Source organism: Oryza sativa, chromosome 5, assembly GCF_034140825.1.
Source record: "Oryza sativa Japonica Group chromosome 5, ASM3414082v1".
NCBI classification, from domain to species: Eukaryota; Viridiplantae; Streptophyta; class Magnoliopsida; order Poales; family Poaceae; genus Oryza; species Oryza sativa.
Window position 1 is genome coordinate 6,860,062 of NC_089039.1, and position 71,414 is coordinate 6,931,475.

A 71,414-nucleotide genomic window follows, 5' to 3' on the forward strand; every position below is an offset into this window, starting at 1 on the left:
CCTTCTCTCCCTCCCTCGCCCGTGGGCTCGGCCCACCAGCCGGCCTCCTCCTCGGCCTATCAATACAATCAAAGTCCAATTTTACTCCCTCCTCCAAGTCCAGTGACCCCAATCATGAGCTAAAGTCCATAATTGTTCCCTCCAAATTGCTCCTCCCTCACCCTTTGATTGGCCCCACATGTCAATGAGCGATAAAAGAATATTCTTTTCCATAGAATTCAATAAATCATTTCTCCTATTCCAGAAATTCCATTTAAGCTTCCAAAATTCATATCTATTGATCCGTAGCTCCGATTGACTCCGTTCCACTTCCAATAATTCCGTAAATTTGAGATCTATATAATGGCACTATTAATTAGTCTAAATAGGGTCTTTCTTTTGGTCTTGAGCAAGGCAAGTCACCCTTTGACCAATTGCTCCCTTAATTCCAAAATAATTATTATTTTGTTTGCAACCTGCATTATTAGAAATACTTAACTCGCTTGGCCTCGGTCTGCGTGCCAAACCGATGGACCTACCCAGTAGTCGCACTAATTCCTGTAGGCCGTTCTACCCTGATTCCTTGTCGCTCCACCTTTGTGGTACTTCGGTATCCGTGCTCTCTGAGCGCGTATACCAACTATTCCACATACACCGTTGTTTGTCGATAATTGAGGAAATGGGTTCGAGAAGCCTTGAAAACCCGACATGTGGTGTCAGTGTGTTTGAAAATAAAATAAATTGTGAAAACTCGCGATACAGGGGTTGTGCCTGTGTGGCGTTGTCCCGTATTTGCATATAAGGACCAATTCATGTGGGAAATTCATCCGAGCATATAACAAGTGCGACCACACGGGTAGAATGAGACGCTCTTGGTTGAGTAAATAGCAAACCAGGGAAGCCTTGATGCCAAGAGACAAGTGGATTCACCGGGGTGGTGTCGAGGAGAACCACTGGGCTTCCTGGCACGGTATGGTCTAGGACCTAACCTGTTGTTGGTTTGGGACCCCTCTCGTTGGCATATGGCGACTCTGTATCGGTTTTCGAAATGCCTTGTCATGAAAGCCTTAAGGTCTCCCGACGTGGCTGATCTCCACGGGCTGGGTGATCCGAGTTAGTAATGTTGTGTGGGTAAAGTGTACCCCATCTGCAGAGGTTAACTAACTGTTCGAGCAGCCGTGCCCACGGTCATGTGCTGATTTGAGGTGTTTCCCGTTGCGTAGTTTTGTTTGCATGTGCTTTCTGAAAAGTTGTTGTGGATGGGAATCGTTACCAGAATCAACCTATGTGGCAGATGGATGACCTGAATGGTCAGAAACGGATCTATATGATTCAGATGTCTACGGGCATTATAGACTAGGCTTCCCGAGTGGAAGCAGATTGTTGTGCTGCTGGGCAACATGACTCTGGGAGTCCGAGAAAATGAAAAGGCTCTAGGAGCCGATTAATAAGAGAAATGGCTCTGGGAGCCAAGAAGTAATGATACGACCCGGGAGGTCAGTACATTACCATTTGAGTTGTTGAAAAGCATCTCTTAAGTCGAATCGAGACGCAAGTCTCTTTTCGACCCAAACCTGAAAAGAAATAAATCACCTAATGATTTCAAATAAAAAATTTGCATAACAACCTTGCCTCTCTTCCAAGCTGAAGTTGAAGAAGAAGTAAAGTGAAGATTAGGGTTACGTCTTGGTTCCCAGCCATCGCCTGTGGTGTTGGGTGTTAGTCCATTGGTTCCACTGCTGCTACTGTTGTTGGTGTTTGCCTCGTATGTCGTCGGTTCTATTCTCGGGCTGTCCTGAGCTATAATCTAAGTTAAGGAAAATAAGTCCTCTATTTATTTTAAGAATTACAATTATTCATATTTGTCACCGTGGGTACCAGCGCTATTGTCGTGGGATTGCTATTGAGATCGCGGTTTCGTAGGAAGCGGTTCGCGCCGTTTTTCCTACGGCATGCTCCTGTTAGGTGCCGTTGTACGGCGGTGCCGGATCGGGATGTGACACTTGATTGTACCCGGACGGGGTCCATTTGGTCATCTATACCTCAATGTTCAGACCGCAAGCAAATTACCCACTCCCATTTTGCTTCAGTTACCTCATGAATCCGCTGCTGACGGCCGCCGCCGCCGTCGTCTTGTGCTTCCTCCTCCATGGCGCGGCCGCCTCCGGCGACCCGTTCCCTCCACGGTTCAACTCCATCTTCAGCTTCGGGAGCTCCTACTCCGACACCGGCAACTTCGTCCTCCAGTCCGCCGGCCTCCCGTCCATCCCCTTCAACCACTCCCCCTACGGCGACACCTTCTTCCGCCGCCCCACCGGCCGCCCCTCCGACGGCCGCCTCCCCATCGACTTCATCGGTACGTGTTCTACGCAGTTGCCGTCGCCGTCGCCGCCGTTGTTGATTAATTTCTCGTTGCTGTGTGATTGATGCTGTTTTGGCAATGGCGCGCGGCAGCGGAGGCGCTAGGGCTCCCACTCGTGCCGCCGTTCCTGGCGAAGGAGGCGAACGACTTCGGCGGCGGCGGCGGCGCCAACTTCGCCATCGTCGGCGGCACGGCGCTGGACGTCGGGTTCTTCATCCGGCGCAACAACGCGAGCGTGCCGCCGTTCCAGAGCTCCCTCCGCGTGCAGATCGGGTGGCTCCGGAGCCTCCTGAGGCGCGCCGGCAACGCCACCGCGGCGGAGCGCCTCGCGACGGCGCTGTTCGTCGTCGGCGAGTTCGGCGGCAGCGACTACAGGTACCTCCTCTCCGGCGGCAAGAGCCTCGAGCAGGCCAAGTCCTTCGTGCCGGAGGTCGTGCGAGCCATCTGCCGAGGCGTCGAGGTAACTAAAACAGTAAAAACACAAACACCATTGCCCAATGTCCATTGCATTTGCTCGCATTTGTCGCCGCCGGCGCCGACGAAGACGACGAGTGTGTCTGTGTGTGTGCAGAGGCTAGTGGAGGAAGGAGCGAGGTACGTGGTGGTGACGGGGACGCCGCCGGCGGGGTGCATGCCGATGGAGCTGACCAAGTACGCGGCAGCCAACGCGTCGTCGGCGGCGGCGGCGTATGATCGTCGGACGGGGTGCCTCCGGCGGCTCAACGGGCTGGCTCAGTACCACAACTGGCTGCTCCGGGAGGCTGTGGAGCGCATGCGCGGCAAGTATCCGACGACGAAGCTCGTCTACGCCGACTTCTACAAGCCGGTGGCGAGCCTCGTCCGGCGACCGGCAAAGTTCGGTAAGTCGCCGCGCCGAGATTTTTTTTCCTGCTTTAATTACCCAGTTTCATATTGTAAGTCGTTTGACTTTTTTTCTAGTCAAACTTCTTTAAATTTGATCAAATTTATAGAAAAATATACTAACATTTTTAATACAAAACAAACATATTATCAAAATATATTCAATATTAAATTTATTAAACCTAATTTAATGTTGTAAATATTGCTATTTTTTCTATAAACTTGGTAAAATCTAAATAATTTTCACTAAGAAAAAAGTCAAACAACTTATAGTATGAAACGGATGGAGTATTTTCTACTAGAAGGAAAAACAAAAAGGAAAATTGTAATTATTTGTTTCGAGTACAAATCGGATGCACTGACATGGTTACACCCACACACATGGACATATCCTAGCTAGCACAAATCTAAAGAGACTGAAGGCCTAACATAAAGACGCGAATATTAGAGAATGACCTTATATTAGATAATTAGAAGGGGTGAGACTTCGAATCCAGGTCGTCTAGTCTACCATCTTGTGGAAGTGGCCGAAAGACCCCTGTACGTTTCTCATTGAAGGCCTAACATCGTGTAGCGGGTACATACTTTGTCAAGCCCAAAATAATTTGAACCTTTAACAAAATTTGAACAAATTTGACCAAATCAGAAAAAAAATATATAATACTTCCCTCGAAATAATTTCAAAATTTTCGGTCAGGAATTTTAAACCATGGTCAGCCGTACCACCTGAAACTTGAATTGGGTCGTTAGATTGCACCACAGGTAATCTGATTAGCTGAGCTCGGAAAACAAATCCTAATAGGCTCAAATTTTGATGAATTGTAATTTGATTTATCTTTTATAGATCGACATCGATCAGCCATCGTCGTAGCTATAGCTCATAAATGCGAGTGTGCGACAGTAGCCATGTACACACGTAAAGAGATATAAGAGCAGGTACAATAGCAGGCTATAAACTAGCTGCAAACATATTTTAAGGAGATAAATAAGGAGAGAGAAGAGTAGCGGGCTACAAATTTATAGCCAGCTGTAGCACGGACTCCAAGACACAGTGTGTATATGACAAGTGGGACCATATATTAATGGTGTAGTATGTAACTATTGTATGAATAAGCTATTAGATTGGCTATAGATAAATTGGAGCTAGTAGTTGGCTATACTATTAAACTTGCTCTAATGCCTGATTAGTGAAGTCAAATTGGTTGATGAAACCTAAAGCGATAGAACAATTAACTGCGCTAGCTTGAGTACTTGAGCACTTCCAAGAGCTTTGCAACTTACGAAATTTTAGAATCTTTAGGTACGTTAAGCCATGAACTATGTCGGGAAGGCAAAGCCGAAGAAGTTACAAGATTATTGTGGCTTGTGGATCGAGAAACTAGCTATAAAGTCTACAATCACAGTATCTTTTTATGAAAACAATCTGGCATGCAGCTGTAATTTTGTTGGGTGTCACACAAAATAATCTACCAGCCAGCTTGGGTCAACTCTGCTAGCATATAAAATTACAAAACACTTGTAGAAACCCAATGAACCCTGTTAGGTTTGTTGACATAAGGGCTGGTTTGGTTTTAGGCCTAAATTAGACTTATCAATATTTGGCAAATTTAATAGTGTTTAGTATCTATTTGGTTTGAAGCCAAATTTTGACATGCCTAAGAAAATAGGCCATTTCAATAGTGAACTTAGGCTATTTTAGCTTCAATCCAAACACAACTTTACCTTTCCAAAATTAGTCATGCCAAAACTTACCAAAATTTGGCACTGACAAAATTTGGTAAGACCTATTTAGGCCACAAACCAAACCAACCCTAATTCTCGCTCATTTCAATCTAAACCAGGTTAGTCCTTTTGGTCATATATATTTAACGTCTAAATTAATATTTCTAGTAAATTCGTCAATCTTAAAATATTCTTGCCGTCTTTCAGAAATGCTTATAGAGATATGGTATACATATGTGCGTTCATATGGGAGAGTGCATGTGCGTTATCATCACTAACGTTTATAATGTGTTTCTTAAAAAAGATTAAAATATTATTGACCACCGATAACTTCTCAGATAGTTAGTAAAAGAAAAGAAGAAGTGATTACATAGATTTTTGTTTCTTGAAAAGCACATTCTATATACTTACTAGATTTTGAAAATCTTATAATATAAACATAAAAGTCAAAGTTTTAAAATTTTGACTGAATTTTATCTTAAACATAATCGGAGGGACTAACTTGTTTCAAACATACTTGCCAAAATTTTTTTGTCCGACGATATAAAATTTACATATCTCTCGTCCCATGTCAATACACTCCATATGTATAGCAACGTAACAATGTAATATGTCATTACACTTCATATCTAATAATACGAGTCTTAAGTGCTCTTGTATTATTTTGAAAAATCCATTATCTTAGAAAAAAGAAAAAGGTAACTTATCTGACTTGGCCTTGCAGGTTTCACGCAGCAACCACTGAAAGCTTGCTGCGGCGGGGGCGGGCCGTACAACTACAACCCTGGAGCGGCATGCGGCTCACCGGGCGCGTCAACCTGCGGCGACCCGTCGGCCTACGTCAACTGGGACGGCATCCATCTCACCGAGGCCGCATACAAGTACGTCGCCGGCGGCTGGCTCAACGGCGTCTACGCTTACCCGTCCATTCTTAGCCTCTTGGCCCAATAACCAAGGTAGCTAGTGCGGATGATTTTGTACGTCAGTAGTATGTACGTGCATTTTGTATGTCAATAGTCTGCTATTGAGCTTGACTTTGAAATGACCGGATAATTTGGACAGCGAGTATATCTAAATTCATAGTAATAAAATACATGATATATTCTTGGACGGAGCGAGTACGATGTAACAAGGTAAGAGCACTTGTTTGAACTATTTGTTAGGTCTAAATATATAATATCTTCAGTCATAAATATTAAGAAAAAATTACTAGACAAAAGTAAAAACAAAAAACTGCCTAAATATTATGCAATATGCACCATGTTAGTTAACGGAAAGCTACAAAAGCTGCCTATGTCTGATCAAAACTACATGTCTTATGAGACATTTTACCTCACAACAGCTTGGTGCTTCAATTTACTGAAACAAGACACGAAACAACAGGTTGTCTTCTTCATAATTCAAAACCCAATCAGCTATTTAAATTAAGCTAAATAAGAACCATCGGATTCTTGAATAAATACGAATGATAAATAAGAAAGTGTTTCCTTACATCCGTCAGTCCATCACACGACTATGTACATTTGCTACTATCGCAATGCTGCATGTTACTGCGATAACTGACAATACCCACGTGCTACCACCAAACCTGAAGGGGTTAGCCTGAAGCTGCATCTGATACTTCCATTTAATTGTCTCAACAAAATGGCCATGTAATGGTTGGTGAATTCTGGCAGTGGGAGGTGGATCTGGATCTCAGTCGTTTTGTTCTTTTGAACCTTGCTTGAATCTTGGGGGGGGGGGGGGGGGGGGGGGGGGGGGTACTGTAGCAGATCATCCATTTCTATCTATCCCTTTAACGACAACTACTTAAACCTCTGGGCAATTAATCATCATCATCATCAATTACCAACTTGTGTCTTCTTTTCAGACCAGGCTTTTGATCAGCAAAAGAGCTTTCCATGTCCCCAGATTCGGTGATATTTATATCATCGATTACCCTTTGCTCAGTATTTTCAACGTTATCTAGCTCAGGCTCAATGAAGTCATCCAAAAGTTCTGTTTCACCAGCACCGCCACTGTTATTAGACGAATTTAATCCATGGTGCAGATTATCCCTGAAAAGAGAAGTTATTTACAGTTGAATCAGTGTATCAAATAATAAGGTACTCTTACTGTTATTTATATTCTAGCTACTTAGTTTTCACTAGGCATAAGTGCATAATATGATATGGGTAACAATAGAGGAACAACCAAATATGCAGCACCCTTCAATATTGAACAGCTTCAGTTTCCTCAGCTTAATAGTTCTGCTTCACTTAAGTGCAAGTTTACTGGCAAACAATATTTGGGGATGCCATGTAAAAAAAAAAAAAAAAACAGTTCATGAGAAGCATAGAAACATTCAAGAATCTATCACTGGTTAGGGGAAACCATTCTTCCAACTGATGTATTTTCCAAAGCATCAGTCTACAACTTCGAGAATCCACCACTTGTGATGCATGAAAGAACTAACAAATATATTTTATGTGCAAAGACAAAAGTAGCAGGATCACCATAATTCACAGCAGTCTATTCTGGTGAATAAGTTTCACACAGCCTAGAGCCCGTAAAATAACATCTGAATCATTCCTGTTTTTTTTATGAAGCTTATGATATGACACTGATAACACTACAGAAGTAGTTCACACATTTGCTAACAAGTATGAAGAGAACAGATCAGACAGTTTGAAGAATTTTTGTGCCAAGATGAACGAACTTACTTAGAACTGATAGTTTCATCGTCTTGACCTATGTTTTTCAAAGGCTCTTCATGTTCTTGTGTATTTGCTGCAAAACCTGACTTCAATAACCTCTTCTTTTTCCCACTTCTGTTAAAAGCAGAACAAATTTACTTAGCCAAATGTGTGGGACAGAAGAAAAGCAAGAATTTATAGAATCAGTAAGGTTTAACAATTGGCATAAGAAGATTTATATGGTCATTTTATTGATGAGTGTAAAGCTGTATGAGCTCACCTATGCATAGAGTCTATGATCTCATCACCAGAATAAGTGTCTTGCAGGGCTTCTTGTTTTTGAGATATTTCCGGTGAATAATTACTGGTGTTTGTACTGTCTGGTGACTCCTGATGTTTCTCTATATTCATTGCATTGTCCGGCGTCAACAGCCTCTTCTTTTTTCCACTTCTGTTAAAGGAAGGACTTACATGATTTAGTTTAGTTAAACATATTATTATTAGGAAATAAAGATGGTAACACACAGAATTAATGAGGGATAACACTTCCTTTGTGTAAAAAGCGGAAGGAGCTCACCTGAGCATAGATCCTATGGTCTCATCATCAGAATCCGGGTCTGCCAAACCATCTTGATGCTGTGATGTACTAGGTGAGAAACCCACAAGTGGTACCTTCTTATTTTTTGTTCTGCGAGGAAAACACTCAAAATATCAACATATAAAGGATAACAAAAATTAATTTCATCTTAGTAGTCCATGACATTTTGATGCCCAGTACTTGAAGAGGGAAATGTAACCTAGATTAGTTGCATACTAAGTATTAATCATCATATTCTCTGATAACTCAAGGAGACAAACTTGGCATACAGGCTATATCCTGAATATAAAGGCTGTACAGCACATAGTTTGACTACAAAATTGATTGATCTGCAGGACCATATAAAAATTACTATTGCATCACTCTGTTTTGCAGAAACATTTGGTATTTTCAGTGCAAATTACCCAAACAGAAATAAAATATACTTCTACCTCACGATTTAAATGTAGCGGCAATATTTCAGATCACATTCATACTTTCTGAAATACAGGCTTCTTAACAGTAAAATGATTTCAGATTCATTTATCTCGTCAACAAAGTTACTTCGTTGAAAGCAACTTACAGGGTAACTCACCTGCTTTTAATTGCTTGTAATGTTTCTTCATCAGATGATTTTCCATCGGTAGTGTTGTCCTCATAGCTAGCATGCGACACATTTTGCCTTTTCCTTCTGCGCCTAAAAATGCAGGTTATGTTTAGTAACAAGTACCAATGAAGTGAAATGTGAAACCAAGAAAGCATGCATATTATGTTTGATAGAAACGCTTGTCCAGTAAAAGAATAAGGGTCAGTTGCACTTATCCATACAATTGGTAAGCACAAAATTGATTATCGAGCATTTTTTAGAAGGAACCACACATTAGGAATTAGGCTGACTTGAACTTGTATAATAATGTCAACAGAGTTCATTTGCTTGTGCATAACTGTCTACTAAACATGTCAATAGAAGTCAGATACCATTACAAAGTGAATGTCACAGCTGATCATTTATAATAGGGGCAATTGCAGATTTACCACTATTTTGAATCGTTATTGTAAAACTGCCACTAGAAAATTGAAAAAATACCACTAGAACTATCATTCGAGTGGCATCCTTACAAAATTGAAAAAAAACGATGGCAAATTTGCAAATGCCCCTTTATAATACTCACCGGGTCGTTTCTGGCTTGGGATCACAGTTGTGTTCACCTAGCATCTGGTCCGTCTGTGTAGCCAATTCTTGAGCTGAAAGAGGTGCCTCTGGAACTTTTGTCCTCCTCTTCATGGCATTCCTCAGGCCTAGCTGTGTGAGCTTTCGATAAACTTGAACAGAAGAAATCTTTCCACTGGGGTCTAAAGCTTCAGCAATGAGATGAGTGCATTTGCGGTCATCTTTGTATCTGCAATACGAAGGAAATAAACCCCACATGATCCCTACCTAAATGACTAAGCCTTACATACTAATGAATACAAAATTGTCCTTTTTGGGGAGGGGGTGTTGGTGCTTCCTCACACAGATTATGTGGCTACACTAGAGACTAAGTTTTGTTCAATTGTATGATTCTATCATTTTTTTTGCTTGATACAAATTGAATACTTACTTTTCATAAAGATCTCTCATAAGCTTCTCTTGCTCTTCACTAAAAATGGAACGACCTCGCCTTTTGGGGGCTTCAGAATTCTGAGAACCTCTTGATACAGTGTTCCTATTTTTTTCAATTTGAATTGAACTGAGGATTAAAGAAGCAATCACAAATTCAAATGTAGAACCATGTATAAAGCAAACCTATCATTATCGTCAGCTTCACTGTCTGAAAATGACAATATCCTGTTACTTTTATTTGTGGCACCCATGCTTCTCTTAGAAACATCTTCATGTTCGCCAGACGATGAATCATCATCCCTGCTTGTATGCACATAAATCATATCGTCACTCATGTGTTTCCTAGTTGCCGCTATATTAATGGACATAAACAGAACAAACTTACTTATCAGCATTATATGGTTCATGTGGTATAACCAAGTCCACTTCGTCATCACCAAGAGAATCTGCTATGTTTATTGAACCTCTCCATCCCTTACTTGAACCAATTTCGCCACCCTTGTTTGTAGCATCTTTTGTGATATCACTCAGAAGAGCATCAGCATCAATGCAATGGCACTCCTTGCGTGTTTTCCAAAAGAGTACATCAACAAATAGCAATGGTTGTTTCTTCATTACCCTCAGCATCTTTCTTACAATTTTAGAAAGAAAATTTACAATGTTCGTATACTCCTTTGAATTTGATGATTTCTCGTCAGCTAATATATCATAGAAGGTAGTTAGAAGGGACAGCTGCAAAAGACAGCACAATGTTAGATCCCAAGGAAATATAGCTCCTTACATAAATATATATCAGCGTATTTTTACCTGATAGAGCATTGGTGCCAATTCCAGGTCTTCGCAAAATCTCCGCAGCATGCATATTATGTAGTGATTTGTTCGAAAGGAGTTACTCTTGTAATGCTTCAACAACCAACATATATTTTGGACAACAGAATTGTTCGCAAGAGTAGATATTAGTCGGGATACATTGAAATCAACTTCACTAGTAGCAGGGGGTTGATCATCAAGTGAAGAGTCTGAAGTCCCATCCTCTTCATCAATTAGATTTCCTTTCAGTTCACCATTGTCTGCACGAGATGGCTCGCCTTCACAATGCGAGGTGCTATCCAGATTAACTGATGTGCCAGCAAGTTCATCTGGTGCATCCATGCCGTTGGAGACAACTTTTTCTTGCTCTGTGAGAGGAGGCTCTGCTACAGAATCCACATTTTTCAAATCTGGAAGTGATTCAAGTGCAGATTTAGTCCCATCTGTTGAATCAACATTGCTCTGTTCCATTTTCTCTGCATTGAGATTTGTGTTCTCAATTTTGTTCTTTGAAGCCTTCTTTTTTCTTCCTTTTCTTGTCCTTTTTGCAACCTATAGCGGTGATCAATAGTCAGCTCATAGAGAAAAGGGAGGGGCAAAAAATCTCAGCATAAAATTTCTCATCTTCACTTGAACAAATAAAAATTGATAGAAACCATAGTTGCTTAAAAGGAGATGCAGACAGATCATAGTGTAACTTGGTGGCCAAGAAAGCAAGGCATACCCTTAATGCACCACGTGCTTGAAGCTTCTCCATGAGCTGTAGCATGATATGGATTGTTCCTAGTAAATCTGCAAGATCACTGATAAAACAATAGATATGTTCATCAACTATTTGTAAAAATGTATTATTAGATTGCTATATAGTTGATTAAAGGAAAAAAAAAAGACTCGTATGATTGTCTAGAAACCAAGTGCAACCCAAACCATGCAATGCCCTTTCACAAGAACAAGTGTTTGCAGAATGTAGCAGCTTGCACACAGTATCCCATAGTAATTTTGGACCTTTTCCTAATATAAATATCCAAAAAGAATCACTTGTACAAACCTTTTTGGTTGCTTATGAGTATCAAATGATCTGAATAAGTTCAGCAGAAATTGAGTGAGCCCTTGTTCTGTCTGATCATAAAACAGCTTATACAGTAAAACACGAGCTGTTTGAGATTCTCTTGAATCATCAGGAAGTACTTTAAGCACCAAATATACCATGTCAATCTGCAAGGTAAGGTTCTTCAGCACGTAGATTTTGAATGTACATAAAGTCATAACTGGACAAGCCATTAAGACAGTAGAACTAACTGAACTAGGCAGGTTCAAGCCTTTCTTTCTAAAGTATATAAGATTCTCTTTTTCAAGTTAATAATAAACTCTAATTCTCAGATAACAAAGGAGTTGATGAGATTCATCAGAGTACTAGACTAGTATAAAGTTGAGCAGAGTTACTAGCCTGAAATGTTAGTATACATATTTTCTTACCATGTTCTTCATTAGAGACCCAGCTGCTGAAAGAGTCTTGTAATCATGTGTTTCCTTCAGGCTATCATAGGCCTCACGCCACCTGGAGATGACCAAGTTAAACATACCTTCATTCAATGTGGCTGCAACAGGTCCGCATATGTCACCAAGAAACGGCAGATTATCATCAAGATGATCGCTAGGAGAAGCCTCAGGCAGTTGGACCGCAGCATTAGATTTCTGACAAAAAGAGGTTAGCAATGTCATAAAACATCATGGAAAAAAAGATGATACATATCAGCACTAGTTACAAATTTTGCAAGTATAGTATTCAATGCAAACAAGGCGAGGCAATGAAGACATCACTAATCTACAACTTAGGTTGCACTAGGAAAAACGGATGGAACTCTTGACAATTTCAGATTGCTGCTCCAACAGATTATACCGGGAAAAAATTCCTTGTGTGATAGGAATATGAAACAGCTGGCCGATATAAGTAAATGCAATTACACATGGTTTTATAAAAGTAATGTGAAAACATGATTTTATACAGGTCCGAGGACCATGGGCAGATCTTGCACAGCAGGGCTCTTCTCCGGTCATGCAACAAGACTCTTTAACCAATAATATAGAGAACAGATGGGTGCAGTAGATTTAGTTTTTCTCTTTCTTTTCTTAATTGAACTGATAACAAATTTAGTAACTAGTAGGTAATTACTAAACAACAAATCCTTCTGGCAAGTCAGCTAATTATTCAGAAAAATATATAATCTTGTCAGGAAAAGTAAAGCCTTCCTCCCTCTTGCTGCTACAGCGCCACAGGTGCTGTCCATGGTCCACACCAGTCATACGTGATTGTTTTGGGCCTTTATTGCTTGCTCTAGGTAATATTCATGATTACGTGTTGTTTGAAGTTGAAAATACTATAAAATAATTAGGATAGTGTTTTACCCTTTTTTTTACGCTGAGACATGAATAAATACCAGCTCATAGAGCAAGTCATGTTATTTCCAGAACTGTTCTTTTAACACCGATAGACAATACAGTACCACAGGTCAAAACCAGTGAGTCACTGACCATAAAAATGCAGCACAAATGGCCCATGAGTTTAATTCAATACCTGAGCATTTGATGCCTTCTCGTGTTGAAAAGCTAAGACAAAGCGAGCAACTTTGAAGAATGTAGTGATGTCAGATTTCTGGATAGAATGATGCTCCTTTACGATATCATCACAGACAGACTGCATGAGGACTGGCAAGCACTGTGTTATCCCAAGCTTTACATGAAAATGGAAAATAGTAGTTCTGGTTGGCAAAAATGAAATGGCTAAGTAACTCACTCACCATTGTATCCTCCAGATAAAAATTGTTCCAGGAAATTTCTTATCATCTCCATTGTGCCCTCTCTCGGTGTGTAGAGAAGCTCATTATCCCAGGCAATCCTTTTCTGGGGCCCTCTTTGGACATTACGTATTTTCCTTAGGCTATTTGCAGATGCGGAGTTGGGGTTCCCTTTGCACAAGGATTTAGATCCGTCCTGTTAGTTCAAGTGAAACAAAGTAAACAAACAGATAATTATCTGCTTATGGTGCAGGATTCAATTTGTAGCATTTGATAACATATGGTACCACTGCCGTGCATGTAAAAATTCCACTGATTGAGTGATGCTCTGAGTTTCGTTGCCTGAACATCCTCTTTTTCCTCTCTTCCTCCTCCATCATTAATCTCAATGAATGTACTGATGTATCGATATTTCCTTCAACATGTTCCTATGGAATATGACTAGAGTAAGCATGAGTGTTTCAATTAAGAACTAAAGGAGTGTCTCAGGTGATCTACATAATTAATGAAACTTGGGGAAAGGTTCAGAGAAAATAAATACCTTTGAACCTGCAGTAGAAGCTCTAGCAATCAATTCTGGATCCCGGCCTAAGAAAAGGTAATGAAAGATTTCCAAAAGAAGAAGGTTTTCCTGCTGGAGATAACCAGATGGCTCATCCATATGTTGAGTCAGCACTAATATTAGATCCATCACATTCTCTTGAAACATGAGCTCTAAAAAGCTGTCAGCTAGACAGAGCAACTGGGTAGCTTCTCCAGATGCCTTCTGACCCAATGTGATTTCTTGAATAGCCAAGATGTTGCGGAACAAAGTAAGCACCAACTGAACTAGTTTCCAGTCATCTTCTGTGAATGAAGCTCTGGTTGCCATTGTAAAGTAAATCATAACTACTCAAGTTGCAAGAGCAGAGAAAATACAGCAAACTAAATAACTGAAGAACAGAAAGAATATATAAGAGAAATAAATAAAGCTCATTTCAAGTAGGAGAGGATAGACAGGGGTGACATGCAGTAAATTGACTAATTGTGTATCCTGGTAAGTGTGCTCCACTCTTTCAGTACCAAAGAATCATGAGTTACTTTATGGCTTTATGCTATGAAATATGTAAGTTAGAAGATTATCTCTTCTTGACAGAGTGGGTTTCCTGATAGAAAAGGAATAATACCATCTCTTGTTAATAAGAACAGTAAAATATAATTTACCTTTCCAAATGGTCCAGTGGATCTTCAAGAAGAGACACAATGACAGCCATAGCAACATTGCGCGTCAGTGCTGCCTTCAGATCCCAAAGATACTCTATCTGTTGTGCAACATTCTCTGATGACGGCTCCACAGGCATTGTAAGGAATACCAGCACTTTCACTTCAAAACAGAAGGGAGAGGGAAAACATTTAATCTCATAGTGCTGCATCGAAGTATTAATCCAAATAAAGGCATGATACTTAATTATTTGAATGAGAAAAAAGCATATAATGAGGATATAGCTGAATGCAAACTCCATGTCTGCAATTATAACTTTGAACAACAAGATAATACTAGAGTTTTCCATACACACAACCATAACATTCTCACGAGATGCAAGCAGGAAGAAAGGTGGTATGCATTCTTATGCCAATTATCAGTCTCTCTAGTTAAATCTAAAGGATAGACCTAAAGTATCATTAAAAGATTCAATTACGGAAGTTGTAACTAGCAACAATTGTGAAAAACGGATTGTCAAAGTAGGCAGGTAGGTGCTGCTGCTGCTTAGGAAAAAAATAGCATATAATCTAGCAGAACTTAGCTGTTCCTTATATGTAAGAATAGAAGCCATCAATTATGTAGGATACCTAATATTATTAGAGATGTTACAGCCATATAAAAAATGCATTGTATTCTCACTTTCTCAGCAACAGACACAAGATATATATTGAGTACAACACAAATGTAACAAAAAAAAACATGCATTAACAATTAGTACCTAGCCACGCAACTGTGCAGGGAATTTGCCTAGTTTCTGATAAATTGGTAAGCGAAGTTGAATTGGGGACAGAATCAGTATCCAAAACAGCGTGTGAGTCCTGACTCATTCATACATTTGCTTCCACACATCACATTCGTTATTTCGCAAAGTTCAAAAGTACAAATTGGTTTCATAAGGAAGAAACCTATGGACTGAAAAGAAAGACTCTGGATCATCAGACTATGATTTAACAAATGGGCACAGAATGTGAGCAATGTTTGTTTAATGATATCAATTCTAAACACTACTACACTGGCACGAAGACAACGAGGAACAATACTTTGTTTGTTGACATCATTTCGTCAAATCAAGACAAAAAAAAATAAGTGCACATATAAGCTATCCATTTTCAATCAACATATGTGACAAACTCCCCGGGAGATTGTTCGAACCAAACTCATTATGTGACCTTTCGGAAATGCTGGAAGCGAAAACGAAAAAAAAAAAAAGAAAACCAGTTTACCTGCCGTGATCACCAGGTTGCGATCAGCCTGGTAATTCTCAATGATGGGCACCAGATCTCTAGATGCGATTTTCCACTTGCAAACCTGCTTGAAAACCTCCCGCCGCTGCGGGTCATCCCGCCGCAGGAATCTCTGCAGATCCTTCAGATTATCTGAAGAAGAAGAAAAGAAAAACGCAAAAACAGATTTAGCGACCACTGCGTGGCGGAATCGAAATGGAGCCGGAACCAAAGCAGCTTGCGGGGAGAGGCGCGGAGGCGATAGATACCGAGGCAGTGCTCGCCCTTGGCGTAGCCCACGACGGCGCCGCCGTCGTCCTCCTCGGCGCCACCGAGGCCGGCGCAGGTGAGCGAGAGCGCCGCCGAGTCCATGGCGGCGCTAGGGTTTAGGCGACCGAGCGGTGGTGGGGAAATCGGATCTTGGAAGGGAGTTGGGTGCGGATTGCGGAGGAGAACCGGGGAATCGCTCGAGGGGAGGGGGAATGGATGGATCGCTCGGGGTGGGGAGAGAACGGGAAGATGAGATGGCGGCGCGGGGAAGACGAAGGGATTGGGGGATTTTTCCCGCCGATGCGCGCCATTTCGGGAGGATTTTCCCGCGCTTTTTTCCACTTTGGGCCTTTGGCCCATGGGCCGGAAACTGTGAAACATTTTGGGCTATGTCCATACTTTACATCTGAAAACCCGAGATTGATTATTTCTTCGTAATAACATACGGAGCAGTACTTAATTTTTTAAGGCAAAATTTGCTATAGGACACTTAAAAAATACGTAATTAGCTGTGGGACACCACAAAGACGTGAATTTGTCTAAGGACATTATAAAAATATAGTAATTTGCTGCAGGACACTGAACACATTAAAATATAATATCCATTCAATTGATGAGAGAGAAATCACATAAAATGACAAGTTTGCCCTTATCTTCCTTTCCCTTTCAGTTTGTTCCGAGTTTCGACGCTCACTTGTGGCAAGCTCTATTGGCTTGCCCATGGTGGACAGGCGCTCGCGCATAGTCGACGGTGTGGTCATGTGGCATGCCTCCGGTACCGGCCTTATCCCCACCCCAATCCCCCCGCTGACCGCGTGCGCGCGTCGCCGAGACGTTCCTAGGTGGCGGAGCTCCCATGGATTTCGGCGACAAAAGCCGAGCTAAAAAGTAGTCAGAGAGTAAATGATACTAATGAACAACTAGATGACCAAAGATTCAAAATTATAGTTTCAGAGAACATAAGCTAGGCTTCCATAGAACTCTTTTATATAGTACTGATCTGTGATCACTAGTCACTACACACACCAAGGGAAGGAGAGAAAAAGAAAGATTAGAAGCAGAGACATATTGCTATGTCGAAGAAGGTAAAATTAAAAGCAGCAAGAAAGCAGAGGAAGGCGGCTGGCTAAGCTTGGATCCAAAAGTTCAGAGATTTGCTGCAAGCCCGCAAGAGCAGGGGGTGTCTCCGGCCGCTAGCGGCGTTGGCCGCGAGCTTGATGGACGACGGCAGCGGGCTGCGCAGCAGCGCGCGCGGCGGTGCGGCTGCTCCAGGTGCCTCCCTGCGACGTCATAGTAGATCATGCCAGAGAAATCCAGCGACTGGCACCGCTCCTCCATCAGTATCTCCTTCCTCCACACACCGTCCTCCATGCGGAAGCTCAGCTCCGGCCTGGCCTTCCTCCTCCTCGACAACGACGAGATAGCCTTCTTGCCGTTGCCGCCTCCGCCGCCTAGGAAAGGCACGATGGCGCGCGACGAGAAGGACACCGCGATCCCCACCCGTGGCCGCAGGTGCTACCGTCGCGCCGCCCGCCCAGGAACCCGGCGGCCGCGCCCCTCCTAGCCTCCACCTGCCCTCCTGCGTGCTGCGCGTCCGCTCTAGGCTCCAAACAGTCGCCGTCTGGTAATGGGGTGATGGATTGGGGGAATCAATGGAGGATTGGGTAGAAGAAGATAATGGCAAAAATATCATTTTTTATGATTTCTCTCTCATCAGTTGGGTGGATATTATATTTTAATACGTTTAGTGTCCAGCAGCAAATTATCGGAATTTTGGAATGTTCTTGGGCAAATTCATGTCTTTATAATGTCCCATAGCTAATTACGCATTTTTTGAGTGTCATGTAGCAAATTTTGCCATTTTTTAATACACAGTTGACTTTTGATATAACATTTGACCACTCACTTATTCCCACTAAATCCTATAGCTTAACATGCAAAGATACCACATCATCATCCACTAATAATTATTACATTTAAACATCATGCAAGCATGTATATTATTTATAATTTTATAATTTATTAGATTTTATAGCTTTTTAAATGTAAGCATGTAGTATAATATTTCAATATGTCTCTTCATCTTTATTTTAAAATATCTTATATATCCATATAGTTAATCCTAACTCATAATTTAGTTAATATGCTCTATCTCTTCTCTCATTAAGTCATATCACATCATCTATGGTCTAAATTATCTCCCTCTCTTTCTTCTCTTATTAAGTCATATCATTTTAATTATTTTTAGCCCTTAGATGATTAATCTATGATTCAAACTATCTTACTCCTTTTCTTCTCTCATAAAGCCGCATCAACTTACTTTTACATTTAAATCATCATTCAATATACTATTCAAATTTAAATTATTATAAACCACATTAACTTACGTAGATTTATATTATCTAGCTATCTTACATATTACTTTTACTTAGTGCTATTATACTAAACTATCGCAGCAACGCGCGGGGTTTCACCTAGTTAATAAAGAAAATATATTACTTAAATTTTTTTAATAAGATGAATGGTGAAACATGATGTAAAAAGTTCAAAGCATCATGTATAAATGAATGGATATAGTACTAATTGGCTTGTGTTATTTTGCGATCATAGTTGGTTTCATTTTAATCTAGGAAAAAGGGTTACATTCCAAGTTGTTAAGAAAATGCTTGACATTGGAAAATTTATCCAATAAAGAGTGTCTTTTCATATTAGGGTCACCACTAGACCTCCATCCTAAAAGAATATTGTTTTGGTTATTTTGTTCAGTAAAGATTGTATTTCTGTTCATCATTTTTTTTCCTTATTTTAACCCCCGAACCAATTGTTCTCCTCCTCCTCTTTGTTTTCTTCTCTCAGATTCTCTCTCAACATTAATAAAGATACTAATCTTTTAACTCCTAAACTTTATCTTTAACTGCTCCCTCAGTTTAATATTATAGGTTGCATTGACTTTTTTTAGTCAAACTAAATTGATTAAATTTGAAAAAATAGCAACATCTAACACAACAAAATAGTTTCATTAAATATATTTTGGTGATACGTTTGTTTTGTGTTAAAAATATTATTACATTTTTCTATAAACTTCATCAAACTTGTTAAAAGATTTGAATAGTCAAAACAATGTATGACATGGAACAGAGTGAGTAGAAGATAGTTTCTTACGGATGGAGTACTTCCACCATCCCATATTGTTAGGTATTTTCCATTTGTAAGCCAAACATCTACAAATTTGACCGTGTTAATTGGATAATGTGTTAATATCTGTAACACAAAATTAGTTTTGTTAAATCCACCATCTAGTATATTTTTCTAGTATATTTATTTTCTATTGAAAATATTGTTACAATTTTCTAAGTTTGGTCAGACTTTACAAATTTTGATGTTTGATAAATCTAAGATGTAATGTAATATGGAATAAAGTAGTACTATTCTTTTTTTAATAAATGATGGTGTTGACTTTATAATAGTATTTGGTGATTCGTCTTATTAAAAATTAGTGTAAATATGCTAAAGTATAAGCCATACATAAAGTTTCTTTAATGATAAAACATATCAAAACAAAATAAATAACATTTTTATAATTTTTAAATAAAATAATTAGTGTCAAAAAGGTTAACGGTTTTATTATTTTAAAAAAACTTTTAAAATTTAAAAGTAAACACTTCCTAAACTTATGTCCAAGATACGAACCTTTTGGTCATGTCAGCTAGGCTAACATGCAAAACCATACTGCCACATCGGTCTCGCTCATGTGGCAACGTTATTTGGTCACACCGGTTTGGTTAGCGTGGCAACATTATTTGGTCACGTCATTGTTAACATCAAAATTTGTTATGTTTTTTTAGTGAATTCGGTTAAGAAAAGAAACCGATTGGATATGAAAATTTATATAGATAAGGTTGAATTTAAGTAGGAGTCCTGAAAACCACAGCAAGACAGTTTTATATTTCTTTTAGTATATCTCTTAAATAGGTAGAACTAATTATTTCCTTTTCTTGTTATGAAATCTTATCTCATGTTCAATATGGACATGTACAAACCCAAGAGTATAAATATGTACACCCATGGTCTCTGTAATCTCTCATATCAATATATAAATTTTGGCGCATCGCCTACTTTTAATTTTGGCGAGTTCTTAGTTTCAAGCGGAGCTGCATTATTTCATTCGCTGATGAGGAACTACGCTATGCCAACTTTGATTGTAACAATTTAGTTAGAACTTTCTCGATTTAGTCCAATATTCTAATTAGTTGCTACAATCGCTGCCTATCTTGATATACCGGCTTTAATTTGGCTAAGGATTCATCGGTTCGACCTCTTGGTCCAATCTGATATATCCATCGCATTTGTGTAGATCTATCGGCTAAATAGTTTTTTCTTATTATCGTCAATCTTATATGTTTCGGTTAGGTCTGATCTATTATATTATATTGCTGCTAATTAGTTTAATTCTACTAAGTCGATAGGTCTTTATGCAACATTTATCGGAGTTCGTAGTGATGAGTTATCTACAATTTCTGAGTGTTACATCGGCTCATGTTTAATTCAGTATACTCACTAGTTAGATATCTCTTTATTAACTTTAATCTTGTGCTGTCTCGGTTTGATCCGATCTATCGAGGTTGTTTTTAATAAGGAACGACTTATTAGTGATTATACATTGCTTAGTTCTTAGCCGATGGTAGCATAAGTTTTGATATTTATCTATTCAAGTTTACATCGGACCCATAGTCGTTGATCTAAACTTTGTTGGCATCGGTTGCCCTTGCTATATCACATTGAATTAACTGACGCGCCCTGAACCTCAAATTTAGAATCTGCACTGGAGTTAAACAGATATCCTAGGTCTCTGTGTGTTGGATAAATTTTGAGCCGGCAACCATCCTTGCTAGCGTGGCAGGATAAAATTATCACGCCCGTTACGGGTAGCATGTGAGTGTTTTTTTCCATACCAGATGGGTAGACAAGACAAAGGGTTCAATTTTTTTGAAAATAAGTTTTGAAATGTTATTTTTAAAATTTAAAATTAAAAGTTTAAAAAATAATAAAAAAAAAAGTTAACATCATCGTCTATCAAAAGAAGGGATGTTGCTTATGTCACTACAGCCTATCAGAAGAAAAAGAAACTCAGTTATCGTAGTAAAGTATTCCCTACATTCTAAATTGATCTACATATAGTTTTTTTAGTTTATTCCTAAACGATCTACATATTTGTGTTCATTTATTAGGTTTGTTCGTTATTTGTGCATTGAAGTAAATGGACATTGATGCATGCATCTATGCACACATGTATTTAATAACCCACATGCAATATCTTGATTTGCTATTGGTTAGGAAATAGTGGGGATGGTGCATGTATTGAGTTTGTTGCTAGAATAAATATAGTATGAGAGAGTTATTAGTTTTTCTTGGTCTTTGTGTACCTATGAAATATGTAGATCAATTTAGAATGGAGGGATTACGAAGTAGTAGGAGTGACACTCTTGTCAAAGTAAACAGTAAACAGTAAACGCCACTGGGAGTCGGTGACGCCACTCTTGTCAAAGTGCTTAACACTTTAACAGTTGGATTAGCAAAGTACAAGTAGCGCCACCGAATCTAGCATAGCAACCATCCCCCTTCCTTCCCTTCCTTGCTTCTTCCTCCTCCCCCCTCCCTCTTCATCCTCAACCACCACCACCACCCCGCGCGCGACGCCATGCTCCGCCGCTAGCCCACACCCTCCCCCCACCCAGGCGCTCGGCGAAATGTCCCACCGGGCGCCAATGCCGGGGGGCTCCTCCTCCCTCTCCGACGCCCTCGCCGCCGCCGCGCTCCGCGACAAGCCCGACTCGCTCCCGCCGGGCCGCCTCTCCCCCGTCTCCCCCCTCGTCCACTCCAGGCTCCCCACTCCCACCTCCTCCTCCGGCTCCTCCGGCTCCGCTCCGCCGAGGCCCGCGCGGCGTGGTGGTGGTGACTACCACGGCGTCGGCGAGGGGTTCGGCCCGCTCATCTACACGTCGTGCTCGTCGAGCGCGGGTGGTGGTGGCGGCGGCGTCGGCGCGAGCACGGCCACCTCGGCGCTCGCCGCCGGCGCGTTCCCCGCGGGGAACATCTGCCCCTCCGGCCGCCTCCCCACCACGCCGCCGGTTCCGCCTCCCCGTGCCGCCCGCCGCGACGTGCTTGGCTCCGGCACCGGCAACTACGGCCACGGAAGCGTCGTCCGCGCGCGATGTGCCGCTCCAGTCTCCTCCTCCGAGGACCACGCGTCGGCGGTCAGGATGTCCGCGGCGGCGAGCGCCGAGGCGGAGGAGGTTAGGCGCGCCGGGAACGAGCAGTACAAGAACGGGTGCTTCGAGGAGGCGCTGCGGCTGTACGACCGCGCGCTCGCGCTGTGCCCCGACAGCGCCGCGTGCCGTGCCAACCGCGCCGCGGCGCTCATCGGGCTCACCCGCCTCGGCGAGGCCGTCGAGGAGTGCGAGGAGGCCATCCGGCTCGATCCGTCCTACGGCCGCGCGCACCAGCGCCTCGCGTCGCTGCAAATAAGGTGATCACTGTACCGTGAAAGTTGCTTTCATGTTGCGTGCTGGCAATTCTTCGTGTTGCATTGTCGGTGGAAACAGTTTATCTCCTGTGCCAACGCATAACTGCCTAAATCGATTAGTTCTAATCGAAGTTGAATCGCTTAATATTATATTTTTATTGGGTAATCAAAGTTAACTGATCAATATGGGGAGGGAAATTGTAATCTAATCTCACATTTAGTGTGTGAGGACATTTCTTCTGAGTAATATATTTCCCCCTTCCCAAAAAAAAAAAAAAACTGATCAATATGGATATTGTGCTGCTGAAATTTGGTTGTACTTGGTGGCACGATTTCGTGGAGTGGAGATCTCTGCTTCTTATAGCTTAATTTGGAACATTTCGCATCGGAATGATTGAATGTTTCGTGGAATGTAGTTTCGGATTGCAAAGAATGAGAAGAAAGGGAAATTTACCTTTTATAGTAGTGACTATAAAAGCTAACCTGGTGACATACCCGTTGCTATTGTATTTGCTGATGCCTATCACTCCATTTTTGTTTTTCCAGTGATAGTGGGTGTTGGGGGTGGGCAGGATGTCATGGTCATTCTATTGCTTTAGTCCCTACATTTGTGATATTTGCTTCTTATCCATGTGCATTTTTGGATATTGTCTTACTAAATATTTCAGGCTTGGGCGCACTGCTGATGCTCGGAAGCAAATTGGCATGGGTGGCCTGCAGCCGGACATTGTAGAGTTGCACAAATTAGAAGCAGTGGATAAACACTTGGGGAGATTCGCTGATGCGCGCAAGATTGGCAACTGGAAAAGCGCGCTGAGGGAATGCAACGCTGCAATCGCGGCAGGAGCAGACTCTTGTGCAATGGTCAAGTATCCTCCGTTTTATTTGTTATTGCCTAGTCATGCTCTGCTTGAAGAATGTTATTTATATATTGTACCAACTGCAGCTCTTTGCTTCTAGAGCGGAAGCTCTTCTCCAGATCAATCAACTTGATGAGGCTGATTTGGCAATCTCTAGAGCATCCAAGCTTGATTGTTCATCCTCATGCTCCCAGGACATGATGTTCTGTGGATTTCAGTCCAACTCATATCTCTACTATGTACATGCCCAAGTTGACATAGCTTTTGGAAGGTAATTTGGCAAACATAGAAGTCCATATTCCTGCTTGAATATAGATTACATCTATCATATGATGTCTGGACATTACTTTTATTTTCAACTTATGGTCACCGTGGCAAATACAAATGCATAACAAACTAGATTGTAAAAATCATTAAGAGAATTTATTCTAAAAATAATTGTTCTTTGCAGGTTTGATAGTGCGATGTCATCAATGGAGAAAGCTAGGAAAATAGATTCTGGAAACGTTGAAGTGATGGCCATGCATAAGAGTGTGAGAACTGTTGCCCAAGCACGAACCTTAGGGAATGAACTTTTTCATTCTGGAAAATTTGCAGAAGCTTTCCTAGCATACGGCGAAGGGCTCAAGCATCACCCTGCAAATTCAGTCCTCTACTGCAATAGGGCTGCTTGCATGTTCAAGTTAGGGCAATGGGAGAAGTCTATTGAGGACTGCAATGAAGCCCTTAAGATTCAACCCAACTATTGGAAGGCTCTCCTAAGGCGTGCAGCTTCCTATGGCAAGGTAATACTTTGCTCAATCAAGATGCTTTTATGCACATGATGATTGATGCTGGAAGACTTATGTTGTGCACACTATTTGCTTCTTTGGTGATTAGATTGAACAATGGGCAGATTCCGTGAAAGATTATGAGGTTCTTAGGAGGGAACTTCCTGGTGACACTGAGGTAGCAGAGGGGCATTTCCATGCCCTTGTTGCTCTTAGGTCATCACGAGGTGAGGATGTATCCAATATGAAGTTTGGAGGAGAGGTTGAAGCACTTGTAGGAGCAGAACAATTCCAGATGGCTACAACCTTGCCAGGTATTTGCTCTGGTCATCATCGTATCTTTCTTCCATATCATCAGCATCGAAACTTACAATATTTAGTTGACTTAAGAAGTATTGTCCTGTAATAATATAAAGACAGGCATTCAGTTTGCAAAATTGCCGTCTCTCTTTCTCTCTCTTGTTTGGAAGCTGTGGGGGAGGCCCTACAGATATATGGTAAAAACACAGAAGCGTTATGTACAAATGGAAAAACTAAAACTTACAGCCCTTAGGGGAGTAAAGACATTTTACAGTAAGAGTGTAGCAAATAAAAAAGCTTATGCTCCTTGACTTGATGCACATTCAGAGGGGCTTTTTCTTGAGAGAATTTTCCATTTCATAATATTAGGCACAATATTATTGAAGATCTTCCCATTTCATTGTTTCCATGTGCACCATGCTGCAAAACCACAATCCAGACCATGGACCAATGAAGTCATAGGACAGCAGGTATGTTAGATTTTATAGCAAACTTTAACAATTAATAGAGTATTACATTTTTGCAGGTGTTTCTGTTGTTCATTTCATGGCACCTTTAAATCAGCAATGCTCTGATATCGCCCCATTTGTGGATGCACTGTGTACCAGATATCCATCTGTTAATTTCCTCAAGGTAACTAGCATCTTCTAATGAATTATGTGCTTCTGATTTCTTATTATGATCTCTGTCAACGTGCTTCTTTGATTTTGACATAGGTGGATATAACTGAGAACCCCACAGTGACACAATTAGAAAATGTCAAGACAGTTCCAACCTTCAAAATTTACAAGGATGGGACACGAGTGATGGAGATGATCTGCCCCAGCCATCAGCTGCTGGAGTCCTCACTGAGACAATACGAGGTCTAGACCATGACTTCAATTATTTAATATTACCTGCAAGTTCAACATCCCCAAAATTGACACATGATAGCCACAGCTAAGAAGGCAATATTTGTTTGCCCTCTGCGAAGGCGAGTGAATATAAGCGAGTGATGTGAAAATTTACCCCATTTCGGCCAACCACATTCTTCTGTGCATTTTTACCATCCCCATTGTTATTTATGTATCTTATTTATTCTTTCCATATATAATGTATATGCTTGCACTGTTCTTCTAAAACATAAACAATGTCTTACATTCTTGTATAGAATAGGTGTAAATTCTTGTTTTCATTAAACTCGTATATTTAAGTTACTCAGTTTATATTCTGTGTATCCACAAACCTTTAGCTGCGTCTGTAAGCTTTTGTTGCAGTTCTTTTATACAGATCTGTATGTAAATTATATGTAACCATATTGCCCATAACCTGATTTGCTCAATGAAAGCATACCAACTTTACGTTTAGGGTTCAACATTTTATTGTCTTGTGATTTGGCAGATCAGTTTTATCATAATAGATATAGTTTTTAGCCGATGAGTGGGTGGACTGTCAATGATGCTGACACGCCAACATCTGGCTGGCTGGTACTGTGTCATGTTAAGACCGACGATTTTGGCCCGTCCTATCGTCCAGGTCGGCGTGCATTGTTATCTTGTCACTGTCCATCCGTGGAGCTATCACTGGATAGTGGTCTGGTTTTGGATTCGAGTGCTTGTTAGCTGTTGCTTTCTTCCCCCACAGTGGGCAAATAATGTGATGTGTACATGCGTTGTTATCATGTAACTTTCCAGGACTCTCAATGGGCAGCCGACTGGGTTTTGGATTTTTCATACTATGTTTTCTTTCTTTTCAGTGCAAATAACATGAAGTTTTCATGCAAGTTTATGTGCCGTGTTGGTTTGCTTATACATTATCTTAAAAAACGTGTGGTTTGCTCACAATGTGGATGGTAAGCCTGCTTTTCTGGTGAGATTTCATGCTCCTTTGGACAGTCATTGATGTCAAGAACGGCAAGTTATATGCATTTTCAGAAGCAAGGTAGGTTGATGTCGAAGGGGCTAGCTCTAGTGAATTTCACATGGGACAGTCCAATTACCCCAAGATACAGTTTTCTGCCTGACAAGAAACAGAGGTCGAGTCCTGTAACTCTACAGGAAGATGATTTGATGACACAGTGGCTGTTCTTTCTGTTTAATGTTAACTACAGCAAAGAGTTAGTTTGCTCTGTTTTATCTTGATGCTAACTGCTAATCATGTGACCTTGCATTAAGGGCAGGTACAACCACGTTTCCTTCTTTATGCTGGAACTGCTGGTAGTGGCCCTCCTAACTGCTGAAGGTGACCAATCAACCTGAAACCTGCATGTGTATATACCTTTTCCCTTTACATTTAGAACGCAACATGACGTGGGCTCAATTGGACTTATAAACACTGGATTAAAAACAGGTTAGTGTAGGCCTTCTGTTACCCCATTTTATCAGTAATTCTTTTCTTTTTTATATTTTTAGATTAAACACCAGTTTTATTAATCTGGAATAGGATCCGACACAAGTGCCTGTTCAATGAACGAGTAAGTAGTTCTTGTTTGATGACATGGGGGCATATCCGGAGCTGCAAATTGCTGCTAATAGCAGGCTGGAGCTAACCTGTCCATGAACTCATGGTTGTCATGGGTTCAGTGCTTGAGCTACAACTACCTGAAATTACATTAACAAAAAAAAAATGTCTCGCTCTCTCTCAAAACACATTCTCAAAAGACAAATGCTTCATTGTTAGATTGGCATTCCTACATACATAACAACCCAATATATCCATCTCAGTTAGAATTCAGAGCATATATCCATCTCAATTGGAATTCAGCTCCAAACTAACCACTACTCATCGTCGTCATCTTCCTCAACGTCAATGCCAGTGAAATCTATCTTGGCCCATTGCTCATCAAACAATGCCCGGGACGCAGCTCTTTGGACGAAGAAGTCCATTCCAACCTCGTAATACCCCTTCTCCACCTCTTTGCGGACCTGTTTCTGGAACTCCTCGAACGAGTCATCCGCTTTCTTCAAGAGATTTGCCGTCTTTATCACGGACTTGCTGTTCTTCTCGACCCATTCCTCCGAGAGGCCATCCACCTTGACGGGGTTGTTGGTCCTCAGGAGAGGGTAGTCCTCGGGGCTCTCGTAGTATGCCTCCCTCTTCTGGGCGAGCACCCAGTCGACGTACTCCTGCGGCATCTGAATCATCCGTGGTGGACGCTCGCCGCCGTCGTCTCCATCTGTCGCCGCCGCAGCAGCAGCACACGCCTGCTCTGCCCCCTTGCCTGCTTCGGAGGTGGCCATCGCCAGAGAAATCGATGCTGGCCGTGTCGCTCCCCCGCAACCTAAATACACTTGTGCGAACCCTCGAAGCAGTCGGACTCGGGGTTAGAAGAGGCCTCGGACACGGTCAACCTTGTTTCATGCTGGATGGGCCTAGCCCAACCTGTGCAACAGGATTATGAGCAGTTTTTTTTTTCTTCTCTTATTAGAATGAGGAATAAGTTCTCCTGAGGTACCTCAACTTAACAACGTGATTTTTTTAAGGTCCCTTAGCCACAAAACCATAAATGTGTACTCCTAAACTCACACAAACCGTGCAATCAAGGTTCTATGACAGTATATATGGGTGGTTTCGCTAACGTGGCATCCTAGTTAGCAATCTGGGACCACATGTAAGTGGGATGAATAAAAATGTGGGTCTGTATCCTTTTTTCTTCTCTTTTCTCTTCTCTTTTCTTTCTTCTCTTTTCTTTGGCGTAGAGCGTGGTGCGGCAAGCGGCTAGAGCAGGCAGGCGGAGCAGCGGCCGCCGCTCAGAGCGAACCGGAGCGGGGACGGCGACGAGCAAGCGCCAGGAGGGCCACCGGTGGCAGAGCAAGGGCGGCGGTGGGCGAGCTCTTGCACAAGGATGCCTAGGTCGACGTCGATGTCGTCTGCCGCGGCGCTGCCTCTGCCTGCATCGGGACTGGTTGTAGGAGGTCGATGAAGATGGCCCGAGGAGGAGGGGATGCGGCAGTGATGAGGTGGTTCCGGCGGGGAGCACCAGGGCGTTGGGCGGCCGCCAACTAGTCCGGAGGTCGGCGAGGAAGGCGACGACTGGCCATGGAGGCCGTGGAGCGGGCCCGCGACGGACTGAGTGGGTGGTGGAGTTGGAGTGGACTAGGCGGTAGCTCGGCATGGTGGGGAGCTCATCTGTCAGGGGGTGGGGGGGGGGGGGGGGCGTGGGGGTGCCGATGAGGGAGCAGGAGGCGAGTAGTCAGAGCAGGCGAGTGAGCGTGCGACCGGCGGAGTGGAGCGGCAACGACTGGCGAGCGGAGTGTCAGTGGCGAGGAGCGAGCGGCCGGCGGAGCGGAGCAGCGGCGTGCAACCGGGGCAGGCCCGCGAGCACGCGGCCGACAAAGCGGAGCGGGTGACGGCGAGAAGGTTGGAAAGGAGAAGAGAAGAGAAGAGAAGAGACAAAAGAAAAGGGAAAAAAAGAGAGAAGAATAAGATATGTGGGCCACATATTTTTTTCTTCACCCTATATTTGTTTTGGTTGACTAGGATGCCACGTCAGCGAAACCACCCATATATATTGCCATAGGACCTTGATTGCACGGTTTGTGTGAGTTTAGGGGTACACATTTCTAGTTTTGTGGTTAAGGAATCTAAAAACAATCTCGCTGTTAAGTTGAGGGACCTGTGGTGAACTTATTCTTAGAATGAGTATTATTACTGGGCCGGATTATTGGACAGATATCCAGAGGCCTATCTAAATTTGCAGGGAGATGTTTTGCAATTTTCAAAGAAAAAAAAGTCCATTTTGAGTCCCTAATATATAGTACAACTGAAAGGAAACAGAACAGAGAGATCAACTACTATAGTAGAAGTGTACAACCTATAAAATGGAAGAGGCTGGATAGTTTAATGTGCACAATTTCACCTCTATCTTCCTTTTTCTTTTCAAATTTTTGCAGTGGAATTTTGTCTTGGGACAGGGGAGTAGGGTAGCAGCCCTATTTATCCCTTTTCCATCGATTTAATTCATCTCAACTACTTCATTCTTCTTTTTTCTCTTTTGAGGGAACATGCACGTTGTTATTTCCTTCGTTTTTTTGGTTCATGATACATTTGGCTCTGTTGTTCAAACTTCAAATAAGAGTCCTCACTACTTAAAAAATGATCTTTCCAGACACCCGCTTTATTTTTGCAAACGGACCTAAAGAATATCTGCATATTAAATGATTTTAGAGGTGTAATAGGGAAGATTTGTTTTGCAACAATTGCTTTTCACACGCGGACCCCTTAAGAGACTTGCATGTGAAAATAGAGTTATTTCCGTAGACGGGGCTCTTATGAGACCCGTATGTGAAAAATATAGCACCGGCCTCCCTCTTCTTTAATTTCTCTCCTACTCTTCGTGTCCTCTCTCTAAGTCCTCCCCCTTCTCTCCACTCCTCTCTGCCTTTCTCTCCATTCCTCTCCGAATGGCCATGATGAGAGGAGGAGGCAGTGGCGGTGGACTTGTGGAGGCGGTGACAGCGAGCTTCTAGCGGCGGCAACAGCAAGTGCAGAGTTGGGAGCTCACCAATGAAGAGCTTTTGGGGGATGGCGATGGCGGGTGAGGTGCTGGGAGCTCGAGAGGCAGCGAATCCAACGTTTAGGACGTCAGAGGCGGCGGATCTGGCACTCGGGACCTAGGAGGCAGCGAATTCACCGCTCGAGACCTCAACGGTGGCGGATCCGGCACTCGGAACCTCTGCGTCAGTCGATCTGGCACCACTGGCCTCGATATCTACGACGCCTCAACAACGACGACAACAACGGTAGATCTAGTGCTCGGGAGTTTGGGAGGGGTTAAGGGGTGACGAGAAAGGTATTAGAGAGATGGCCGGGGAGGTGGAACCCTAGCAATAAGGACAAAGACAGGTGGACGGTGAGCCAGTGGAGGTGAAACAAGAGCAGTTATGCAACAATGGCGGTTCTGGTGGTGCGAAACCATCGGAGGTGGCTTTATGTCGCCGGAGTTGTAGAAGAAGAACAACAAAGAGGAGAGAGAGGATGCCTATTGGACGAGGCTCACTGGCGTCATTGGCGACTTCTGGTATAGCGAAGCCACGAAGCCAGGGGCCGACGCGGATTGGGATGTAAGGAGACACATCACGAGGAGAAGGGGAATTGGTAATATAAGGTTAATTTGTTTACGGAATCTTGGTACTATATAAGCCATCGGAAAAGTGACTTAAATTTGTGAGTATTTTTAGTTGACCAAAACTTCACATCCATTTATTTATATGCTAAGCATGCATGCGCTCGAGTTCTAAATCCATTCCATTTTCTCAAATTCAATAAAGTATGAAACAACTTAGATGCATCCAAACAATGCTAGCAATGCTCTTAATGGAGGAGCAGCAACCTGAAGGGTAGAGTCACACCTATGTTTTATGGTATATTTTTTATAATGGAGATGTGTTACGTGTACCAGACCTTTAGATAATTCTGTACCATTTGCCTGCACAATGCAAATCCTGGAAATTTTGCTGTAATTTTTATCACTTGCCTTTCAAGAATTTAGGATGAGTTCAGCAAGTCATAAGATTGATCAGAATTACTACCACTTATGCCATTGGGCTTTTAGTTTATATGGAAGAGGTGTGGACTGGCAGCATGCGTTGAATAATTCCTCCTAAGGCCACAAAACAATTGGCCTTCCCAGTTTGATTGATTAGTGGCTCAAGGATGAAAGGCAATTAGAATTTTGTGTATGGAGCTTTTTCTTTGACTTTTCAGTATTTACCATTTTTGTCATTGATGAGTGAATTGAATGATAGTATCAGATATCAGTGATAGTGAGATTCAAATACCGCGCGCTAGCAATCTCAACATGTGTTCCTCGATTCGAGGAGCGACCTCGATCATTGTCTGTGTTTTCACTGTCTTATTGACCTGGCAATGGATCAACAATGTATCAAAAGTACTTTGTATGATAAATATTTTATTAATCCTTATAGGTTATGAACTACCAGAACTTACATATACCATATTCTAGACAAGGATGATATTTACACAATGCATGTAGATAAACAGATTCTGTGCTTATAATATGCTCAATTCAATTTATATTGATCACAGCATGCATTTCACGTGCACGATTACTAGTCAGATGAAACGACATAGTTATGTTCTCCGATGCAGGATGGCCTGGTTCAGTGCATGAACAGCGAGTTTTAGCTGCTGGGTACCCATATATACAATTTTCCTAGGCCATCACAGGGTTAGTAATATTTTCTAACACATCGCTTTTTGGTTATAGTATTATTGAAACTAGGAAGAAAGCCCGCGCAGATGCGTAGGTAATTTATTTATTGTTTATAAAATGTACAAAAAAGCCCTATCTCACCATATTCACTGTATGAAATAGGCCATAGATTTTTGACATACTAAATTATAATAATGTCCATCATATCCCAAAAAAAATCTTTTTGTACTCATCTATCACCACTACTTATTATCATGTCTTGAAATATGGATATATAGTTAGAATTGCATCTTTGCACAAATAAACCCAATACATAATTAATACCATAAAAAATCATCCCTACTTCATACCCAAGTACTCATGTCTCATAGGTATCCAAATCTACATGTAAATAATTAAAAATACCACTTCTACCAATTAATTAATAGAATAAGATCATTAAACTTATATATGAATGCCCCTTTAACAACCGGTGAAGCCAAATGTAGCCGCTAAGGCTTTTTTCTCCAATGCCTTGATTCATGGGTCCCGTATTGATATAGTCGTGATCCTCAAGACAAGCTCTTAGAGCACAATTTTATAAAGGATTGTATCGGTAAGTAGGCAAGTTGAGCTCTATTGTCAATGGTGACCTCTTACACGGACCACTTCAGCTCAATAATAAATACTCCTACCATAGTTATTACAATGTAGCCTATTGAGATCCATGCTTGGCACCCTTTTAGGGTATGAGTGAGAGAAAATGGAGATGATGAAAATAGTTTTTTTTAATGTCTTGAGTCGATTTATTGTATAGAGTGTACATAATTTGTTTACGGTGTTAATCGATACTACTAAATTTTAGTGGTACATATATAATTTTAAAAATTAGCAGGGTTCATCATTGGACTCTACTTCGAAAAATCTAATAGCTTTAGTGGTGAGGACCATGCAAAAAAAATATTTGTTCAAATTGTAATCCTTTGCTAACATACAAGTTAATATAGGTTTTGATCTTTTTTTCTTGTGTTATACATCTAATTCACCTATGCATGTTCGTGGGATTAATATTCGATGGAATTTTTTAAAATTATTTTTGCTAACTGTTAACACTATTTGGATTAGAACGACCTGAAAAGAGATATAATGTAGTTACATGTATGTTTTTTTTACTAGCGAATAGTACTATCTCATATGTATTTATGTTTTTTTTCTTTTTTTTCTTTCGAACGAATATTTGCCTATCATAGTAATAGGGTATATGTGTTTGTATTCATAACATGCGTCTGCACACATTTATATGAGATCTTGTGATTGCCTTTTACATTGTTAGTTAAAAAAGTATGGGTGGCTGAGGCGGCGGCATGGTGTGGCTTCTTTTACCATCCATCTCATTAAGAGTGGTCACTACGTATATGCTCAATTTAGAAAAACCTTAGAGCCTGGAAAGAAAGAGAAAACTACCATATGGGGCATACCATATACACACTCTTCTTTTTTTCTTTTTATATTTCTTGCGTATGTATGTACATAGGAGTTGTGTATGTACATAAGGAGATATTAGACGGTTTTTAGACGGAGGGATTACTGTTATAGATCTAATTTAATGGTTGAAAATAATGGATCATTGATTTTGAGTGTAAATCGATGAATAATTGTTTTTATTTTATTTTATAGTTTTTCTTAGTTTCTCTCTAATTAGAGCATCACATGACATCTAATGAGCGTTTGTAGGAGTATAGAAATGCTATTACTCATAGTCACAATCTACTTGTAGTCAACTATTGTTTGTGGTGGATTGGTTGCATCCTCTACCTATCATTTGTTGATCATTGCACACTTAGTATTTCCCTTTATTTTCGGTGCCTGATGATATATATGCTCATTAGATATCAACTAACCATTAGGTGCATTGTGCATGGATACCTCGTGAGTAATATGACTTGGCGATCAATAAATAGTGACTTGTATATAAAACCTACATATAGGGGGATCAATGAGGACATATGATTGATATTTTAGGCTAGGATTGTCCAAGTATATTGCATACTACATATTGAGTTTTTATAATGCCTAAGTAATAAATTTAAGGCAGCATTGTAAAGTTCTTATAGCATTAGCTACTCCCTATTTATAACGAGTACGTTTCTCAAACTACTATACGGTGCATTACACGGTATGTGTTCTACAAATACTTTTTATATAAAAGTTTTTAAATAAATCAAATAGATTCATTATTTTTAATATTTAATACACAGTTAATCCTATGCTAATACCTGTATCATTTTGCATGTCATGGATAAGCACACCTAATGAGCTAAATCGAACGAAGCCTAAGCAGGAGATAAAAGACATCGACACGATGTCAAAAGAATATATTTGATCCTTAACTTATAATAATATATAAATAAAGAAACATCACAATACATGAAAATACATTCATAATAAATTTAGTATTTGGATATATCAATATTTTTTGATAGTAGGGAGTGAATATTTTTTTATAGTAGGGAGTGAGTAATTTTGGGAAATTTTACTCACAACTGGAGTTATTTTATTTTTGAAAATGCAAGTCTAATCTTGCTATACAATATACATTTATACAATGCATACTATTCATTTATTTAGATCTTTTATAAGTTTCGATTACATGTATATTGTAGAGTGCAACTCGAAATAATATATATTTTTACAACTATTGGCTGAAATTATTAGTTTGATTTTTTTATCTCATGAGAGTGAAAAAGAAAAAGGAAAAAGAAAAGAAGTGAAAGGGGGCACGTACAAAGTATGTACTACCTCCGTTTTTTAATAGATGACGCCGTTGACTTTTTCTCACATGTTTGACCATTCGTCTTATTCAAAAAATTTACGTAATTATAATTTATTTTGTTATAAGTTGTTTTATCACTCATAGTACTTTAAGTGTGATTTATATCTTATGCATTTGCATAAAATTTTTGAATAAGACGAATGGTCAAACATGTGAGAAAAAGTCAACGGCGTCATCTATTAAAAAACGGAGGGAGTACGTGCATGCACATACACTGATACACGTATTGGGCCGATCAACATGATGCGGCTTTCTAAACATAAATTAAATCTATTTGGTATTTTTAGATCTAACCAACAAAAATATAGGTCCACCAGATTAAATAAAAATCAATGGTTAGATATGTTTTGTTTTTTCTTAGAATTTGTCTAATTTATAAACTGGAGTTGTTCATTTGTTTTTGAAAATGCAAGTAAAATTTTACTATACAACATACAATTATATAGTGCATATTATTTATTTATTTAGAATTTTTTATGGGGAAGGGGGATAGTTACAAAGTATGTACGTGCATGCGTACATATATGGGAGCAATCGACGTAGATGTTCTAATGATAAATTAAATCTATTTGTTATTTTTAGATCTAACGGTTAAAAATATGGTGTCCACTACATTAAGTGAAAATTAATAGCTAGATATTTTGCTTTATTTTTTCTTAGAATTTCTCTAATTTATTAGAGCGCCACTTGGCAGCCTAGGAGCGTTTGTAGAGATGTCATGTGACGGCTTAGGAGCATTTGTAGAAAGTTTTATAAACTTTTAGTATTATTTTTTTCTTAGAATTTTTCTAATTTATTAGAGCGCCACTTGACAGTCTAGGAGCGTTTGTAGAGATGTCATGTGGCGGCTTAGGTGCATCTGTAGAAAATTTCTAATAGATAGATAGATAGATGCACTGACCTGACTGAATTGAAATATTTGCAACTAAATATTTTCTCATGGACTCGGAATATCCGAGTAGGATGGGCTCCATACCCATGTGTTAGGTTATAAAGGGATCAATTTGTAGACGAACAAGCACCGCAGGTCCGCTGCCCGGGGAAAGAGAAGAAACACTACTACAAAAGTGATTTTTCTGTACGAGAGCCGGCCCATGATTTTTACAAACGGACCGTAACTAGTGGCGTCTGCAAAAATCGAGGGTCATTTTCCCATACGGCTCCTTAAGTGGCCCGTATGGAAAAATCGATTTTCCCATACGGGCCTCTTAAGAGGGTCACTTAAGCGCCCGCATGAAAAAATCGATTTTTCCATGCGGCTCGCTTAAGCGCCCGCATGCGAAAATAAAATTTGAAATTTGAAACTAGTGTATCTCACTCATACGAACTCCAAATTAGATGATTCTTTTTCCTAAATGTTTCTAAAATCATGCTATATCATGTTATTGTATTCTTACTGCTATTATTTTTGTCATTTTTTCTTGAGACTTTGTTTTATCAATTAAAAATTTGAATTTCAAAACTTCAAATAATATTTTGAAGCAATAAATGATTTTAGCTGAAAAAGTCAACAACAACAAAGTTGTATAACTCATCAAGATCTATAACTTCTATTTTGGTCATTTCTTCATTCTACAAAGTGGTTGTAACATTTTCACAAAATTTACATATCTCTCTATAGTTTATAAAACTATATAAGAGATGTACATCTTGTGAACAGTGTTACAAATAACTTTGTCGTATGAAGAAATAACCAAAATAAAAGTTATAGATATTGATGAGTTATACCACTTTGTTATTTATGACTTTTTCATTTGAAATCATTTAGTACTTGAAAATATTGTTTGAAATTATCATAATTTTAAATTCAAATTCAAACTGTCGAAACAAAGTCATATAGAAAAATGACCAATACAAAAGTTATAGATCTTGATAAGTTATACCACTTTGTTGTTAATGACATTTCTATTTGAAATCATTTATTATTTGAAAATTTTATTTGAAATTGTCATATTTTGAAATTCAATTTCAAACTGTTCAAACAAAGTCATATAGAAAAATGACCAAAACAAAAGTTGTAGATCTTGATGAGTTCTACAACTTTGTTTTTGGCAAACTTTTTCATATGAGTTAATATAGTGACATAAAAATTAATTTAAAATCTAAAAAGCCACAAGCAAAAAATCAATTTTTGCATGCGGACGGTTAAATGGCCCGCTTGTAAAAATGGTCCCTCTTCCTTCCCTCTCTACCTGTTCAAAATTTCACACCTAACCTTATCTTCTCTTCCTCTCCTCTCACTTATTATCTCCTCTCTCTCTGTAGATCTCTCGTCTCTCTCTATCTCTCTCAGTCTCTCACTTTCTCACTCCTCGGCCATCCCTCCGTCGCCGGCGACTCCCTCGAGCGGCGACGCCACCGCCATCCCTCCTCACCGCAGCTCCCCCTCCTCACCGCTCCCCCCTCCTCACCGCCGTGGAGTCCTCCCTCTCTCTCTCCCCCCTCACTTGGGCCGCGGCAGGAGGCGGTGGGCGACAGCGAGACGACGCAAGCGACGGCGGCGGCCTCAAGGAGGCGTGGCGGCGGCGGCAGCTATGAGGGAACGGGCGGCGACATCAAGGAGGCGGCGGGCGATGGCGAGACGGCGGGAGCAGCGGCGGAAGCAAGGAGGCGCGGCGGCGGCCGCGAGGAGGGAGCGGGCGACGACAGCAAGGAGCCGCTGTGGCGACGGCCTGCGGCGAGACAGCGGGAACGGCGGCGGATCCGGCGGCGGGAAGGCCGGATCCGCCGCCCTAGGGGGTCTCGGCGGTGAGCGGCGGGCACGGCGACGGCCTACGGCGGCGGATCCGGCGGTGCCGTCCTCGGGAAGGCCGGATCCGCCGCCCTAGGGGGTCTCGGCGGCGAGCGGCGGGCACGGCGACGGCCTACGGCGGCGGATCCGGCGGCGCCGTCCTCGGGAAGGCCGGATCCGCCGTCCTAGGGGCTCTCGGCAGTGAGCAGCGGGCACGGCGAGTCGGCGGCGCCGTCCTCGGGAGGGCCGGATCCGCCGCCCTACGGAGGAGCACGACGCTCGGCGACGATGACGGCAGGCGGCGAGGGCAGCAGGCACGGCGCTGCCCCGCGACGGCCGGCGGCCGCAGCGGCGTGGATCTGGCGCCGGTCACGTGGTGTCCGGCGGTGGGCGGCGGGCGACGGGTTAGGGTTTCGGGGGGTTTTTGGAATTTTATTTTTTTTGGCTGAAAAATATCTTTGCATGCGGTTGGCTTTGTGGACCACATGTGAAAATCCCCTTTTTGCATGCGGTTGTGTTGCCCGCATGGAGAAATATCGATTTTTACAGACCTCTTGTTCCATGCGGGCAGGCTAGCTGCATGGAAAGATCCATTTCGCCCGTATGGAAAAAGCTCTTCTGTACTAGTGAAATATTCAACTAGGTGCATGTCTCGCGGCGAAATACAATTGAAAGAGGATTTGGGGTAACGAAAAAGCTGTGGAAAATTCTTAATGGAATCCTGTATTACCGCAACCCAAACATTCAGACCAACATAACACATGCAGTTTGAGTAAATTCCATGTGTACCTATAAAAACTCACTCAATCCCTTTCATACCTCTGAAATTTACCTAACCCTTCTATACCCTTGAAATTTTAATTTGATCCCTTCCATACCCCTGCCATTATATTTTCCTTCTTTTCATTGTTGCGTTTGGTTGCAAATGTCTGTTATGCCCTTGATGATTAATTTAGGTTTGAATATAAGCTTGAAAAATATTGAAAATTTTGTTTGAGTGCACAGTGTGTGCATTTTATGAAACTAATGAGACTAAATAATTATAGCAAAAAATTTTGACATAAATTTTGAAAATAAAAAATGTAATAAATTAAAAATTTTATTTGAAATTTTAATAGGATAAATTTTTATGTTCATCCAATGGGTAAAATGGATATTTTTATAGAAATTAGATGGTCAACTAACGGGAGGAGCATGGAAGGGATCAAAATCAAATTTTAGGGGTATCCTTGGAAGTAAGCAAAATTCAGGGGTATAGAAGGGATTAGTTAAAATTTCAGGGGTATAGAAGGGATTAGCTAAAATTTTAAGGTATACAAGGGATTTCTCTTGTAGGTTGGATAGTAGAAATCCAAATTTCATGGAGAACCTGCTCTACAACGGTTGTCCTACCACTCTTATGCCCCGCTTCCACATGTACAATGCAAAGAGTGAGGGCCCTTTACATGTAGTACTGCTCATTGACAACTTGACTTGGTGGAACTCTAAAAAATTTGCTCTTGTATAAGAGATATGGATGCAAACCATCGATAATTAAAATTAATTGCTTCTTTTCTTGAATGAAGCCTCTGTAGCTTCTCTCATGAATCCATGGCATTAAAACGTCGGAATTAAGAAAAACTAGCTAAGTAGTAGTACTACTATTACTAGCAACCATATAATAGCTTTATTGAGAAGCATTTATAAGGTGTTGAGACTTGAGCAGGTCAAGCAAGATAACAATTATACATTGACCTATCAAGTATATATTCTATATGCAATGCATCTTATTCTAATCAAGCCTTGCCGAGCTATTCGAGCTCGAGCTCGCTAGGCTTGAGAGCCTCAGCCTAGGCTAGAGCTTAGCTTGTCTAGTATTCGAGTCAAGCTCGAATCAAGCCTGTAACGAATTTGACAGCCCTAGACGTATCAAATATATTTGGAGTATGAACTATATATGTTTTTAAAATTCTGGACAAATAACTTGATCTCAATTCATGAGGCACATGAATATGAAATTATGTATTCTCTGCATATTTATATCTTGTTCTGTACAATTTGAAATATTATATAGTTATTTCTCTACACTCTACCAAATCCTTTGATATACTCATGTGAACCGTCTTCAGATGGCCACCACGCGCTAATGCCGTCTAATCTGGATGGAGCTGATTTTCCTAATCACAAGTCCAACTGTAGCCTACAGCTACCACCCAAAAGGCCATTATGTACTATCAGGAAATTTAATATCAGACAGCCAAAAGACATACTATACTTTTATAATGGTCTATAGGAGGAAAGGACACATATGTTCAAACATCACAGTCAGCCAAATATTGAGAACAAAGACCGTATATATGAGAAGCAGTTGATGTCACACAGATTTCACAATGGCTTGTTCATAAGCTTATAAATTTCATAACAAAATTGAGAACAAAGACCGTATATATAAGAAGCAGTTGATGTCACACAGATTTCACAATGGCTTGTTCATAAGCTTATAAATTTCATAACAAAATTGAGAACAAAGACCGTATCTATGAGAAACAGTTGATGTCACACAGATGTCACAATGGCTTGTTCATATGTTAGTGAATTTCATATGGAACAGCATAATAGCCAACAGAAATAAACAGAGGATGAGTTCTATAAGTAGTGAGTATCTTAAAAACTTGTTGGTTGCTAGTAACTACACAAATTTCTTTGATTTTAGGTGTCTTGTCAGGGGAATGAGTGCCCACCACATCCCTTAACTTACTTAACGTCACAGAAATAAACAGAAATCACAAATTTCTTTGATTTTAGCTGTCCTGCCAGGGGGAATGGGTGCCCACCACGCCCCTTAACTTGCCAGGGGGAATGGCTGCCCACCACGCCCCTTAACTTACTTAACGTCACATAAAATAAATAAACAGAAATGCTTATTGGTATTTCTTAATGTCACAGATAAAATCCGTAAGCGAACAGAAATACCGATGTAGCACTCCACCCTGGAGTATTCAAGGTATCGATTTCTACAGGGAACATGTGTGTCAGCTCTTCTCCAGGTTCATCCAAGGACACGAAGCTAAGATAAGCTAAGGGTGGAGGGAAATTCACTAAGGGTAGAGGGAATTTACTAGTGAAAGACAAGTGTCTATAGAAAGCTCTATTTAATCCTAACGTGGTATTTCAGGCGCTGGCCAGCCCGCTGCTCCCAGATATGGCTCTACAATGTACCTAGTCAGGGAGGACTTTAGTGTACTTGAGGGCTATCACCACCTTTACACCCACCTCAAACCTATTGTGGGATACAAAGCAAACACCGGAAATTAACTACCCAGACACCATGTCTACGCAGTTAATAACTATTTTAGTGTTTATAACTCACTGAAGCAATCACTATATTTTAATGGACTATAGTGAACAATGATTCCATACCTTGATTAGGAACTAACTGAGAGGTAACTCTCATAGAATAAATCTTAATTACTCAATGATATTCGATTAAAGCAGAGTATTTAACAGAGTAAAAGAAATAAGAAGAGGATTGCCGACAACTTTGGAATTCCTCCGACTTCTACTCTCCTCTCTCCCTAATCTAGTATACAATAAAGTACAATAGAGCCTCTTGTAATTCAGCTCATGTTTTGGTGTGTGAGAATGAGGGAGAAGAGGGGTATTTATAGTGTGGTGGTGACTTGAGAGAGTGGAGATGCTAAGGAATATTCTCCATAGAATCCAAAGGGCATCTTCGTCCTTCCCTTGGCAAGTGTCCCTTCTGATGACGGTTTCCACCGGTATTAACGACCAAAACCATCATAGAATGAGGATTACAACCGTCATGCTGAAGTTGGGCTGGATTGGGCCAGCTGGGAGTTCGGAACCCTGGCCGGCTTTGTTGGCCTAGCCCTTCCTCCTGGAGTCTGATATGTGGGCCCCATTGTATGTTCTTCAAATGATTGCATCTTATTGGGTTTATGGGCTCAAAACTCCATTGGCTTGGATATGGAAGTTATATTCTCATCCTTCATGTATATTTCATCTCAACTTTGGTGGGTTGCATCCTGCATACAAATATACACCAACACTCGTGGAAATTGTTAGAAATAAATCTTACCACTATATTGAATATCTTATACTTTTATGGTCTTATGCAGATATTGATGGCGAGAATTTTGTACTTAACAACCGTCAACACCAGGCTCGCCGGCCTCCACTTTCCCCTCTCCCACCGGCGCGGCCGGCCGCCACTCCCTCTCAGGTTCACGGCAATGTCGACCCGGGTCTCGGTCTGGATCAACGTCAGCAGCGGCCTCGACAGCGGACGCCAGCGGGGGCGACGTCGGGAAGGGGCACTGGTGGCCTGGGGAGGAGCACAGCGAACAAGCCCGGTGGAGGCGGCGGCTCGGATGGAGAGCGGAGGATGGCACCGGCGGACGTCGATGATAGTCAGAGAGGAGCTGGAGGTGGCCGGCGACGGGCGCCGTGCCAGTGGAGTTGAGGCCCCTGGCGGCAGCGGCCCGGGTGGAGAGCGGACGATGGCGCCGGCGAACATCGATGATAGTCGGAGAGGTGCTGGAGGTGGCCTGCATTGTGAGGGAGGCCGACAGCGAACGGGGCATCGGGCCTTGAGGTCGTCGGGTGGTGAGGAGAGCCTCGTCCCCTGGCGGTAGCACAGGCGGATGGGGATGCCCCGGGATCTAGGCGGATGCGGCCTGGAGAAGACTGCGTTGGGCGGGCGACTTGGGCTCGGACTGGCCGGCGGCGGGATCTCCTCGCTCAAAGGCGGCTTAGAGAAGCTCGGGGCAGTGAAGCAGCATCCGGGAGATGGCGGCAGAGATCCATGAGGTGGCGGCGATGACCAAGGGCGCAGCACCGCCCACCAGATCGGCGTAGGGTTTTCTCACTTACATGTGGATCCTTTTTCTGACTAGGATGCCACGTCAGCTAAACTAGAGGTTTATATTGCTAGGGGATCTAAATTGCACGGTTTTGTATAGTTTAGGGGTGAAGATTTCTAATATTGGGGATTAGGGATGTCATACAAACCCGATGTAAAGTTAAGGGACAACTGGTGATGCAATCTCATGTGCATTGTATATATTCATCCATTCGAAATCAAGTTGAGATTAACCATACGTTTTGTTTACCTAATCGATGGTCAATGTTATGCTTATCACCACCTCATGGTCAACCTCTACATCACCATCATTTGAAGCTTGAAATTAAAGATATATATACATAAGGATTGGTAAAAATTGTACTAAATCCTTCCATCCATCTAAAAATAAATTATATCGCTAATGTGCTAGCATATTCAAAATGTTATTTCTGAAACATCCAACCCCCCTAACATCAAACCTTCTTCACATCACACATCCAAAAGATAAAATTTAGAAAAAATAGTGGGTGAGTTTATCTAGTTGTGGTACTACACTATAGATCAGAATTACCTTGATAAAAAAGTTTCATCCACCGATGTTACCAATTTTGAACCCCTGCATTTTGAAAGCCCTTGTTAGTTGTAGCTTCAATCATCTGTTTCACAAAGGTTAACTTTCTTTATATTACACCAGAAAATCTTTAAGAATTATAAAGTACTTCATCCGTTAAATTATAAGACTTTCTAGCATTGCCCACATTCATATAGATGTTATGTATGCTAGAAAATGTTATAATATGAAACGGAGGGAGTAGCTGACAAAACCAAGTAACATTAGTAGATGACAACTGCACACTTGTATTTGCCTTTTGGTTTCACTGGCCATAACCTAAATAATTTTCAGTGGTGCAGGAATTAGGCTAGACCTAAATAATATGATTTCGTAGTTGCTTTCACGAAGACAGCGCATCAGCTTCATTAATTTGTACTAGAAAAATTGTAAAAACTGACAAAAACACACAAATCCATTAATTTCACGGTATTTTCCCGCTTGATTAATATGTTACAAATTTATAAAAACTGACAAAGACAAAGACAAATAAGATACACTGCGGAACGGTCCCACCTAAAATAAAAATTTAAAAACTAAAAAAACAAAATACAAATATGACAAAACCACTTATTTTGAGACATCTAAAAATAAGTGATGAAAAGAGTATAGTTTCTCTCTCCCCTGCTCAAAGAAAAAGTAAGACACACTGTTGGACGGTCCCACCTCTAACAAAATTTTAAAAACTGTCAAAAACAAAATACAAATGACAAATGACAAAACCACTTATTTTGAGAAGTTTAAAAAACTGAAAAAAAATTGCAAGAATTGGGCAGTGCATCAACACAACTCAATAAAAACGTTCCAACAGACGTGGTGCCCCAAGAATAGCTCATGCATCCCAAGGGGCAGATCCATCTAACTCAAGGTGTGTTTAATTCACGCCAAAATTGGATGTTTGGTTGAAACTGAAACGATGTGACGGAAAAGTTGGAAGTTTGTGTGTGTAGGAAAGTTTTGATGTGATAGAAAAGTTGAAAGTTTGAAGAAAATTTTTGAAACTAAACACGGCGTCAATACAACTGAAGGATCCAGAAAAGGCAGAAGTCAAAGGCAGGCCGAGGGTGAAAACGGTTGTTGACAAAGCAAAAGATAAAGGGTTAATTTGATCCATGCCATTGCAACTTTACCGATTTAGAAAAATGCCACTACTATTCGCGATATCGGTTGGGTTCCATTGCAATTTTGCAAAATTGAAACCGTGCCATCGTCGTGACATTTTCCATCCCTTCAGTCTTCTTGCTTCTTCCTCCGTCTTCTTTCTTCTCCTTGTGGGCAAGATGCTCCAGCTGGTGTTCCGGAGCAGCAAGATCCGACGGGCGATGGCGGAGGCCAAGGATGGCAAGCTGGCGCCGGCCTCCACGGCACGCCGGGCAGCGCGGCGGTGTTCGAGCTCACCGCCAAGTTCTGCTACGGCGTCAGCGTCGACGGTGGGGTCAGGTGTATTTTGGATGCGTGCGCAAAAAAAAAAAAAAAGAAATACGACGCTACCTGTACATACACTATATGATGTGTGAAGGTGTGCACGAATCTTATTGCTATCGTGTGGATGCTAGCCTAGGTGCCGCAGCACCTAGGTGCTAAAAGGACAAAGGAGAAGGCGCCATCAGCCATGTAAGAGGAAGACAAGTAATAAAGGTGATGAAAATAAAACTTGAGCAGACGCAAAAAAAAAACATTATTTTTTGCGAATATAGGAAATATAAATGTATGCCTTGTTGGCTCTCTCTAAAAAAATTGTTCGCACAAAGCATGATAAGCTCTTAGGTAAAGCATCAGTGCTCATCGCACTGCGGCGTCCTGTATCTACCGGATTAGAGCTCTAATCGCATTTAAAAAATCAGAATCATGTGGTAAACCGGATCTTGAGAGTTCAGACTAACAAATCCTTATACACCAACAGAACAAAAGGCTTCCGCATACAGAAACAGAGTTACAGATTGTCAGTAAGAAAAAAAACTAATCTGAACTTCACGTATGCATTTCCCAAACATATCTGATGAAACAGATCTGGTGACAAACATTAAGCATGTCCTCATAATAAGAAACATCAATCAAAGAAAGGGACCTTGTACTGTTGTTCTGAACCATTCTACTTGGACAAACAGGGAACAACCATTCTACTGATAAATGAACAAACGGGGGATAATGGCAAGTTAGCATTTCGACAATAGATGACAAATTATACCTCCACGAGCAGATTGACGCCCGATTGCCATCATAGCTAGTAATTGCTAATCCAGGATTCAGAGCACCAGCGGCTGGATTCAACGAACTCTTGGCCGCATCACTCGCCGGAGAGAGAACCATGGCTGCATCCATGAACTGCTCCATGGGGGCTTCGCTGTCGGCCGCTGGAACAGCCATGGCTACCTCGTGTCCTCGTGTACAGACTTGAGAGCAGGGGTGGAGCTACATAGAGCTAGGGGGTGCCCAGGAATCCAGTTCAAAAAATTTTTTAGCTATAGTTTGTCTATTTTCACCATATATATACTCTGTCAGTTGAAATTTAGGCACCCGTATCAAGCTAAATTTGATTCAAACCAGAGTAAAACAAGCAAGTGGCTCCGCCCCTGCTTAAGAGAAGCCATCCCCATCACGCCGTTGCCCATCGGGGGAACTCAGCTCCCTTGCGGAGTCGCGGTCCGAAGCTTGCAATGCAGAGCCATCCACCGGGGGGCAGACTTCATGGTGGAGCTGTGCTGGAGCTACGGCGTCGTCGCCGATTACGCTGCTTCTGCCTCTCCTTTCTCCTTGCTTGAAGCAATGCTTGACCGCGTGACACATGGCGCGGGGCTGTGTTACCTGGGATGGGTTGCGTGAAACATAATTTGGTATTTGGGTTGCGTGAAGGGTGCACAAATCGTGAACAAAATCCAACGGGCCAAAAAAACGGCCGGCAAACAAAAATAAATCAGCAGGCAGCCAGTTAGCAATTCCCCTATTTTTTTTTCTTATTACTACAAAAATTGCCCGTGCGTTGATGAAGTCTATTTAAATCTTATTAGGGTTATATAGTTTAGTTAAGGTGAAATTCACAGTCAGAATTTGCTTGGATATACTCCATCCGTCCCAAATATAAGAAGTATTTTAGAAAATCATGAGCTACAATTAAGAGTCCGATCATCTCAAGTTAACATGCGAGTTTTTTTTAAATAGATTTTTTATACGACTCCTTCTGTATTTTTAAAAACAAACGAACTTAAAAACTGACTCAAATACGGATATGTATTTCCAAAAGCGAACAAACTTAATTAAAAACTGACTCATACACATATGACGTACCAAAGCACCGGTAAAAACACATCTTCAATTTTTATAATAGTAGAGAAAAGATAGAGATAGATATGAGTTATGTACTAGTTGAGAATACATGATGAGATGTTTTACACATGCTTAAACACATACGATGATTATACCTCCAGTTTTAACTGATAATAACTAGGTAAGTTTCCTCCTGTTGTAAGTGACCATGACCTTCCCCTTGGGCCCCGGCATGACGACGGTCCAGTCCGTCTCCGGGAACGGCGACACCAGCTGCAGCTCGAAGTTGCGCAGCAGGTGGCTCCATATCACCTTGATCTGCATGTACGCGAACGCCTCGCCCACGCACGCGTGCCGCCCGCCGCCGAACGCCGTGTACGCCAGCCCACCTGCACCCTCCTCCCTCCCGGCGCCGAACCTGCCCGGGTCGAACTCGCCGGGGTCCCGGTACACCCGCGGCAGCGCGTTGTGGAGCAGCAGCGGGCTCGCCACCGTGTGGCCCTCGGGCACCTCGTACTCGCGCTCGCCGCTGCCGCCGCGCACGACGAAGCTCCGCCGCGCGTGGCGCAGCAGCATCAGGGCCGGCGGGTGGAGCCGCAGGGTCTCCTTCACGCAGCGCTGCAGGGTGTCCATCGCCGCTAGGGCGGCGTGGTCGACGCGGTCGCCGCCGTGCCGACGGAGTAGCCGCGCCTGCTCCTCCACGGCGGCGCGGAGGTGGTCGGGGTTGGTGAGGAGGCGCGCGCCGGCCCAGGTGCTGGTGCTGGAGCTCGTGTGCTGCCCGGCGAAGAGCGCCGCGACGAGCATCCCGGCGACCTCCGTCTCCGTCGTGGCGCGGCCGTCCTTGTACCTCGCGTCGATCAGGCACTGCAGCATGTCGTCGTGCCGGGCTCCGCCGCCGCCGCCGCCGCCGCCGGAGCTGCCCCTGCGGGACCTCACGATGTCGGAGAATATCTCGCCGAGCCTGGCGCGCGCCCTGTCTCGCCGGCGGTGCGCCGGGATGGGGAGGCGCGGGAACAGGATGGTGACGAGGCGCATGCCGTCGTTGAGCTCGCGGAGGAGCGTCGAGACCTCGTCGAACATCTTGTCCCTGACCTCCTCCCCTAGTAGACAACGGCTAGCGATGAGGGTGACGAGTTGTTCAAACTCTTGCTTCATGTTCACAGTGCCGGACTGTCCCCATCTTGCAAAGTAACCCTGCACAATGCGTATATAGACACATACCACGTTAATTAATATCTTGGGCCTGTTTGGCACAGCTCCAGATCCACCTCTTCTGGAGCTAGAGCTCAGCTAAACAGTTTCAGCTCCACGTAAAATGGGAGTGGAGCTACTCACAAAATGAAGTAGAGATATGGAGCTGGGTTAGATAACTCCACAACTTAACTCCAGACTCAACTCCTGAAGCTAAATTTAGGAATTGGAGCTCTACCAAATATACCCTAACTCTACGATCAACCCTTGAGATTGCATCGAAATTTACCACATTTTGTATTATAAAATTTAGTAACTCCATGTATCTCAAGGTACTTAAACTATTATGGTAAAATTTGATGCATATACCGCTAACTTTTAAGGACGGTAAAATTTAATATGGATATAATTTTAATTTATTACCGTAGTGAATTTGCTTTTATTCACTAAAGCAACATGTCAACACTAAATGTGCATGCCAAAAACTCGTTTGCTTACCTCCACTTCAGCAACCATGAGATCAACGTAAGTCCTCAGCTTCGCCGGCTTCATGATATCACCAAAGAACCGGAACTGCTCGTGTCGAGTGGCATAATCCACATCAAAAGCGACCCCGGGACCAAAGGTTGGTATGGTGAATTGCGAGACCTCATCCTGGCTGATCTCTGAATCTAACCCTTTGTAAAAATGGCTTGACGCCTCTGACCCAACCAAGAAAGTCACCTTCTGTTGGAGCAAGCTAACAGTGAAAACGCTTCCCATCTTCTCATAATGGTGGCGGATGAATTCCACCGGGCCATTGGCGAGAAGCGATGGTAAAACCCCTACAAGAGGAGCTCCACGGGCCAAGGGTGGAGGCGGTGGTCTAGAGAATTTTGTGCCAGTGGTTCTTGTTCTTTCTCTTGTTGCAATCTTACTCAACATTGTTGCAGCGACGAACAGTTGAGCCAGGAACAACCATATGGCTCCTGTTGTTAAATCCATTGTTGAAATATAATGAAGTCTGCTGACAGCAAGGGACGATGAAAGAGTGTGTTAGTTCTATTACAACAGCAAAAGATAGAAATACACAATGATATATCAGAATATGTGTATGAAAACGCATAGAGAGAAATATTTAATTTAAGTTTTAGTCATTTTTCTCGCCCTTGAGACGAAAATCTAACAACTCTCATCGCTTCCATCTTTCACTAATTTAAACACAATCTTTGTTTAGCCAAAAGGTTAAATAATAAATTGTTTTAACCAATACATAAGCTAAATTTACAATCAATAAAGATTTACTAAACTAACATATAAAATTATACGAAGTAAGATAAGATTAAGTAAAACAAATGCATTTAAAAATTGCAGTAAAAATAAATTAAAGATATTTTTGGGCCCCCTCATTAATACTCATGGTTATAATTCTTATGAGCAAGTTTAATAATATAAGCTCACTGCTAGTTATAAACCTATATTAGAGACAAAAACAAAATATATTAGCTATAAAGTTATTTAGTTTTTCTTCCTCTCGCACACTTATACGTCTAATGTGTTTATCTTGGAGCATGTGTAGAATTAGTTCTTGCTTGAGATCCAACGTCCTTTATTTTTATTTTTAGTTATCTTTATCTCCATATAAGCTTATGGAGTAGCTCACTATTATCCTTCCTCTAAATTAAGAATGCATTGGAAATGAAACTTTGAAAATCTTTCACGCGACAAATAAATTACAATGAAAAAGGAACTGCTAATTAGTTAAAGCCTTTCAGCATATGTATATCTGATCTCCACCTTTATAAGTAGTACGTTTTTTGAGCAATCAATACGTTATATATACGTGGTATGTAGATCCGAACATATTGCTAGAATCTAATTAGCATTTTCTCTTTACTAAACCATCTCATACGGCAATACTAAAGGTATTATCAATGAAAACATGATATCACTTCGACTGTTATATACATGCAAAGAAAATTCACTCTAGAGAGTGAAAAAAGTGTATATGTGAGAGACAAAAAAAAAAGAAAAGAAGAAGGAATGTGTGTGTGTCAGAGAGCGAGAGAGGGACCTTTGTTTTAGCAGAAACCAAGATGCTTGTTGTGGTAGTGAGGTTTTTAGCTCGTGAAGATGGATGATGCGTGGAGGCAGACGCTATCTAGCAGGGGTATTTATAGCTGAACTTTCACTCAACATGTGTCTAACATATGAAAAACATGGCCCTTTTCTGATTGGTTGCTAACAACATGCCAGAAGGGCAAAATTGTCTGTCGATTTCACGAAATTAATATTGCCTGCCATGTCATTTAATATTGCCTGCTATCTATTGACATCTGGATATGACGGATCGAACGCGTTATCACCTGGACCATGTGTTGTTCGTTATGCTCTCGTGTTTGCAAAGTACGTGTGATCATCTGGAATAGATGTGATTATTTTGACATGGGTTTGAATTTACATTTATATATTTGTTAACAAGTGTACTATATAATTTACATGTATTTCTCAACTAATTTGTGAATCTCTTTGTTGTCTACTGCTCATCCATGTCCCAACCAAACAAGCTAAAGCTAATACAACAATTTTCTCGAACTATTAAAATATCCAGATGCATGCACTGAAACATTTAAAATTCATAATGCACCCATCCAATTTTTTGATGCACCTCCCTTGTCGCTCCTTCCAGTGAAGCGACAACGTCATCCTCGAGCACGCCAGCCTTCTCGAACGTGAGAATAGAAGAAGAGCCGCTGCCGCCTAAATTTGGGACCTCAAGACAAATCATTGCATGGCGCCACCTCAACATCATCTTCCCCAGTGCCAGTGACCACGCCATTGTCGCACGCCACCCTCAGGGCCCTGGTTTAGTTCCCAACTTTTTCTTCAACTTTCAACTTTTACATCACATCGTTTCAATTTTAATCAAACTTCTGTAAAATCAAAGTGTTTTTGATTGTTATTCTGTTATGAACAATTTGCATATGAGATTATTAGTTTTGATATTTGGAATTTATTTACGAAGTGGTTTTGGAGATGATTGAAATTTGCAGGTGAATAGGAACTGATGTCTGTGATTTGGGTTCGGTCAGACCGGGCAGTGTGTGCCGGTCAGACCAGTGGTGATCGAGCGTTCAGACCGGCCAGCCCGCGGTCTGACCGGCCGACTCTGTGTTGGTTTCGGTTTTGGGTTGTTTATTTGGATATCCATGATTGTTTCATATTTATGGCTTCTAGATGGATACTATGCGTATGTAATACTGTTATTTGCTACTAATGAGTCAAGTTGGAGATAGCTTGGTCTCGAAATATGGTTTCTTTGTTTGTTTCATGTGTAGGTGACTTGATGCTTCGGGAGAGTATTGCTGGTGATGGATCGGGAGTCAGCTTGGGGATAAGACGATGTCCGTGACGGTCAGATATTGTGCGGGATACTTAGGCTAGAGTTCAATGCACGTGGTTGGTGAAGATTCCATATGGCATACGATGGAGGTATTGTGTGCGTATGGGATGCGGAGTCGAATTTGGAATGAGTCCAAATTTTTTTTGATGTGAAACAGCAGGAGAGGCTCCTACTGCGCTATATTAATAATATAATAATAAAAAAGGGGACAATATTTACAAAATTTACAAGGAGTCCAAATTTGGTATGATTGGAGTTTGTAAAGTTTGTTTCTTGTACGAGAAGGTTTCGTAGATGGTTTAGGACTTCTAGTATGAGTTTGGTTCGTAGCTTTAGACTGCCTACCTCATGTATAAATAGAGAGAGAGTGTGAGGCTTCCCGGTATCGCTTTTGAGAGCAATTGAGTTGATAGTTTAGTTAGAGTTTCGAGTTTAGTCGAAATTTTTGTAAAGAGTGCTGTTGTTGCACTTTGTAAACACAGAGAGAAGCAATAAAGTTGTCATCTACTTTGAGAGTTCTTCGATTTGTGTTTCATCGGGTTCGGTGGTCTAACCGACAACAAACCGGCAGCATCGCGGCGGTCAGACCGGCGGCATACCTGTGGTCAAACCGGCAACGGCAACAGGAGGCAGAGGCGACTTTGGAGCGGTTTGGCCGGGCGATCAACTCTAGTCAGACCGACAGCTTCCAGGCGGTCAGACCGGCGCATCCACTTCGGTCAGACCGCGATCCATCGAATTTGAGGGTAACTTTTAATTCCGCAAAAAGTTTGGGTTTTTTGGCATACCAACCATTCACCCCCCCTCTGGTTGGCTTAGTTCTTGTATTTCGATCCTATAAGTGGTATCAGAGCCTTGTTTTCTTCTTTGGATTTTAACCGATTTAGAGTTTTTGCCATGGCTAATAAGTTTACAACTAAGCCCCATGTTTTCGATGGAACGGATTTTTCTTATTGGTGTAGTAAAATGCAATCTTATATTATGGCTGAGGATCTTGATATTTGGAGAAAAGTTTCTAATCCTTATGTGATTCCTGAACAAATTAATACTGCTACTTTAAAAACTGAATTTGAACAATTGCAAAGCTCCCAATATTCTTTTGAGTGGGATTTCTCGTTCGGATGATGATCGTGTTTCTCATCTTCAAACCGCCAATGAGATTTGGATTGCTTTGAGTAATTTTCATCAAGGAACTACCAATATTAAAGAACTTCGTCGGGATCTTTTCAAAAAGGAGTACATTAAATTTGGGATGAAACCTGGAGAAGCTTTGGATGACGATCTTTCTAGGTTTAACAAAATTTTGAGTGATCTTAGATCTGTTGATTCTTCTTATGATGTTAATTATACACAATCTGAGGTTTCTCGCTACTTTTTGAATGGTCTTGACATGCCTATTTGGGAGATGAAAGTTACAGCTATTCAGGAGTCCGTTGACATGTCTACTTTGACTTTGGATTCGCTTTACACAAAACTCAAAACACATGAGATGAATATTCTTTTCTCGTAAAGTTGATTCTAAGTTTAGTGCTTTGGTTTCTTCCTCGACTTTTTTGGATGTTGGTGCTCCTTCATCGAAGTCTTCTATTCTTGTTTTAATTAATGCCATCTCCGATGAGCAACTCGAACAGTTCGAGGAGGAGGATTTGGTTTTGGTTACTAACAAATTTTCTCGAGCTATGAATAATGTTAGGTACAGGAAAAGAGGTGGACCAAATCGTTGCTTTGAATGTGGTTCGTCTGATCACCTTCGTTCGCATTGTCCTAAGCTTGGGAGAGATAAGAAGGAAGAAAATGGTGGTGAGAAGACCAATGATAACAAGCCGAAGAGCACATTCAAAGGGAAGAAGATCAAAGAGACTCTCAAGAAGGCTTTTGACTCAAGTCTATGCTGCTTTTGAGCCATTAAGCGATGTAGATGGTGAAAGTGGAGATGAAGATAAGGGAAAGAACATCTCTGGTGTTTGCTTCATGGCACCTGGTGAATCGGATTCAGAGTGTGAAGACAATGAGGTCCGTTCTTTTGAGGAAGCTATTCTTATTTTGAGTGCAAAAAATAAGAAGTGTGAGAAGATGTATAGAAAATAGGAGTTTATTATTGAATCTCTTAACTTTGAAGTTGCTAGATTAAAATCTCTTATTCCCAATGATGATGATTGCAAAAGTTGTGAGGTTTTAATGAATGAGATTTCTAAAATTAGATATGTCAAAGCTGCACATGATTTGAAAAATAGATCTTCTCTAGCTCTTGGATTTGCTTTGCACGCACGCACTTTGGATGAGTTGTTTTTGACTAAAAAGTTGTTGCAAAAATATCAAATTGCTTTTCATGCTAGTTTGATGTTTAACATGATTTGTGCCAAAAAGTTAAAACAACAACATGATGTTTTGGATTGCTCAACATGCACACTAAACAAGATGAAACTAAAAGATGCTTTAGGTCGTGTTGAGTAAATGGAAGATATTGTGAAAATCAATGAAGTGCTTTTTTCCCCAAATGTAGTAAAAGCAAAGGTGTCATGGTAGATTGTGAAAATTGTGCTAATTTTGGTGTGAACAAAACACACCCTTATGCTCTCGTGTTTGCATCAACGTACGTGTGATCATTTGAAATAGATGTGATTATTTTGAAATGTGTTTGAATTAACATTTATATATTTGTTAACAAGTGTAGTATATAATATACAAGTGTTTGTCAACTAATTTGTGAATCTCCTTGTTGTCTACTGCTCATCTATGGCCCAACCAAACCAGCTAAAGCCACTGCAACAATTTTCTCGAACTATTGAAACATCCATATGCATGCACTGAAACATTTAAAATTCACAATGCACCCATCCAATTTTCTAATGCACCTCCCTTGTGCGCTCCTGCCGGTGGAGCGACAACGTCATCCTCGAGCACGCCAACCTTCTCGAACGTGAGAATAGAAGAAGAGCCGCCGCCGCCTAGATCTGGGACCTCAAGACAAATCATTACATGGCGCCGCCTCAACATCATCTTCCCCAGTACCAGTGACCATGCCATTGTCGCGCGCCACCCTCACCGCTAGATCCTCTCCCCCAACTACCTCCTTCACTCATGCTTCACATAAATGAATCTAACCATCCCAAGTTACAAGCTCCACAGTGACCTCGGGCTCATCCCAACGTTGTGAGATCACCTCCATGTCTGCTTGTGCTCACCATCTAATAATGGAGGAGGGGGAGAGGAGGGAGTGGCAGAAGAGAGGGAGAGGGGCCTTGCCTCCTATGCCTGCCTGCAGTCACCGTATGGCCATAGAAGAGGGGAAGATGAGGGAGCGAGAGAAGAGAGGGAGAGCGAGAGCAAGGTATGAAATGAGTGGTGAGAATTGAGGAGCGCCTGATATTTCTATCTTTTATCGAGCGTTCAAGCAGGAGTATTTCCACAATGTTCATCAAAGACATCGTAAAAAATAACAGCTTAGTATTATCCACCACCCCGAGCACCTTATCATAAAATGACCACTCTCGAACTAATATATCCTCCACAAAAAATCCGACTAGATCATACCCATCGTGGCCAAGTAGTGTCTTAGGCTGCGTTCGTTCTGGGGTGACAGGGAGTTTGTTTGTTTCGTTTTCCGCGCGCACGCTTCCCAAGCTATTAAACGGTGTATTTTTTGCAAAAAGTTTCTATAGGAAAGTTGCTTTAAAAAATCATATTAATCCATTTTTGAAGTTTAAAATAGTTAATACTCAATTAATCATGCGCTAATGGCTCACCTCGTTTTGCGTATCTTCCCAATCTTCTCTATCTCCTTTTCCTCAAACACAGCCTTACACACCAATGAATACGTCGATCTACAAGGACATGTCGGAGCCGACGTAGGCCCTCACACGACTGCCTCAATTGATGCAAGACAAGTCAGATACTCCCTCCGTTTCACAATGTATATGTCTAAATACATTAACATCAATATGAATGTGAGAAATGCTAGAATGATTTACATTGTGAAACGGAGGAAATATATGCTTCCGTTATACTCCGTGGCGTCCACCGTACCACATTTGCCCACGTCACCAGCCGTCCACCGTAACCTCGTGCCAGGACACATGCATGAATAGGCTACCACTCGGACTCATTGGTTGGCCAGCTGGCTAAGGCATTTAAAACAAGAAAGGTGCAGGTCACCTACAAACGAACTGGTGCTGTGCTCTGCTCCAATGGTCTCGGCCAGTGAAAGCGAGCCAATCAACCAGAAGCACCACCGGTTCACAGCTGACACGTGCCATGCTTGCAGCTTGCATCACCCAAGAAAACAAGAGATGGATTGGATTTTATAATTTCTTAATGTTTCGAACCGTCGAACTTTTATAACTTTGGCCACTGATAATTTTTTTTAAAAAATAACTTAAAGTATTACAAAGTATTACGATAAAATTAAAATATTATTTATTTACGTATAAACTGCATTGACGATACATAAACTTATTTATTTATCATGTGGGTACAATCGTACGAACTTATAAAATATTAAATATTTAGGTATTGATTGTACCCATATGATTAATAAATACTCCATCTGTCCTAAAATATAACAACTTTTAGCTCTTAAGATTTGTCCCAAAATATAACAACTTCCCCACCAACATTCTCTTCCCAACCAATCAGAACCCTCCACCATTCAATTTTCCCACCTACTCCACTACTCAACCAATCGCAATCCTACATCATCCATTTCTACCTACTTTCTTAATAACCGTGTCTAACTCTAAAAATAATTACATTCTAGGACGGAGGTCGTAGGACACTGGATGGTTAATCTTGCTGGTTTAGGTGTCGATCAGGATATACAATGTAAATACTCCGTCCTCCTTTTTACTTGATGTTTCCGATAGCTTTATAGAAATTAAGGAAGCTGTGAACTGACGCTTTTGCCCTTCGCTGTGATGGCTGCATTCCGTCGGCGCGACCAATAAATAATCCACGCCGCCATCTCTGATGAGTCCGCGACAACGAGACCAGCACTCCCCAGCGGCCACGTGGAGGGCCAGCGACGGTAGCGCCGTGTGGAGCGATGTCGTAGAATCAAATCACAATAACTAATCAAACCAGAGAGGGTGAATGGTTGGTATACCCAAAAACTGAAAACTTTTAGCGGAAATAAAAGCTACCCTCGAATTCGACGGATCGCGGTCTGACCGAAGTTGTCCTGCCGGTCTGACCGCTTGATTGCCGTCGATCTGATCGAGATTAGATCTCCGGTCTGACCGCCGAGATCAGTTGCCGCTTGCTGTCGCCGCCGCCGGACTGACCGTCTCGCCACCACCGGTCTGACCGCCGCTTGCCGCCGGTCTGACCACCGGTATATCGCCGGTTAGACCGCCGAAACCCGGTGAAACACAAATCGAAGAACTCTTAAAGTAGATGACGACTTTATTGATTCTCTCTGTGTTTACTGCACCAACAGCTCTCCTTACAAAAATTTCGACTAAACTCGAAACCCTAACTCAAAATTCAACTCAATTGCTCTCAACAGCGATACCGGGAAGCCTCACGCTCCCCCTCTATTTATACTCGAGATAGACAGCCTAAAGCCACGAACCAAACTCATACTAGAAGTCCTAAACACCTTAGTAAACCCTATAGTACAAGAAACAAACTTTACAAAACCAATCATACCAAATTTGGACTCCTTCCAAATTCGACTCCGCATCCCATACGCACACAATACCTCCATCGTATGCCATATGGAATCTCCATCAACCACGTGCATCAACTCTAGCCTAAGTATCCCGCATGATCTCTGACCACCACCGACGTCGTCTTATCCCCAAGCCGACTCCCGGTCCATCACCGCAAATACTCTCCCGAGACATCGAGTCACCTACTCATGAAATAAACAAAGAAACCATATTCCGAGACCAAGCTATCTCCAACTTGTCTCATTAGTAGCAAACAACAGAATTACATATGTATAGTATCCATCTAGAAGTCATAATCCTGAAATAATCACGGATATCTAAACAAACAATCGGAAACCGAAACCGACACAGAGTCGGCCGGTCAGACCGCGGGCTGGCCGGTCTGACCGCGCGCATACCGCCGGTCTGACCGGCACACACTACCCGGTCTGACCGGTCACATGAAATAACAGCAGTACCTGTAGATTCACCTGTAAATCCAATCATCTCCAAAACTACTTCGTGAATTAATTCCAAATAACAAAACCAATTATCTCCGATGCCAATTGTTCATCACAGAATAATAATCAAAAACACCTTTGATTTTACAATCTCCCCCTTGATGAACACATTGGCAAACCCATCAAAAATGTTTTAGTGTTTGGAAAAATAAAAACAAAAGTGGTAAAAAATACACTTCGTACAAACGTACACATCGTGCTAAAAAATTCAAAAGAAAACTTCTCCCCCTTTTTAAAAAGAGAGAAATTCCCAATTTCACCGTCTCAACAACTCGAAAATTTTCACCTTGCTTCTCCAAAAAACTCATCTCTTCTTCCCCTTTTGACAATGATTTCATCAAGCATAGAAAGTATGGTCATTAATATATAAGAGCTTAGCATACATATAGCATATCATGTCATGTGTTGCAATAAAAAGAAGATGAACCCATCGATAACATAACGAGCATGCATTAAAGTATAACCATGAACCAAAGATTTTACAATTAAGCTTGAATCAACTATCAAAGTTCATGATTTCATACGATTTATAATGCAATATCTTAACAAGCACATAGGTTGAAAAATAAACACTAAACACATATACCTACTGCATTTATCACTCTTTCTCAAATAACCTTTAGCACAAAATAACCAAGAGAATTTTTTAACTTTTTCTTTTCTTGAGCCTGTTTGCTCATATTTTTCTCTTTTATTCCGGGTACGCCCCTGTCGTGAAGACTGTTTCCAGGGATTCAGCACCCATTATTTTGCTCACATTAAATACGTCCTTGTCGTCAAGACTGTTTCCAAGGATTCGATATTCATTTTTTTATATTTTTATTCTCTTTTTCACAATGAGCAATTAAACTATTTGTAGAATAACAAATTAATAAAGCATATATATAGAGCATTTAGAAATCAAACCATATGCTAGCATCAACATTGCATATTTGCTTAATTCAAGTATAGAATTTAAGTGTCATGCATCATCTCCCTTAAAAGCAAAATCTAAATCTCATGAAAATACTAGAATACATACAAGCTATGCTAGAGACAAATAAACCTTCAAAATATTGCTAGCATGCACAAGAAAATACCATATGTATAAACAAAGCTTTCTTTTCTTAATTTTCTCATTGTCATATTATTGCTTGATAAAACTATGAGGTACAAACTCCCCCTCAAACCATGCCAAAAGGATGAATTATTCCCAATTCACCACGAAGAAAAGCAAAGCGATTAGAATCCAAAGGTTTAGTGAAAATATCAGCAAGTTGCAACTTTGTGTCCAAAAACTGCAATTCAACATCTCCCTTGTCAACATGATCCCTCAAAAAGTGAAAACGAATATCAATGTGCTTTGTGCGTGAGTGTTGAACAGGATTCTTAGCATTGTTAATAGCACTAGTATTATCACAAAAGATAGGTACTTTCTCAAAAGTAAGACCATAATATTTCAAAGTAGATAAAAGCCAAAGAATATGTGAACAATAACTAGCAGCAGCAACATATTCAGATTCAGCCGTTGATTGAGCAACACTAGATTGTTTCCTAGAAGACCATGTAATCAATGATGTACCAAGAAAATGAAATGTTCCACTAGTACTTTTCCTATCAATTCTACAACCACCAAAATCAGCATCGGAATATCCACTTAAGCATATAGAAGATGAAGTAGAATACCAAATTCCAAACTCAAGTGTATGATTCAAATACCTCATTATTCACTTGACCGCTTGACGATGTAAAACACGAGGAGAAGCTTGAAAACGCGCACACAAACACACAACAAATTGTATATCTGGCCTAGAAGCAGTTAGATACAATAAAGATCCAATCATACTTCTATACTCCTTTTGATCAACAGCTTCACCATCTTCATCAGGATCCAACACAGCTGTAGAACCAATTGGTGTTGAAATTGGCTTGCAATTCTCCATCTTGAACCGTCTGAAAAGATCCTTCGTATACTTCGTTTGATGCACAAAAGTACCTTGAGGTGTTTGCTCAATTTGCAATCCCAAAAAGTACAATAACTCACCCATCATGCTCATCTCAAATTCCCTGCGCATAGTCTCAGCAAACTCCACAACCAAAGCGTGAGATGAACAACCAAAGATGATATCATCCACATAAATCTGAACAAATAGTTGATTATCACCATGCTTAAGAACAAAAAGCGTTTTGTCAACCTTTCCCATTGTAAAACCTTTCGCAAGCAAGAAGTTCTTAAGCCTATCATACCATACCCTAGGAGCTTGTTTCAAACCGTACAAAGCTTTAGACAATTTAAAAACATGGTTGGGAAAATCAGGATTTTCAAAACCTGGTGGTTGTTTGACATAAACTTCTTCATGTATAAAACCATTTAGAAAATCACTTTTCACATCCATTTGATACAATTGAACACCTTTTGAAGCAGCAAAAGCCAACAAAAGTCTAATTGCCTCAATTCTAGCAACAGGAGCAAAAGTTTCATTAAAATCCAAACCCTCCACCTAGGTAAAACCTTGAGCAACAAGTCTAGCTTTATTTCTCACAATCAAACCATCCTCATTTTATTTATTTTTGAAAACCCACTTGGTTCCAATAATATTATGTCTAGAAGGTGGTTCAACAAAAGTCCAAACTTTGTTTCTCTCAAAATTTTCAAGTTCTTCATGCATGGCATTAATCCATGATTCATCAGTTAATGCATGTGACACATCTTTAGAATCAAAAGAAGCAACAAATGCAGAATTTGCACAAACATCATGAGTCGTTACCTTAGACCTTGTAGTCCGCTCACCTATACTACCAATGTTTTGTTCCGGCGGATGTCGTTGTTGAATGTGCAAAGGAGCAGCGACTTCTGAAGTTGATCCATGTTCTATATCAGTACTGGTAGGAGTTGTAATCTCTGGAGGACCATCTCAATCAGCATCAACAGTACCCGAACCCGACGTCCCTGGCCGGTCTGACCGCACCTCCTATGCCGGTCTGACCGGAGGTGTGCCGGCGGTCTGACCGGCCTGGCGCCCGGTCTGACCGGCCGAGCCGACCTCGTCATCGTCGTCTTCGCTCTCGTCTTCAAAAATACGACCATCCTCCCCCTGCACCTGTGACAGTGTACCTGAAATATCGGGTCTAGTACATGGACTAGCCTCATCAAAAGAAACTTCGCAAGTCTCAACAATTTTGTTAGTCTCCAAAATAAGTACACGATAGCCACGAGTATGTGCGGGGTAACCAAGAAACAATCCATCGATAGAATGTGCCTCAAACTTATCCAAATTTCCAGATTTCAAGAGAAAGCACTTGCAACCAAAAACATGCAAATGTGAAACTTTGGATTGACGTCCAAATCGAAGTTCATAAGAAGTTTTGATCTCAAGAAAACCAGATTTGAAATATAGCATGCAGTGTTAATCGCCTCAGCCCAAAATTTTCTAGGAGTTTTATATTCATCCAACATCATTCTAGCCATCTCAACAAAAACACGATTTTTCCTTTCAACAACACTGTTTTGTTGAGGAACACGAGGAGAAGAAAATTCATGTTCAAGACCTCTTTCATTGCAAAATTGTTCAAAAGAAGCATTTTTAAACTCACCACCATTATCACTTCGAATTCTTTTCAAAGAACCAGGAAATTCAAGATTCAATCGAAGAAACAAATCACGAAAGTGTTGAAAAGCTTCGTCCTTAGTTGCCATAAAGAAAACCCAAGAATATTGAGAAAAATCGTCAACAATAACCAACACATACCACTTTCCTCCAACAGATTGCACTCTAGCTGGACCAACAGTGTCCATATGTAATAGCTGTCCTGGTGCATCCGTCATCACAGAAACAATAGGAGCATGTGAAGAAGCAACCATCTTAGCATGACGACATGGTGTACAAACCAAATCAAGATCTTTCTTAAGTTTAGGCAAACCACGAACAAGATCCAAACCACTTAACCTAGTGAGATGATCAAAACCAACATGCCCAAGTCTACGATGCCAAAACATCACATCTTTATCAAACTTAGCAACCAAACATGTTATGAAACAGGATTATCAAAATCAGCTTTAAACACTCTTCCATAGCGAGAAATATTCAACACAGAATCACCACAAGAATCAAAAACTTTACTTCCAATTTTCTTAAAGTGAACCTCAAAATCTTCATCAACAATTTGTGAAACTGAAAGCAAATTATACTTTAGGTCCTTAACCAAAGCTACATTCTTCAATTCAAAATTTTCATTTACCTTAACCAAACCTGTAGCAAGAACGGCACTTGTAGAAGCATCACCAAAGATAATCCATTCAGTCTTGGATGCCTTTCTTAGGGAGGAGAACCAATTTTTATCACCGGTCATGTGCCGCGAACAACTGGAATCCACGATCCACACGTTCTCCTTCCTTGCCACCAAAGCCTACACACAAGCAGAAGTCGAAGCCTCAGTACTGGGGTTAGATAATAATAAAAATTTAGGAATCCAGTATTGAGATACACGACCAGAAGATCCAGTAGGCATATATCCATGTGCAAAAACAGTTTGAGAATTTTCAGAAAAATTCCTCCAAGGCCGGTCTGACCGAGGGTGTGCAACCGGTCTGACCGGGGGCCGGTCTGACCGCTGCTTCACCGCCGGTCTGACCGGTGTCTGGTCTGACCGAGGCTCTTCAGTCGGTCTGACCGCGGGACCCACTGCGGTCTGGCCGGTTTCCTCGAGGGGAAACCCGATTTTTGCCACTTTAATTTTGCAAAAGCAATCTCTCTCTCCTTTTTCTGTTTATGAGCTAATCTGAAACAAAAATCAACAATATGTCCATCTTTGCCACAAAAAGAACAAGTATATTTTTCACGATGATTAGACACATTGGTAGAATTAGAAGACTTAGCAACACAAGCAACAATAGGAGGTTTTGCATGCACAATATTGGATTTTGTAGAAGATGCACTCAAGGTAGACATAATACCAGCAGATTTAAACACAGTTTTGTTAGTATCAGGTTTAACCAAAATCTCACCACTTATAGCACCAACCCCTAACACAACAGGAGGATGTCTAGAATTATGAACATAATGATTAAAACCTAAACCACGATTATTTGTGCTAACCTTAGATTGATCTAAAATCATGTTGAGGTTCTTTTTACCATCAGAAAATCTAAGCAAAGAATTTTTCAAATAAGAAACCTCTTTTTCCAAATTAGCACAATTTTCACAATTTACCATGACACCTTTGCTTTTATGACACTTGGGGCAAGAAAGCACTTCATTGTTTTTCATAACATTTTCCATGTACTCAACACGACCTAAAGCATCTTTTAAATTCATCTTATTCAAATTACATGTTGAGCAATCCAAAACATCATGAGGTTGTTTTAACTTTTTAGCAGAAATCATGTTGAACATCAAACTAGCATGAAAAGCAATTTGATATTTTTGCAACAACTTTTTAGTTAAAAACAACTCATCCAAAGTGCGTGTGTGCAAAGCAAAACTAAGAGCAAGAGAATATTTATTTTTCAAATCATGTGCAGCATTAACCTCTCTAATTTTTGAAATTTCATTCATTAAAACCTCACAACTTTTGCAATCATCATCATTAGGAATAAGAGATTTTAATCTAGCAATTTCAGAATTAAGAGATTCAATGATAAATTCCTGTTTTCTATACATCTTCTCATACTTCTTATTTTTTGCACTCAAAATATTAATAGCTTCCTCAAAAGCACTTACCTCATCGTTCTCACACTCTGAATCAGATTCACCACATGCCATGAAGCAAACACCGGAGATGTTCTTTCCCTTAGCTTCATCTCCACTATCACCATCTACGTCGCTTAGTGGCTCGAACGCGGCGCAGACTTGATCAAAAGCCTTCTTGAGATTCTCCTTGATCTTCCTTCCTTTATATGTACCCTTCGACTTGTTGTCGTTGGTCTTCTCACCATCTTTGTCTTCTCTTTTGCCTCTCCCAAGCTTAGGACAATGCGAATGAAGATGATCAAATGAACCACATTCAAAGCAACGATTTGGACCACCTCTTTTCCTGTTCCTGGCATTATTCATAGCTCGAGCAATTCTGTTAGCAACCAAAGCCAAATCCTCCTCCTCGATCTGTTCGAGTTGATCATCGAATGTGGCATTAAAAATAGCAAGAAAAGAAGACTTAGATGAAGAAGCATCAACATCCAAAGAAGAAGAAGAAGAAACCAAAGCACTCGACTTAGAATCAACTTTACGAGAAAGAACGTTCATCTCATGTGTTTTCAATTTTGTGTAAAGCGAATCCAAAGTCAAAGTAGACATGTTAACAGACTTCTGAGTAGATGTAACTTTCATCTCCCAAATAGACATATCAAGACCATTCAAAAAGTGGCGAGAAATCTCAGATTGTGGATAATTAGCATCATAAGAAGAATCAACAGATCTAAGATCACTCAAAATTTTATTAAACCTAGAAAGATAGTCATCCAAGGCTTCTCCAGGTTTCATCTCAAATTTAATGTACTCCTTTTTGAAAAGATCTCGACGTAGTTATTTAATGTTATTTGTACCTTGATGAAAATTACTCAAAGAATTCCAAATCTCATGCGCAGTTTGAAGATGAGCAACACGATCATAATCCGAACGAGAAATCTCACTCAAAAGAATATTACGAGCTTTGCAATTTTGTTCAAACTCAGTTTTTGCAGCAACAGTATTAATAACTTCAGGAATCACATAAGGATGATAAACTTTTCTCCAAATATCATAATCTTCAGCCATAATGTAAGATTGCATCCTACTACACCAATGAGAAAAATCCGTTCCATCGAAAACATGAGGCTTAGTTGAAAACCTAGCAGGAGTAGCCATGGCAAAAACTCTAGATCGATAAAAGTCCAAAGAAGAAAACAAGGCTCTGATACCACTTGTAGGATCGAATCACAATAACTAAGCCAACCAGAGGGGGGTGAATGGTTGGTATACCCAAAAACTGAAAACTTTTAGCGGAAATAAAAGTTACCTTCGAATTTGACGGATCGCGGTCTGACCGAAGTTGTCCTGCCGGTCTGACCGCCTGGTTGCCGTCGGTCTGACAGAGATTAGATCTCCGGTCTGACCGCCGAGATCAGCTGCCGCTTGCTGTCACCGCTGCCGGTCTGACCGCCTCGCCACCGCCGGTCTGACCGCCGCTTGCCGCCGGTCTGACCACCAGTATATCGCCGGTTAGACCGCCGAAACCCGGTGAAATACAAAATGAAGAACTCTTAAAGTGGATGATGACTTTATTGATTCTCTCCGTGTTTACAAAGTGCACCAACAGCACTCCTTACAAAAAAATTTGACTAAACTCGAAACCCTAACTCAAAACTCAACTCAATTGCTCTCAAAAGCGATACCATGAAGCCTCACGCTCCCCCTCTATTTATACCCGAGATAGGCAGCCTAACGCCACGAACCAAACTCATACTAGAAGTCCTAAACACCTTAGGAAACCCTCTAGTATAAGAAACAAACTTTACAAAACCAATCATACCAAATTTGGACTCCTTCCAAATTCGACTCCGCATCCCATACGCACACAATGCCTCCATCGTATGCCATATGGAATCTCCATCAACCACGTGCATCAACTCTAGCCTAAGTATCCCGCATGATCTCTGACCACCACGGACGTAGTCTTATCCCCAAGCCGACGCCCGGTCCATCACCGCAAATACTCTCCCGAGACATCGAGTCACCTACAGATGAAATAAACAAAGAAACCATATTCCGAGACCAAGCTATCTCCAACTTGACTCATTAGTAGCAAACAACAGTATTACATACGTATTGTATTCATTTAGAAGTCATAATCATGAAATAATCACAGATATCTAAACAAACAACCCGAAACCAAAACCGACACAGAGTCGGCCGGTCAGACCGCGGGCTGGCCGGTCTGACCGCGCGCATACCACCGGTTTGACCGGCACACACTACCCGGTCTGACCGGTCACATGAAATAACAGCAGTACCTGTAGATTCACCTGTAAATCCAATCATCTCCAAAACCACTTCGTGAATAAATTTCAAATAACAAAACCAATAATCTCCGATGCCAATTGTTCATCACAGAATAATAATCAAAAACACCTTTGATTTTACAGATGTGGCCATGGAGCAGGGCGGCGGCGGTTGCGGATAGTCATCGGAGTTCCCCTGTCACATCGAGTGAGTCCGTCGACATCCCCGGCAGCCACGCATCGGGCCGTCGATGGCAGCTACAGCCACGCAGAGGACCGCCTTGAGCACTTCTCCGCCACAGCCCCAAGCAATCCGGCGCGTATTTGTTTTGTCTAGCAACGAGGTTTGTCTTTACTGTCCCGTGTGTGGCACGGGGCTTCCTAATGGGCGCGGGCGCAGCCGCACACGCCCCTATCACGCCTCTCCTTAGGGCTAATAACGCTAATTAGCAGTGATGATGTTAATTAGCGGTGATGATAATTGTTAGTATTAGTTTTTTTAAAAAATAATACATAAATAGAACTTTTAACTTAGATTTAGAAAACTTTCAACCAGATTTAAAAACTTCTGACTCAGATTTGAAAACTTTCAACTCAGATTTAAAAACTTTCGACTCAGATTTGAAAACATTCAAATTAAGATTTTTTAAAAACTTTTAACTCAGATTTGAAAATTTTCAATTCAAGATTTGAATATTTTCAACTCAGATTTAAAAACTTTCATCTGAAAATTCAAAACATTTAACTCAATTTTGAAAACTTTTTCTCAAAATTCAAAAATTCAACTCAAATTGAAAACTTTCAACTAAAGTTGAAGACGAAAGATTCAACTTCTAAAATAAAAAAATCATGAAAAAAAGCAAAAAGAAACAAAAAACGCGGACGTTAGCTTTTCCGGAAAAAATAAAATACGGACGTGACTTCATCCGCACGCATACGCGCCAGCGCCGTGGGCCTTATGGGCCTAAAATGCACGCCGCCAACGCGCGCGCGAATTAGCTATCGCGTTGTGGCACCGTATTAATGCAGAGAATTGAATCTTGGTCTGTGTGAATTTTGAATCTCAGTATTGTTCCTGAAAACAATCTTCATCTGTATGAGTACTTCACTAGAAATTGCAATCTTGGAGTAGTTTCCACTGGAAAATTGCAATCTCCGTATTGTTCCTGAAAATGATATTGGTTTGACTCTTAACCAGGTCTGTGAATTCTGCGATGATCAAACTGGGACTAAATTCAGAGAGAATTTGGTCAAGCTCAAACCAAATTCAGAGATAAGTATAGACCAAATTATGAGAGAAATTTAGACCAAATCCAGCACTATACTACCATGTGGACATGTGGATGATTACACATAGCATCTCTTCAATAATTTGGTGTTATTTTTTCATGCAACATGATTGATGGCCTCTGCATCTTTTCTTCAGACACTTTGGCAGTTCTACTGCATGTACATGCATTTTTTCTTTAATTAACTCTAAAACTGCAACCACCAGATGACAATAAATTAATTAACCACAGTGAGGAGAGGACCAACATGAATTTAGTGCTTGCATTGACATTATCTAAAAGAAGCAGAAGCTAATGGAGTACAGGTTTAGATCAGAGTAATCACTTAAATTCAGTGCTCTGCATATGCAGCAGATGAATACTCACAATTCACAAGAAACCTGGAAGAACTCAGTATCCTTTATTGCGGCACATTTATATCTTGTTAACTTTACAAGAGTATTGATGTTAACTTTAAAAGAAATTGCAGACTAACGTTACAAACAATTCTGTCAAGCTAGCTTGCAGATCAGAACACTCTCAAAACAAACATGCTACACATAGGTACAGTGAACATGCCACACATGTGGAGTCAAGCATTTTGTCAAAACTTGTTGTCGCATATACAGTGAACAAAATTCAACTGTGAAGAAAATGATTCATCAGGATCTTTGGCTTGGATGAATGCAGCAGATTGTGGTCTGATGCTGCATGCAAAGTTCATGGACAGTTCAGTTCTGTTTCAATTCACCATTGCACATCCGCAACGAATTGCAGGCATATGCAGGACCAGCTGATCTGCAATGGTTGGAGACACCTAGTCTAGTAAACAGATCCTGATATGTTAACCATGAACATTTTTTTTAAAGGAATATTAACCATGAACATTAGGCCAATGTCAAATCGTCATTCATGGTTCCTAGATAAATTTCAGCAGGGTCGATTTACATCTTGCCCAAACGATTGAGCAAATCAGACAACAGTAGGTTGGGATTATTGTGACCTCGTAGCACTGAAAATTGCAGTTGCAGTTATCCAGGTGACCCAAAATGAACTGCTATCAGAAATTAAGAACAAGTTCCTGGAAAAAGAAGAGAAAAAATCGTCTGAAAAGGATTTGGGGGAAGTTGACAATTTATCGACGAACAATAACAAAGAACATAAACCACGCCAGGGCACCAGGAGCATATCTTCTTCTCCTTGTTGGTTGAGCATATTTCTATCCATGCATGTGATAATGATCGGCTGAGTTGTGATAAGATAGGATTAGATTTTATCTCTTTCTGTTACATCCGTTGTCGCTGCTGTTTTCCTCCTGAGATGGCGTGGTTGTTGCTGATCTCGTAGGCTTCTGTAAACGCCACGGTGAGGGCTTTTCTGCCAAATTCTTTCACATGGTATCAGAGCCTGATCCAATCTAATCTAGCGACGTTACTTGATGGCGTCGTCCTCCTCCACTACCAGTAGTGCTAATCCTCTCCAGGGAAGTTCGGTGAGTGAGAAGCTTGGGAAAACCAACCATGCACTATGGAACGTGCAGGTTTGTGCTGCAATTCGCGGCGCGCATCTACAGGGACACCTGACTGGCGCAGCGGAGAAGCCAGACGCTGAGATCACTGTCACAGCTGACGGCAAGACGGAGAAGAAGGCGAATCCGGCGTTTGAAGATTGGGAAGCCGTGGATTAGCAGGTCCTAGGCTTCCTTCTCGCATCTCTATCAAGGGATGTGCTCATGCAAGTCGCAACGTGCACAACGGCTGCTGAAGCATGGACAACGATTGAGCAAATGTACTCCACCCACACTAGAGCGCGAGCCATCAACACTCGCTTTGCGGTCACCAATACCAAGAAGGGAAATATGTCCCTTGCTGAGTTCTTCGGCGAGATGAAATCGCTCGGTGACGAGATGGCAGCTAGCACCGGGTGACCGGTTGAAGAAGAGGACATGATCATGCACATCATTGCCTGAAGTCTATCTGCCGTGATTTTGGTGATGAATTTGAGAATGGAATTCTACAAAGCTATAGGCATGTAATCATTGGGACATGATTAAACCATTCATTTCTACAAAGCTAGTGTTGAGAGGATGTCCAGTCCCTCTACCGATGTGATTAAACTTTGTAAGTTAATAAGCGTCCTATGTCCATCTGAACTGTCCATTCTATTTTTGTATTAGTGTAAAAGGCTAGAGATTTTTAATCATGTGATGTAACTAGTCTTCCATCATGTAGACCCCCGTTTTTATAACAGGAATCAATCGTGTAAACAGTACCATTTCCCTGGATCAAGTAGTCTGGTATACACGAGTTCATAGCTGAAATATCAAATGCACATACACGAGAGTCTAGTGCGAATTATTACATCATAAGCCTGCAGGCGTAGTCTTAAATCATCGGACTGTGCGGTCCGGAATACATTCCAAAAGCAGAAATAGATAAAGCAGCGGAATTAAGGCAGCGGCATGCCATTGCCACAGGCAACGACCGTAACTAAGACCTATTGAGCGCCATTGTCTTCATCACCCTCCTGGTAATAGGCATAGGGATCCTCCGAAGCTTTATCTCCGGCCTCTGATTAAGTTTATATTTGCAAGGGTGAGTACCAACCGTACTCAGCAAGCCACCACATCAACAATGCATATGACAAGGGTATTTCAAAGGATGGCTATGGTTGTTTTGCGCAAAGCAAGTTTTTGTAATTCTTTTCATAAGCCTAAGACCTAGTATTGACTGATCAAATTTTAGTACCAATGTTTACATTTAAACAACGACGGTTCTGTCCACCATCCATTGTGATCCCAAGGATAGCTTCCCGCCATTGAGTCGTCATAGTTTTCTGAGAACGTCCACCTTCCCTCCTCTCTGGAAGTGGCTCCAACAGCATAAAAATCATCATGCAATAACCCATCCCACACAAGTTAAGAATTTAGAGTCTAGCCAAGTGTAATACATGTCCCGGTGCTCAATAACCGCGAGCACGGCTATTCGAATAGATTTGTTTTACTCACACTGCAGTGGATGTACACTTTACCCACACTCCGCGACTGCCCAACACATGAGCCTTATCCCAACACATGAGACGTGTCACGGCAAAGCTTTTCGATAACCTCGCATTGGCAGTACCCGCTCCATGAACTTTTCATCCTCATGCACTCTAGGCGTACACGGTTTCTAGCAGTGAGAGGACTTCTGGCGCACCCGGGAAGGGAAGACTCACACAAATGCATTAAGTTATAATTATGTTTAAATTATCACATGGCAGTCCTACCAATGGCGACACCACTATAGAGCCCCTGCCTTACACATCAAGAAGCCACTATGCATGGATACTGCCTCCGCTCAGCTATTTACTCCGCTAGGTCTATCCCCATACGAGAAGTGTGGTTGTACGGGGTCGTTTCATGCTTAACTTCATGGCTCGGTCCTTAATTGACCGGGGACGATACTAGTCTTTCCCAGATACCACCCAAATCCACCGTCCGCCCCAGTCTAAAATATGTATTTAATTTCATTCCTACTTCCTCAAATCATGTCATTATTATCATGGCAATGTGGAGCTCATGTCTCCACATGCCGCATCTCAATTATCTTCCCAAAGATAATTGCCCCAAGCATATAGCATTTGATAAAATATGAGTATGCATAAATCTAGAGTAGCATTTCTAAGCAAGTGTCATAATTGACTAAGTACTCATACGTATTTATGGTTACAAAGATTTAAAAGTAAACAATATTCAAGGCATGGCATAATCACAAGTAGAATGTTCATCATTGCATGCAATCTTATTTGTAAACAAAATAATTTCGCAATTGGGATCAATATGTTCAAAGAATAGTGATGACTTGCCTTGCTCAAAGTCTTGCGGGTCTTGACCTTCGCTTGGATCCGCAACTCCCTCGGGCTCTATAATTACGTGCGAAGGAACAATTTGAATTCTATTAGAATTCAAATAAAATCCAAATAATTCACACAAAAGTCGAACGCGAATCAATCTTTCTAAATTGACAACAAAGTTTGCGGAACCACTTTATTCGAATTGTTGGGTCATTTAACCTAAATTAATTATTTCCTAGGGTCTCAACATAATTATTTATTTCCTAATTAAATCTAAATTCCTACCGCGAATCGACCTCTTATTGAGATTACCGGAAATAATCTATAATCATATCAACGTTTTACGATTCTAGGTTATAATTAACCTATAATTAAATTCTAATTACTCTAAATTTTCTAAACTTCTTAATCTCCCTAATTTATTTCCCCTTTCTCTTTCTTTTCCTCTCATTCCTTTTCTTTCCTTCTTTTTCTCTCTTTTCTCTCCTTTTCTCTCTTTTTCTCTCTTTTTCTCTCTTTTCTCTCCTTTTCTCTCTTTTTCTCTCTTTTCTCTCTTTTTCTTTCTTTCTTCCTCCTCTCCCTACCGGCTTCTCCCTTTCTCTCTCTCTCTCGCCTTTTTGCCCACCCGGGCGGCGGCGGCCGTGGACGCGAGGGGGGGAAAAGACGGCTCACCGGCGGCGGCAGCGGCAGCGGCGCAAGGCGGCGACGCTCGGCACCACACCCGGCGCGGCGCGGCGGCTTCGAGGCGACGGCGCGGCGCACGAAGGCGGCGGCACGGCGGCATGACGGCGGCGGCGCGTGGAGAAGGAGAAGAGGGGGGAGAAAATGGAGGGGATGGGTGTGGGGTGGAGAAGAGGAGGGGCCGGGTTTTATAAGGGCATGGGGGAGGGGCGGGCGGCCTCGTGGCGACGCGACGGGCGGCGCGGCTGGCGGTGATGGCGACGGGCGGGCGGCGCGGCGCGGGGCTCGGCGCGGCTCGGCACGGGGCTCGGCGCGACGGTGACGGCGATGCGACGACGACGCGGCGCGGGGCGCGAGGCGGCGACGCGACGGGCGGCCGAAGGCGACGGCGCGGCAGCGGCGACGCGACGGGCGGGCGGCCGACGGCGACGGCGCGGCAGCGGCGACGCGACGGACTGGCGGCGATGGGACGGCCGATGGCGACGGCGACGGCGATGACGATGATGCGCGGCGACGGGACGGCGGCGCGGGGCTCAGGGCGGCCACGCGCGGGGCAGAGGGGAGGGGTTAGGGCTAGTGACCTCAATCGAACACCTATGGGGCAATGAACAGTGACTTTTCCTATTTTTCCAATTTGGTTGATTTTCCTATTCAAATCTTGTCCCAATATTTCTAATTTTTGCACAAATCAAGTTTACACAATATTTGTGTTGCTCTAACCTAGATTATCACTACCCATATTTTATTTTTATCATTATTTTTATATTTAATTTATTCGAATTTAATTAGGGTTAATTCTTATTCCATCGCACCCAAATTTAATTGTTACCAATATGGTCGTGATAATATTTTATTTATTTCCAACCTCACCTAATCTTTATTTTAATTAGTTATTTTGCCAATTTAATTTTAGTGTTTATTCCTAATTAATTATTCCTTATTCACGATC

General features: G+C 41.5%; 5 protein-coding genes across 7 annotated transcripts; 2 read left to right on the plus strand and 3 right to left on the minus strand.

Moving 5' to 3' along the window:
- Nucleotides 1-2,044: 2,044 nt before the first annotated feature.
- Nucleotides 2,045-6,034, plus strand: LOC4338094 (GDSL esterase/lipase At5g45910). Its single transcript, XM_015783049.3, has 4 exons — nt 2,045-2,335; nt 2,434-2,801; nt 2,913-3,201; nt 5,649-6,034. Exons 1-4 carry the CDS (start codon nt 2,077-2,079, stop codon nt 5,873-5,875), a joined length of 1,143 nt encoding a protein of 380 aa, XP_015638535.1. The 5' UTR covers nt 2,045-2,076; the 3' UTR covers nt 5,876-6,034.
- A 314-nt stretch (nt 6,035-6,348) lies between these two features.
- Nucleotides 6,349-16,352, minus strand: LOC4338095 (uncharacterized). Of its 2 annotated transcripts, none has more exons than XM_066311110.1 (20): nt 16,120-16,352; nt 15,851-16,003; nt 14,588-14,747; nt 13,926-14,244; nt 13,672-13,812; nt 13,388-13,580; nt 13,165-13,295; nt 12,066-12,284; nt 11,638-11,804; nt 11,314-11,392; nt 10,587-11,141; nt 10,165-10,511; nt 9,963-10,079; nt 9,778-9,882; nt 9,349-9,576; nt 8,772-8,867; nt 8,177-8,287; nt 7,880-8,050; nt 7,627-7,734; nt 6,349-6,981 (listed from the first exon to the last, which is right to left on the minus strand). In XM_066311110.1, the coding sequence occupies exons 1-20, from the start codon at nt 16,220-16,222 to the stop codon at nt 6,750-6,752; spliced, it is 3,735 nt and encodes a 1,244-aa protein (XP_066167207.1). In that variant the 5' UTR covers nt 16,223-16,352; the 3' UTR covers nt 6,349-6,749. The 2 variants fall into 2 exon arrangements, with proteins under 2 accessions (XP_066167207.1, XP_015637441.1); XM_015781955.3 differs by having other exon boundaries at nt 8,772-8,873.
- A 5,364-nt stretch (nt 16,353-21,716) lies between these two features.
- LOC4338096 (TPR repeat-containing thioredoxin TTL1) lies at nt 21,717-25,929 on the plus strand. 2 transcript variants are annotated; one of them, XM_015781956.3, is made up of 7 exons: nt 21,717-22,646; nt 23,312-23,507; nt 23,590-23,774; nt 23,955-24,288; nt 24,383-24,587; nt 25,100-25,206; nt 25,290-25,929. In XM_015781956.3, exons 1-7 carry the CDS (start codon nt 21,868-21,870, stop codon nt 25,440-25,442), a joined length of 1,959 nt encoding a protein of 652 aa, XP_015637442.1. In that variant the 5' UTR covers nt 21,717-21,867; the 3' UTR covers nt 25,443-25,929. The 2 variants fall into 2 exon arrangements, 1 of the variants encoding a protein (XP_015637442.1); XR_001545712.3 differs by having other exon boundaries at nt 21,731-22,646; nt 24,943-25,206; nt 25,290-25,789.
- A 1,175-nt stretch (nt 25,930-27,104) lies between these two features.
- On the minus strand, nt 27,105-27,916 carry LOC9271398 (uncharacterized). Its single transcript, XM_015781957.3, has one exon. The coding sequence runs from the start codon at nt 27,789-27,791 to the stop codon at nt 27,330-27,332; it is 462 nt and encodes a 153-aa protein (XP_015637443.1). The 5' UTR covers nt 27,792-27,916; the 3' UTR covers nt 27,105-27,329.
- An 18,016-nt stretch (nt 27,917-45,932) lies between these two features.
- Nucleotides 45,933-49,304, minus strand: LOC4338097 (obtusifoliol 14-alpha demethylase). The gene is made up of 3 exons (XM_015782671.2): nt 49,231-49,304; nt 47,676-48,180; nt 45,933-47,180 (listed from the first exon to the last, which is right to left on the minus strand). The coding sequence occupies exons 2-3, from the start codon at nt 48,159-48,161 to the stop codon at nt 46,164-46,166; spliced, it is 1,503 nt and encodes a 500-aa protein (XP_015638157.1). The 5' UTR covers nt 48,162-48,180; nt 49,231-49,304; the 3' UTR covers nt 45,933-46,163.
- Nucleotides 49,305-71,414: the final 22,110 nt, after the last annotated feature.

What these genes read in the sequence shown, in the direction of transcription:
- LOC4338096 (XM_015781956.3), top strand. Translation starts at nt 21,868, where the DNA reads ATGTCCCACCGGGCGCCAATGCCGGGGGGCTCCTCCTCCCTCTCCGAC. An exon ending in GTTGACATAGCTTTTGGAAG is followed by an intron (nt 23,775 to 23,954) that starts GTAATTTGGCAA and finishes TGTTCTTTGCAG; the next exon opens with GTTTGATAGTGCGATGTCAT. An exon ending in CATCTGTTAATTTCCTCAAG is followed by an intron (nt 25,207 to 25,289) that starts GTAACTAGCATC and finishes ATTTTGACATAG; the next exon opens with GTGGATATAACTGAGAACCC.
- LOC4338097 (XM_015782671.2), bottom strand. Translation starts at nt 48,161, where the DNA reads ATGGATTTAACAACAGGAGCCATATGGTTGTTCCTGGCTCAACTGTTC. An exon ending in TCATGGTTGCTGAAGTGGAG is followed by an intron (nt 47,181 to 47,675) that starts GTAAGCAAACGA and finishes CGCATTGTGCAG; the next exon opens with GGTTACTTTGCAAGATGGGG.
- LOC4338094 (XM_015783049.3), top strand. Translation starts at nt 2,077, where the DNA reads ATGAATCCGCTGCTGACGGCCGCCGCCGCCGTCGTCTTGTGCTTCCTC. An exon ending in CCTCCCCATCGACTTCATCG is followed by an intron (nt 2,336 to 2,433) that starts GTACGTGTTCTA and finishes GGCGCGCGGCAG; the next exon opens with CGGAGGCGCTAGGGCTCCCA. An exon ending in CCGGCGACCGGCAAAGTTCG is followed by an intron (nt 3,202 to 5,648) that starts GTAAGTCGCCGC and finishes TTGGCCTTGCAG; the next exon opens with GTTTCACGCAGCAACCACTG.
- LOC9271398 (XM_015781957.3), bottom strand. Translation starts at nt 27,791, where the DNA reads ATGGCCACCTCCGAAGCAGGCAAGGGGGCAGAGCAGGCGTGTGCTGCT.
- LOC4338095 (XM_015781955.3), bottom strand. Translation starts at nt 16,222, where the DNA reads ATGGACTCGGCGGCGCTCTCGCTCACCTGCGCCGGCCTCGGTGGCGCC. An exon ending in ATGAGAGATCTTTATGAAAA is followed by an intron (nt 9,577 to 9,777) that starts GTAAGTATTCAA and finishes TTCGTATTGCAG; the next exon opens with ATACAAAGATGACCGCAAAT. An exon ending in GATGAAACTATCAGTTCTAA is followed by an intron (nt 6,982 to 7,626) that starts GTAAGTTCGTTC and finishes TTCTCTTTTCAG; the next exon opens with GGATAATCTGCACCATGGAT.